General features: G+C 49.6%; 1 protein-coding gene across 2 annotated transcripts; it reads right to left on the bottom strand.

The window, feature by feature from the left end:
- Nucleotides 1-40408: 40408 nt before the first annotated feature.
- On the bottom strand, nt 40409-44690 carry SIX2 (SIX homeobox 2). 2 transcript variants are annotated; one of them, XM_059942846.1, is made up of 2 exons: nt 43822-44690; nt 40409-41673 (listed from the first exon to the last, which is right to left on the bottom strand). In XM_059942846.1, exons 1-2 carry the CDS (start codon nt 44385-44387, stop codon nt 41349-41351), a joined length of 891 nt encoding a protein of 296 aa, XP_059798829.1. In that variant the 5' UTR covers nt 44388-44690; the 3' UTR covers nt 40409-41348. The 2 variants fall into 2 exon arrangements, with proteins under 2 accessions (XP_059798829.1, XP_059798830.1); XM_059942847.1 differs by having other exon boundaries at nt 43828-44690.
- Nucleotides 44691-71126: the final 26436 nt, after the last annotated feature.

Below are 71126 nucleotides of genomic sequence, written 5' to 3'. Positions count from 1 at the left end.
GGGAGGTCCAGGCTTCCTGTGGTCATCTGGGCCTTTCTGCAGCAGCAGGACTGGTCAGCATGGGGGGAGGAGCTGCCCTATGTTCAGACCTGGTGAGCTGCGTGGCACTGTGTGTGGTCTTATAGGTGAAGCTCCAAACAGTCTTTGGACCTCATGAGCTCTGGTTCCATCCTGCCTGCCCTTCTGTGATAGAAGCCAGAGGACCTGGAGGAAGACCGACATGGATGTTCAGCCTCCTCTGCCCCTGGCTGGGGACCACCTGGGAAGCTCAGTGCTGGTGAGAGAGAGAGCAGGCTGGGCAGGGAGATGGGTTAAGATGAAGGCCTGGAATGGAAACGAGGCTGGGTCTTTCTTCTTCTTAGTCCGGGGACTAGGTCTGAGAGTGACACTTACTGCCTCAGTCGAGGCCCTGTGGGGTTGTCCTCGGTGAGCTTTTTTTCTTTTTTTTAATTGGAGTATAGTTGATTTACAAGGTTGTGTTAGTTTTGGAGGTACAGCAAAGTGATTCATTTATACATATACATATATATCCATTCTTTTTCAGATTCTTTCCCATTATAGGTTATTACAAGGGATTGAGTAGAGTTCCCTGTGCTGTACAGTAGGCCCTTGTTGGTTATCTATTTTACATGCAGTAGTGTGTATCTGTTCATCCCAGACTCCTAATTTATCCCGTCCCCCTTCCCCCTCCTTGGTGAGCTTTGGCCAGTGCACACAACCTCCCGAGCAACAACAGCAAAAATGTAAAATTGCCTTTTTCATTCGAGTGAGCTCTAGAACTCTTCCTCCCAAACGGGGGTGGGGTTAGAAGGATGGAAGTGGAGGAGGAAATAATCAAGGCCTGAAAAGGTTTTATTTTTTTAAATTGTGGTAAAATACACAAAAAGATTCCCCTCTTTAATCATTTTTAAGTGTACAGTTCATTGGCATTTAGTACCTTCACAGTGTCGTGCAGCCATCACCACCATCTAGTTCCAGAAGATTTTCATCATCCCCAAAGGAAACCCCATATCCATTAAGCAGTCACTCCCCATGGTCCCCGCCCCCCTCTCTCCCCAGCCCCTGGCAACCACCAATCTACTCTCTGTCTCTCTGGATGCACCTATTCTGGACATTTCATATAAACGAAATCGTACTATATGTGGCCTTTTGTGTCTGGCTCCTTTCACTTATAATCTTTTCAAGGTTCATGCATTTCTAGCATGTATCCTACTTCATTCCTTTTTATGGCTGAAAGATACCTCATTATATGGATACGCCACATTTTGTTTATCTATTGATATTTATCAGTTGATGAAAGGGGAGTTTAGCCCCTTGCCAGGGGAGGACTGAGTTAAAGGGGGAGGATCTGCCAGTGATTGTGTTTTAGCTACGGAAGAAAAAGTCATCCAGGCTGAGTGTACTTGGCTGTTGTAGTTTTCAGGGGCCTCCTCCCCAACACACACCTTGCACACCCTGTTATTTCCCAATATATTCATTTAGAACAATTCTATCCTGACCCTGAATGAAAAGAGGAAATGGTGCTCAAAGCCGCCCAGGAGAGAAGATGAAGGCATCTGAGGGCATTTGGGGCCAGCGGTGGTGGTGACAGTGAAGTCGCACCTGGAGCTCAGGAAGGCTCATGGGGCAGCTTGGGATGAGAGAGCAGGCAGCCGGGTGTCCTTCTCCATGCCGGTGGGTTTCCCCGCCCCTGTTCCCAGTGCCTGCTCCCTCTTCTTCTTACTGCAAAGTCAAGGGGAAGATGCAGCCTTCCTTCACCTTCACTGGAAAAAAGGGGCTTGTTTCAAGAAACTTCAAAGTTGAAAAAACAAAAAGGTTCCTTTCAAGGAAGTCTGCAGTTCTGCAGAGATTAGATCTCTGACTCAACTGCTAGGCTGACCCCTTGCTCAGGGCCAGCTCTCATTTTTAATGGCCATTCTCAGCCCGAGTTGGGCTCTGCCCTTGATGCCAACCTTTACCCTTTCCCAGGCCCAGGGAAATGCTGGATTTCACCCTCCAGGTCAGGTTGGGGACAGCCAGGGGCCCACTACTTTCAACCCTGGATGCCTCGGGGAAAAGTCCATCTCTACCATAAAGCTACGGATAAGTGCCTCAAGCTTTCAACTTTTACATGAGAGACACCACTCCAAAGGAAGGAAGAAAAGGAACATTGATTAACTGCTTCCCGGGCATCAGGCAGTGTCCTAGGTTCTTTCACCATCATATTTCTTTTAGTCCTCCCAGCATGCTGGGTGATTAGTATTTTTATCCTCATTGTACAGTTGAAGAAATTGAAGGCTGAGAGAATTGTAGGATGCTTGCTAGTTTTCTCCATCACTCCGAAGTCACCTTGCAGTCATGGGAGAACTGCTTAGAGACAGGGTGGGGATGGTCACCTGAGCTGGGAAGAGTGACTCAGGGAGACCTGAGTCATCCTGGCCTGTCCAGAAGCAGAGGCAACAGGAACTCTGCAGGTGACCCAGAGGGGGGGCTGTGGTTTTCAAAGAGCAGGAGGAGGGACTCACCCAGGCTGTGGGGAGGAGTTTACGGTGCAGTAAATACTAGACAAACACGATGTCTTCACTGAGATACCCCGGCCACCAGAGAGCCCAAGACCGCACTCTACCTGGCCTGACAGTGCTTTGGGTGTATGGCTCAGTCCCCGACTAGAGTGGGGCAGGGCTGTATTGAACACCCCTTTGTATTTCTCACAGCACCTAACCTAAAGCCTGGCACATATTTGTTGAATCACTGAGTGAGTGAGTGAAAAATGCCAGCTCAGGGCCAGAGACAAAGAAGCCAGGCATTACCAATCTGCCATGGGATACGCTTAGAGAAATCAACAGGTGACCCAGGTAGGACATGCTGAGTCAGAGAGATCCCTAAAAAGGAGTGGAGGTGAGGACAGCCTGGGCAGGTGGGATGGCCTGGACCAACAGGAGGATTCTCTACAGTCAAATGTAAGGGAAGGAACCAGGGAGCTTGCAAGGAGGAAGTGCTAACAGGACAGAGCCAGAGAAAGGGGCGGGGCACTCCTGGAAGGGCTGCTAAACAAAGCTGTGTAGGTGGAGGGCTGGGGGGGACGGAGGGGTGTCTTGGAGGTGATGTCACACTCAAGTACCTGGAATTGAGACTTAGAACGTCCTTGTCTGAGGGCACCTGGTCCATTTGGACAGTGGTACTCAGAGCTCTTACCTGGTTCTAAATCCACCCATCTTATTTTGACCAGTTTTAGAATCTTCCTGTCTTTTCCTGTCTAGCTTCTTTATTGAATTTCAAAGTCATCCATTTCAACACAAATCTTCATGCCTGTTTATCTTACTGTAAAAACAGGAAAAACATATGTGCTCAAATTGACAACCCCATTTTTTCCACGTGGATGTGTGGGGTGAGCTGGCTTTGCATGGTAATTGCTGGTTAATGAGTATGCCTGGAATACCAGCTGAGGTCATGGATTTCAGGTGGGAAAACAAGAAAAAGAAGAACTTACTGTGTTTGGTGTGCATTAGGGCAAAACCACTATGTACCCACACACTTAGCAAGCCCATTCCCAGCAAATGAACCTAGAACTGGAACCCGTAGTTTTTGTAGGTCAATATCTCTCCGTGAACGGTCCCCACACACGTGCCACAAGCCCAAGTCACCACTCAAATATGCATTTAATTTGATTTCAGGGAAAGGATAAATATATCCCTGGCTCCCTTGGGTTTGGAGCCCATGTGCAAACACCCTTTTCAGAAAGATGTTGAACTACAGAAGTCATAAATGGTAGAGTGGGAGGCCTGGCTTTGAATCTCAGTACTTCCATGTAGTAACTCTGCAAACTTGAGCATTCGGTCTGCTTTCCTCACCTATAAAACAAGTACAAGAGCACATACCTTGCCAGGGTGGATGAAACATTAATGAGATAATGTACATTTCCAGCACCTGGTATACAGTGAGGGCTCAGTACCTGCCTGTAGAGAGGACCCAGGTGGGGTGGTGGCAACTCTGAAATGGGTGATGGCGGCTGGGACTGGGGTCGACCCAGCGAGTGGGAAGCTGGGAGGGTCTGTGTCCAGCCCTGATTCTGGGCCAGCTCTGCCCTCTTCTCCTCCATTCCATTTCAGAGCACCCGGCCAGCCCACCCCAACCCCCCTGGTGCTGCTTCTCTGCTCCTCTGTGATATGGAGGACCAAAGTGACGGGCTTTGCACACTCGTGGTGGACGTGGTCCAGGTCTCCAGGATCCCCTCTCATTCCCACTTTTTAAAGTCTCTTTGGTCCTTTGGCTCCATGTTTTCTAATACCAAGGGGTAGGGGCAGGATGTGGTGCGCCCCCATGCCCACTGCACCACTTTTGCTCTTTTGCACCCCAGCACGATCGTGGCCTTCTCCCATTTCCCACTTCCTGCTGCCTTTCCTCTTCATCTGTCTCTCTCCCACTTGCTGGATGGACACTGACTCATCACTGGCTGCTTCTCCACCATCCTCCTTCGCTAGGTGCCTCCCTCCATCATGTCCTCTGCATGCCCTGGGCTTCAGCTACCAGTTTCCATATTACAGAGGAGAAAGTGGAGGCAGAGAGATGGGAAGAAGTCTGCCCAAGACTGAACGCCAAAGCAATGTCAGGGCCAAGGCAGGCATTCTGCCGGAGGGAAGGGTGCCTGGTAAACCCAGGCGACCAGCGAAGGGGACCCAGCCTCTGGTTCCCTGCTGAAGCTTCCCAGCTGTGGCCGCGTCTTTCCCACACTTGAAGGGCAGCATTTCCCAAACTTACCTAAGGGTGCTCGAGGCTCTTGTCAGACAGTCAGCATCCCGAGTCCTTACTGAATTGGAATCTCCAGGTGCTCCAGGTGATTCTCGTGAACAAGAGATGGGAAAACACTGCTGTAGGACCTTGCCACTCAAAGTTTGCACGTGCGCGTGCGTGTGTGTGCGCACGTGTGTTGGGGGGAGATCCCAGCAGCATTGGGATCACCTGGGGACTTCTTAGGATTGCAGAGTCTTAGTTCCCACCCCGACACACATTTAACAAGACCCCCGGCTGACTTCCATACACAGCGCCCTCTCTGGGTTTGCAATTCCTCAAGGAGGTGACATTGTGTAGGGGGACAATCAGGCCTGTGACCTTAGTCATGTCATTTTACTGATCTGAGCCCTTGCCTTTCTCCTTTATAAACTGGTGGTAATAATACTTGCCAGGGGTTGTGATGACCAGATTGGATGCCAAGTTGGAAACAGTTCACAAAGTTTAGAAAGGATGACTATCGCTGTTGTCTGGCCCCTGCCCTTGCTGTTGTTCCTTTCACTCTGGCCACCCCGGGACTCCCCATCCTGTCTGTCTTCTCACAGATGGTGACCTTCCCCCCCCTGCCCCAGTGCCCAGGCTGACTGCCTGAAGGCAGGGATCCTGGGCTCCTGCAGATAAACTCCTGGAGGAGGCGGTCAGCATCAGGTGGGTCATCACCTTGGCCACACCCATACCTCCTCTGGTCCACCCCCACCTCTGGCCATGGAAGCCAGATGCCCCCATCACTCAATGGACAGACTCTGCAACAGGAGAACCGGGAGAACAATGACAGACAGAGCCACGTTGCCAGAGGGACAGACCCACGGCCTCAGCCCACAGCCACCATGCTGGTCTCAGCAACAGCCCACGCAGATATTGGTTTGGGTGATGGGCAGGCCTTTGGAGGATGATTGGGGCTGGAGGATGGCTGGACTGGGGTCCAGCAGCTGGAACGACATGGGAGTGAGGAAAGGTGCCTGGAGAGAAGATGTGTGTGGAGGGAAGTACCACTGTGTCACCAAGCAAGGTGTTCCTCAGTCAGCTGGACGGCTTCAGGATGGAGAAAAAATGAGGCTGCTGCTAACCTCCCCGGAGCCCACAGCATTTCTTTGCTCCAGACAATTCCTCCTCTATTAAGATTTTTCCAACCCCTCTGCCCCAGGTGGGTCCTGGAGTCCCTCGGTCTGTGCCCTGTATTCGTGATAGCTGTGTGTCTTCGATTTTCCTGTCCCTTCCCTTTCAATTTTATACTCCCTCCGGTTTGTTCCCATAAATGTCCTCCTGTGTGTCAGATCACATGTCCCCTTTTAACTTTTGTCTCAGAAAATAAAATAGTTATATTTACACGACTTCATTGAGTTTGATTTTATAGAAGGTGGAGGAAGAGCATAATTTTTAGACCCCGTTTTCCAACTCATTGTAGATTTCCTATTCTGTCTCCCCAGCTGCAAATGTTATTCAATCGACAATAATCATTTCTAGAAGTCTTCGGTCAATGGCATCGAGTTACACTGCTTTAAGTGGTATCCAACCACCAGCCCAGAATTCCTTCCTGGGGGACAGCCCCCAGCTTGCTGGGACACAGCCCTGCTTTCTCCCACGTGGGTGGTGCTTTAATGGGGTCACTCATGAAAAAGACAGACATTCTCTCCCTGGATGTGATTCAAGTAGGCCCCTTGGAGAACATGCTTCTGAACAACCCCACAAAGATCTATAAGGAGTTTTAAAAAATCATGAATCTGAATCCCCAAAGCTTAAAGTATGTGAGAACTTTAACATGGCAGGGACCTCCACAATTAGACCACCTGATCTCCAGGTAGGGATACAGAGACCCAGGGAGATCCTTACCTTAGCAACCTATACTGTTCCAAGTCTCGGGGTGACATCCCAGGTGCTCTCAGCAGTTTCCTTTACACCCTAGTTCTGGGGGCCTTTGTCATGAATGGAATTTGAAGATGGGTGTCTTAGGACTGGGATGCCACTCATGAGGCTTTGTCCCCTCCTAGAGGCAAAGTTGGATTCTCCTTTCAGGGCCTGGCAAGCTCTTCCCAGGGGATTTGCTGATCCTGGCAAAATCCTCCTTCCCACCCCTTCTTCCTCTTTCTTTTCCCAAGTCCCCACCCTCTTCCTCTTCCTCTTCCCCCTCTTCTGGCCCTCCTCTCACCTGCCTTTCTTGAGAGCCCTGCCCAGGACGCCCCCTTTCTGGAGTCCCCAGTGCCAGGCCCCTGCAGGCAGGAGAAACAGCACCCCGCGCCCCCCGGCCCCCCTGAGCGCGCCTGCTTCCCTGCCTGGTGCGGTGGCAGATGCAGCACCTCCTGCTTTGTTTCCCATCCTGAAGACGAGCAGCTGCTGCACTAATTGCCACCAGCGGGGGGTCCGGGCCGCGCTGACACTCCTCCTGCCGCTTAGGAGGCGGCCCAGGGTGGGAGGTTTTCAGGAGCCCAATGAGCTAAGCCAGCGTTGAGCATTATTCCAGGAATTTTAAACACTCGTTAAAGGCTTTGCCGTGTCTCACTTCAGTACACATCATGCTCCAGTTACTGCTAGGAACCACAGGGGCATCCGCCTGGGCAGCACTTATCAATATTTTAGCACGAGAAAGGCAAATGATGTTGAAACATTGAACTATATTTCCATCTGTTCAAGCTGAAATGGGACAAGCACAGCTCAGGAAATGGAATACCTCCTCCCCAGCTGCCTCGGAAGCAGCGATACCCACTGGCCTGGTCTCTGCCCCGCCTCAATTTCTCCTTCACCTCCCTTCTCCCTTGGTCCCCGGTGTTCATAGCTTGTGGGCAAAGGCTAAGGAGCTTGATACTGACTAGATGTTGGGTTTGCTGGTAAAGAATCCAAGAGTGATCCGCCTCTTGTTACAATGTGCCTCACCCATTGATTAACAGGGAAAAGCGGGGTCCAATGTGACCTGCCCACTTTGGTGTCAGGGGACATCATCTCCATCACCTGCCCTGGCCTGGCTCAGTGCCTGAAGAATGTCCCTCTTGCAGCAAGACCCAAGGATGGGTGGTTAGACCTGAAAAGGAATACACAGACCATAAGCAGGTGTATAACCTCTGCATAAATACTGGACACAAATAAAGCCTTTTTTTACTATATTCCCATTTTCCCTGGAATAAAACAGAATTTACTGGCAGGAAAGAACCTTGAGAAATATTGATGTTCAATTGTCTCAAAGGATTTGAAAAGTTCCTGGGGTGTGGAAAGCAGGAGTGACTGTCATGGACCCTGAGACCAGACATCTCATATGATTTAGTGCCCCCCTCGAGTTAGAGCGCATGGGGTAGATCCACCAGCTGGGCCCCCAAGAGATTCACAGCATTCAAGGAATAAGGAACCCTCACCCTTTTTGTCCCCAGCCCTAAAGCAGAAAGAGGGACTGCTTCCTTGCATCTTCCCTCAGACTATCTTTTTGCAGCTTCTTCTCTTTGAGGCTGTTCTGTTTAATTGGATTCATCTACAGAGAAGTAAGGATGGGGTGGGTAAGGACATGTGGGAGGGTCCAGAGCCTGCAGCCCCCAGGACTCTGCTAAGGAGGTCACTGTGGGTTGGCTTCACTCCTTAGGGCTTGCGGTATATACTTTTGTCTCAGGGTTTAATTCCCCCTGGCTCCCATGCTGGTGGCCAGGCTGGTGGTAACTTGCCTTGTAGGAAAGGGGCTTCCATTGTGGCAGCAGCAGCAGAGAATGAAGGCCCATGTCTGTCACGGGAGATTATGGGCTGTGAGAGCCAGAGACCCACTGATTTCATCTATCCCTCTGCTTGCAGACAAGACCACTCACATCCCCAGCCAGCTGGGGGAAGAGTGGATTCCAAAGTCTTCAGAAATGGGTCCTCTTCTTTGGTCGGGACAGGGGACAGAGGAGGAGAAATAGCTAGTAGCATTTGAACCAAATATGCAAGTGCTAAATGACATCACAAACAGTCATCTCTGAGATCTGATGTTGAATGAATATTCAATGGTCAAGGCTATTACTGACAGTCCTGGAGAAGAAAGTTCTTTGCAGGCATTTGTGCCTGGGTGAGGCTGGTGCAGAGATAACAAAGTACTCAGCCCTGCAGGAATCTGGGGAGGTTGCCCAAGCAGTGTAAAAATAAGGACCTATTTGTAAATTTAAAAAGGTAATGTGTTTACTGCTATCAAGGAGAGTGCTTTTTAACCTCACTATCTCTTAAGACTCAGGATTAATGTTAAAATGTTGGAAAGACACAGCCTCTTACCTCTCCCTCCCTTGATCATAGAAGATGGGGCTAGTAAGGAGGACAGAAAAGAGGGCTCTTTGGAAGACTTGTGAAACAAGCCCAGAACAGGGTCTTGTCTAGGAGGGGTCCACCCCAGCATCCTCATAGACATTGCCCCACTAAGGAACTAGGCAGAACTCTAAGAAGGACTGGTAAAAGAAAGCAGAGGGAATCAGTCAGTGCATTGGCTATAGACAACATATGTGAGCCTGAGCTGGAAAATAGCATGAATTAAGATTGAAGCCAGTACCCACCCCTCTCACAAACAGCACTTGCAGATATTAGACTGCGTGCAGAAAGGGAAGGCCAGGGAAAGTGATTAAGTGAGCACTTACTCTACCCTGGGTGCTGTCCAAGGTACTTTACGTGAATTATTTCTCACAGAGCCTCAGAGATAGAAATATTATTAAACCCATTTGACTAATGAAAAATCTGAAGGTCAGAGAGACTAAGTGACATGCCAGGTGAGACACTCAAGGTCACTGAGATAGTAAGTGGCACATTCAGAACTGGAATCCACATTTGTACACCTGCAAGGCTCATGTTCTTTTTATACCACATGTTGCATGTGACTCCAGTGTCAAGGGCTAGGGGTGAGGAAAGGGAACAGACAGAAGGCAAGATGGGGCTTCCTGGAGGCCAGAGGGAAGGGGGCATTGTGGTGTAGGAAAATTGTGCCTGCAAGTTTATTGGGATGTGACTAGTCCACAGCCTTGTGAGTCTGGAAGTGCAGAAGAAATGGCCAGAAACCAGAGCATTCCTGAGAGGGTGAGGACAACTGCAGAGTGAGTGCAGGTTATCCTGGCATTAGAGGTGCAAGTTCAGAGCCCAAACCAAAAGACCACCATACAGAGCCCAGATGGGGGACTGGTGGGAGGCCCGCATTCCTGGGGTTCAGCATGAGTGTGTGTAGGCAGAACTGTCAGGGGATGAGAACACATGGCGAGGGCCAGGGGAAGCAATTTCCTTACCTCATGAGACAGGCTAAGGCTGTTAGGCATCAAGCTATTGACAGTCAGGAGACAGAGCAAACATGAAGATTCTTTAACCTGTGACTTTGCAGAGCCTCGTAACGGCTGTAGCAGAACCCATTTTTGTGTGCTCTGCATATGGTGTGTATATCTCATGACTGAAGGACCACAGGTCAGAAGTTAAGGAGGAAGATCAGTGTCCATCCAGCAACTCTGCTGCAGAAATGACAGAGAAAATAGGAACTGGAGTTTGGAGTGAGGGTTGGTGGGGGTTTTTGGACTTAGAGAGTCATATCTCTCATCAGAAACCAGCATTCACAGTACAGATGCATGTGGGAATGAACATGAGAAGAGTCTTGATCATGAGGCCAGGCCCCTGAGACCCCAAGGAAAGCTCCCTGGAGGGGGCCTTATGGAGGCTGGAGAGTGAGTTATTCAGAAATCAGAAGGTTGTTCAGGATGGCAGGCATCTCAAGAATCAGAGTTATATGGCTGCCACCTTAGCAGGTGGCATTGGTTGACTCTTCAGCTCCATCACTGACATCATCATACCATTTTTTCTGTAGGCACCAGGGTCACACAGTTTAGCACCTGTGACAATGTTTCAGATCTCAGCAGATCTAATCAGCCCTGAGAAAAGGGCCCAAGGTTTAGGAACAGGGGCTCTTCAATCCTTTCCAACTCCCTGCCATTCCCCACTGTGGGATATATGCAGCGGGGACACAATCCTAAACGTGCTGGGACTCTCAAAGTGAACCCCCTTTGACCTTCACCTCTGACCTGGGGATCAGGTCCTCTGGCACACCTGCCACGGAGGTATGAACGAGGCAGACCTGTGCACTCTCTGATGTCTGCCTGTCACTAGGAGAAAACAGCCCCTGCTCGGTTTTCTAAACACTCATCAGCTTGGAAAGTGACCCAACCACAGATGCCCAGACTACTGCAGACACGGAGGGAGCTGCTGAAAGAATGCAGGGCAAAGGTTCTGGGCAAGGATGGAGGAGGGTCCCCGGAGAAACACTGATTCCCCAGTGAAGTCTCTGGAGCTCGGCTGAGGTGTGGCTGTATGCTGGGCCCTGGAGTGGTGGCTTATGGGGCCCCTGGGATGCAGACAACTGGATAAATCATCATGAAGCTGTCTGCTCTGTCTCTCCCATCTTCATGTCCTCAGGAGCTAGCACAGTGCACAGTAAATGTCAACGTGGGCTACCTGTGAACCTGGGGACACACAGATCCTCTCGGTGCCACCTGATCCTGAACCCTGCAGAGCAAAAACTCCAGCAGGGTCGGTGATTACCCTTCCTGGCTCGGGTTCAGGGGTCTCTCCATTTGCTATGGAATTCTGTGTTTTTACTAGAGATGAGCCTCAGAGGCAAGGGATCTTGACAGGTAAGAGTCAGTATTTTGAACACATCTCAGAGGCGATTCTGATGTGTGGCTCGATATGGGACCCTCCAGTATACACACACCTTCCTGCTTGAGACGTGCTGATTGACAGTTCCAGGTTTGTTCTGCAGGCCAGATGGGCTCCCAGGTGGGACAGGCAGAGGGAAGAGGTGGAAAAATGCCAGAAAATTCCCTCTGCCCCAAAGGATTCCCTTGCCTAACCTGCCAATCCCACCTTAAATCCCACCATGGAGCATCGTCTTAAGTCTTTGGTTAAGTGTTGTCCTCTCCAAACACTCCTAACAATGCAGCTCTCTCTGTAGAGTCCGTCCCTCTTTCCACAGGTTGGAAGCAAAAACTGTCATTTCATGTGACCCAGGACCCACCCTGCCTGTGAAATGGGCTGCAGCCCTGGACCTGCCCCCTCCCAGGAGCTGAGTCTTCCCCCTTGCCCCACAGACCAGCCCAGGGCCACCAGCTCTTAGGTTCTGAAGCAGTCCTTTGAGAGGGCAGGGTGACATCTCCTCTCTCTCTTTGCCATCCTCCCTCCGGTCTCCTCCCAGCCCAGCATTTAGGGCAAAGGCACAAGGAGCCAGACTGCCTGCCCCCACCCGGCACTGTTGCCAGGAAGTGTCGGGAACAGCTCTGCTGCCCTGCCCCTTGTGCCAGGCACCAAGATGAAAGAAACCCCAGAATGGCAGTTTGGGATTTTCTAGTGCCCTGGGCCAGAAAGGCTCCCTGCGAGGATTAGCGGCTTCCTCTTGAAAAAGCCGCAGCTACTCTCTCAGACAATACCTCCTATTTTGGGGATCTCCGGCCCCCTTTCCTAACCAAGCAGCCCAGTATACAAAGGGCTCTGAATCTGCAGAGGACAGCTTATCTTAGAACACCTCTGGTGACAGGGAACTCACCACCTCCCAAGGTAGCCCGATCCGTCTCTGGTTGTTCTAGACAGTTCTTTCTTTTTTTTTTTATAAATTTATTTATTTATTTATTTTTGTTGTGTTGGGTCTTCATTTCTGTGCGAGGGCTTTCTCTAGTTGTGGCGAGTGGGGGCCACTCTTCATCGCGGTGCGCGGGCCTCTCACCATCGCGGCCTCTCCCGTTGCGGAGCAAAGGCTCCAGACGCGCAGGCTCAGTAGTTGTGGCTCATGGGCTTAGTCGCTCCGCGGCATGTGGGATCTTCCCAGACCAGGGCCCGAACCCGCGTCCCCTGCATTAGCAGGCAGATACTCAACCACTGCGCCACCAGGGAAGCCCACAGTTCTTTCTTGTACTGACTCTGAAGCGGTCTCTCTGCTGTCTCTTCCATGGGTCATGGTTCAAAGCCTGCAGCTCCATCCAGGGGCAGCGGAGCACTGAATGATCCTACTATCAAGGGACAGAAAGAGTGCTTGCTCCAAGCCCCTCCTCCACAGGAATTCTGGAGTGCCCACTGTCCACAGGATACCACCCTTCCTAATGAGGGGATAATTTCAGGATTGTTGTCCTCATCGAGCTTCCCACCCCTCCTCCAGTGGCCCCTGCTGTGCCCTCAAGCACCTGTCAACTCCCTGTTCCATTCAGCTGTCGCTCCGGCCAGGGTCCTATCACCCCAGGCTCCCGTGCACAGTACTGAATGGGGCTGCTGGGTGTTTCCTTAGAGTCCCTGGCACCCTGGACCCTCCCATCCACCAAGTGCTTGTCCTGGAACCCCTCACTGGGTTTCCCTAAGCCCTTTTACCTCTTTCCCCATCAACACAGGGCCTGGGTGCCAGCCACCAGCCAAGCCACTGGGGGGCAATGGACCGGAGTCCATGGCAAAGGGCTAACAGGCTGTGTCTTTGGAAACAGAATCCACAGCTTTCTTCACTGAGCTTGTCTGAACCCCAGACTCCAGGGTGTGTATTTTTTTACTGTGGTAAAATACACCTAACATGAGCTTTACCATTTTAATCATTTTTAGGTGTACAGTTCAGTGGCATTAAGTACATTCACAATGTTGTGCAACCATCGCCACCATCCATCTCCAGAGCTCTGTCATCTCCCCCAACTGAATCTTGGTATCCATTAAGCAATAACTCCCCATTCCTCCCTTTGCCCATTCCTTGGCAACCACAATTCTACTTTGTAGCTGTGTGAATTTGGATACTGTAGGTACCTCATATAAGTGGAATCATACAGTATTTGTCCTTTTGTTACAGGCTTATTTCACTTAGCATAATGTTTTCGAGGTCATCCACGTTATAACATGTATCAGAATTTCATTCCTTGTTAAGGCTGAATTACAATATTCATTGTGTGCATTGTATCCATTGTATACACGTATCATCACATTTTATTGATCCGTTCATCCACTGATGGACACTTGGTTTGTTTTCACCTTTTGGTTATTGTGAATAATGCTGCTATGAACATGGGTGGACAAATATCTGTTCGAGTCCAGAGTGTGTATTTTACATGCTGCTCAAAGGGCTTCTCCCTCTGCGCCTGTAACACACACTATGTTCCAATCAAACGGACAATTCCCCCAGGGCAGGGCGGGAACCTCATTCTTCAATGATGGTACAACTTGCACTGTTTCTCGCATTATGTCAACCCTTTTTAGGGAGTTAAAAAGCCGTACTGTGTTTTTAAAGACTATCAAGTGTAAGCCCAGTACTGGAGTGGATATACACACTACCTGTTTTCATATGTGGCACTTTGATGTATTGTGTTGGGATATTGTTCTGGATCGGACTGGTAAATACTATGTTTGAGGTTGGGTTGTCATTTTTATAACTGTCTTGGTATTTTATCAGCATATTTATCACTTTTGATATACAAAGTGAGCTGCAAGCATTTATAGAACAGTAAAAGGTTATATTTAATGTGACTTGTTTTTAACTGAATAAGAATAAATCAATAAAAATGATTACAATGAAAAAAAAAAAACCCAAACATGCAATGTGTATATCATTCCAGTACTGGGCTTATACTTGGCTTTCTTTAAAAACACAGTTGGGCTTTTTTACTCCCTGACATGTGTTGATGTAATGCAAATGCCCCCTATCCTCATCTTCCTACTTTCCACCATCAGAACCTTCATAAGGGCTCTGATGAGTCAGTGTGACACCAACTGACATTGGTTGGGAGTCTGGCATTTTGCAAGGGACAGTGCCTTAACCCAAAGCAATGAATCTGCAATGAAGGAATTTCAGGCATTAGCTGTGGACAGAAGAGAGATTTGGGGTGAAGAGTCCTTCTCAAATTATGCCTCTTATTTTGACAGACTCAGGAGCTCCAGATTAGGGGAGGTATAAGGTCGTTTACTCCAACCCCTCTTCCAGTCCCCAGTCCTCTTGATCTCACCAGCCTCTGCCTGAACACCTCCAGCGCCTGAGAAACAACACCACCACCAAAGCCAACCCACAGCATCTCTGGACTCCCCTGGGAAGAGCTCTTCCTTCTCGAGTCAATGACTCTCTCCCTGTAGCATCCTTTATGGGTCCGTTATCTACCCCTTGAGGCTCCTTGGGACCAGTCAGCTCCCTTTTCTCCAAGTGCAGCACCCCCTTGAATGTTACAGGCTAGTACCCAATCACCCTGAGGGTGAACATCCTGTTTCTTTTTTCTTTTTTAATATATTTATTTATTTATTTTGGCTGTGCTGGGTCTTAGTTGTGGTATGCGGAATCTTCATTGTGGCGTGCATGCGGGATCTAGTTCCCCGGCCAGGGATCAAACCCGGGCGCCCTGCATTGGGAGCGCAGAGTCCTACCCACTGAGCCACTAGGGAAGTCCCAACATCCTGGGTTTTGATGTTTGTTCTAGAGCTCCACGCCCAGACCTGACTGTAGGACCTCAGCCCAGCAGAAGCCGCAGGGACCTGGTTGGTCCTGCTTCACTCCTATTCTTGGGGGCGAAAGCAGTGCTGAGAGCAGGGTGTGGGGGAGGGAGGGAAAGGTACCAGCTGCTGTTGAGTGCCAGCTGTTGTTGACCAGGCTCTGTGCTTGGCTTTGTACACATATTATCCCATTTGGTCTATTAGTCCCACTTCACAGATGGGAAAACTGAGGCTGTGTGAAGTTAAAGTTCTAGGACTCCTGACAAGAGTTTGGGGTAAGCACGAGCCACTGTGATCTCACTTTTTGAATAAAAGCAGCAATAGCAGCAGCAGCAGCTCCCCTATTTCCCTAAACCGGGAGGTGAAAGGGAAGAGAGAAGGTGGTCCTTGTATTCTCAGAATTGCCTAAGGGGCTCTCCAAGATGGGAGTGCGGGAAGGGGGAATTGCAGTGTTCCAGGGAGAAACTACTGGCTGTGGGCAGGACCCTGGCTGGTGTGGACTGAAGTAACCCCCCAGCCCTGGTCTAACCTGTCTCCCAGGCCCTCTCAGCCTGGTCCCTCAGGGATTCTGGAGCCAGCTGCCCAGGTTGCTGCCTGGCTTTCAGCTCTGTTTTTGGCATATCTGGCGCTTGTCCCTCTGACCTGGGGCCAGAGGAGCTCAGGGGAAGTCAGAGGTAAGGTACACACACACACATACACACACACACACACACACACACAGAGGAAGATTCCTTCCTGGGTGTGGAGGTGGGGGTGGATGTCTGCATCTTGGGCTTGGCTATTGAACCCATTACGTTAACAGGACAAAGAGCAGAAAGAGGGGGGATGTTGAGGCTCCTGTCTGCTCCCCATCCCTCCACCTCCTCCCTTCCCACCTCAGTAACGGGTCAGGGTCCTGGCAAGGACATATCATTCCCCAGTTGAGTAAGAAGAGGGTCTGAATAAGCTGAACTGGGGTCAGAGTTGCCAGGCCGGCTCCAGGGGGAGAGAGGCGCCCTCTGGCTCTCTCTGGCTGCCTCCTCCTTGCCCGCTTATGGGCGGCTCACACCCCCTTGACCAGCTGGGGTGGGTGTTGGCCTGTAGCCTGGACCCAATGGGCCGACCACCTTGTTTCCCAGCCTGAGACTTTCTTGCTGTTGCTCGTGATTCTGCTTTTTCTTTTTCTCACAGATGGAGCCGCTGAAGCTTGGAGCCAATTTGGGAGGGGACAGCAAAGGGGCCATTCAGCCCATGGTGGTTGGTAGCCCTGCAGCCTCCAACTTCCCTGGAGTTAAAGGAATCTTCTGAGGAGTCCCACGGGGGTGCCCACCAGGTCGCGCAGCAGGGCTTGGGCACAGCGTGGTGGTGACTATGGGCTCATTGCCTGTCTCCTTGGAGCTGCAGTTTCCTCTTTGTAAAATGAGAGCGATGATACCCATCTTGTGGGTTTGTTATGAGGATTAAATGAAGCAAAACACTGAGCAAGTTCTCAGCAGTTAGTATGTGCTCAATAAATACTGATTATTATGATTCTTATAGCTATTATTTTTGTCTTGTCTATTATTATCCTCTGGCACATTCTTCCCTCAGGAATGCCTTGGGAGGCCCTGGGTTCAGATGCTCTTGTGTTACAGTCTTCTAGCTCTAACTTCTTTCTAATACCTGGCACATCCACATCCACATGGATTATTTTTTTCTCATCCTTTGTTGCAAAACCTGCTTCTCCTCCTAAATGCCCCAGTTTGGTTAGTGGCACATCATCCCCCGATACGTGGAGTCACCCCCGTATCCTCTCTTTCCCTCTTCCCAATGTGCAGCCCACCTCCAAGCCCGGCGGCCCCACTCCCAGAAGGATCAGTCAGTGGCTTACCTGCACCTGGAGTGTTTTTACGTGAGTCCTGGACAAGTAAGCACTTAGCACAACATTTGTTTATAAGTCTGTCTGTCCTGTACTGAGGGCCTAAGGGTCACGTCCTCTTGTTTCTTTTTAAGGCAGGTATCAAAGATGGATGGACAGATGGGAAAGAGGCCATGGAAAAGCACTGGGAATCTTGGGTCTAGCAACAGGGCCATCATCCTCTCTAAACTTTAAAGGAATCCTCCATCACCTCTTCTAGAGCGCTCAGGAAAATGGAACGACCATGTCTTCCCTCTATAGGTTGTGTTGATCCCAGGCCCAGAAAGGATAGGGCACTTGCCTAAGGACACAGAGCACATAAAAGGATTAAAATGTTGGAATGTAGGACATTGAGGGGATTGACATTGCCAGGGCCTCCCAGTTCTTAAACAAAGCTTCAGTGTGTTTCTCTGGAGCCAAAAAGAGTGGGTGGGTTGAGAAGGGGATGACACAGAGCTTTGGGAGCTGCTCTCAAAGCCACAGGTTTGGGAAACTTGTCTCAACACACACAGGAGAGGGGAAGAAACAGAATCAAAGCAAGTCGAAAACAATCTTTGGCTCAGAAATATGCTGGAAAGAACTGTTCTGGGGAAGATTTCCATATGACACTGTCTCTTTCCTCTGATGAGGTACTGATTCCTCTGTTCAGGTAGCAACGCTGGCCCCTTGAAGGAGGCATAATCAGGCCCTCTTTGGCAAAGCTGGAGATACCCGGTAAGCTGTTCACAAATGCACGGAACTGGCATTGCAAGGCAGGAGATTTAGGAGGAGTGAGCAGGCTGGGGTGAGGTGGCAGAAGATGGAGGAGGTGTGGCAAGGCAGAAATGACAGGACCGACAGGGGAGCAGAGGGAGGGTGATGGTGTGTGGCCGCTGGAACAAGGGTAGGTGTAAATAGCCACGACGGCCAGTGTTTACTAAGCACCCAGTGGGTACCAACAGCCATGCAAGGTAGGTATTATACTCATTTCACAGATGAAGAGACTGAGGTTCAGGGAGGTCAAGTAAGTCACCCAAATTCACAGTGGCAGAACCAGCATGGAACCCAAGTCTAAGTGACTCCAGACTCCAGGCTCTTCCCTCGATGCCACATAGAGAAGAACTTTGGGTTTGGATCTGGCGACCACAGTGACAGGACCTGTTAGCCTAGAGGAGGGATAAAGAAGGATTTCATGACGAGGGCAAACCTCCCAATAGCCACCTCCATAAACCCACACACTTAGGCCCATTCCTTCAACTGGCTGGAAAGTGCAGGATTTGGAGTCAAGAAACCAGCTTCATGTCCCCCAATTATAGAGTGAATGGCCTCCCCATCTCTGCACATCATAAAATGATGACCACCATCACGTCTCCCAAAGAAAGTGTATCACATATTTAAGTCCTTAATAAACCATATGGCGCCTGATAGAACATAATCATATTTTGATGATTTACTTTATTGTTGATATTGCCACTGCTCATTCCAAACTGAGCTGGTGATATTTTAAGAGGCCTGATCTAACCAGAGTGTGAACAGCATGGCACTAATTGACTTTTCCAGCTTTGCACTCAGCAACGTGGTGGAACAACCTGGGCATCTTGTCCCAACCCCACCTCTAGGCCACCTCCTCACCCACCCCCCTCCTTGCCCATCCAAGCACTTGACATCACTTCTCTCAAACTCTCCCCTGGAAGAAAGCTCTGAATTCTTTTTGAGAACGAACTTCACACCCTAATAACAAGGTTTTACTTGTTTTTTGGGTGTTATAGGCCCCGCCTCCCTTCCCCCCTCCTCCCTGGGCAACCTGAATAACGTTTTCAAATTCATAAAAGAAAATACAGAGGACCTAAAAGGAAACCAATCATTCTGAAATACAGTGATCAAAATATTTTTTAAAGTAGCGATATAGTAATATATGTGCTTCTCCATTAATGGATTAAATAATAAGATCTACTGGCAGGACTAATAACCATTGGAGTTTTGAAGCAGTGATGTGCACGGATGATACTTGCTACACTGTGATGGGATTTGAAAGTATCTGTTATCACTGCTAATACTACTGTGGTTGTTTGCCTACTTTCATAACTTAAGAAAAAGCGAAATTTCAGTTAGAAGTTAGTGAAGATAAAGATGTCATTCTCTCCCCAAAGTCAAGGACCCCTTGGAAGCTTATCCATTAATCTCTTGCTGGGGAGGGAGGGTGGGAGGGTATCTGGGGATTCCAAGTTTGAAACCCTTGTTTTACAGCAGTGCTTTTCACCTGGGAACCTATTAGAAATGTAAATCTCCCCAGCCCCACCCCCCTGAAAATTTAGTGAATCAGAAACTCATCAATCTGAGTTTGAACAAGCCTTCGGGTGGGTCTGATGTGTTTTCAAGTTTGAGAACCCCTGTCATAGAGCGAGGTGGGACACAATTTCTGAAGTGGACAGCATGGCCGAAGTGGCCCCTTACCCATGATCAATAGCCCTCTGCTTTCTCTCTCTGCTTCCTCCACTCTAGCCCTTAACCTAAGGTGGACTGGTGGAGTGGAATTTAAAAACCCAAGATTCTTGTTAATGCATAAGAAAGTGCTACAAAGCAGCTTCTGTCACAAGGGCAGAATAAAATACAGCTACAAGGACAGAGGCTAAGGTTTCGCTCCTTTATGTACATACAAAATAATTGGCCTTCTAATTATCTCCATAAAAGTGAGAAAACTTGCTTGGCTTATTAGCACCTTTATTAGTACTAGGAAATCATTAGACACCCTTAATAGCTTTCTTTTTATTCTATATTTTTAAAACATCTTTATTGGAGTATAATTGCTTTACAAAGGTGTGTTAGTTTCTGCTGTATAACAAAGTGAATCAGCTATACGTATACATATATCCCCATATCTCCTCCCTCTTGCATCTCCCTCCCACCCTCCCTATCCCACCCTTCTAGTTGGACACAAAGCACCGAGCTGATCTCCCTGTGCTATGCGGCTGCTTCCCACTAGCTATCTATTTTACATTTGGTAGTGTATATATGTCCATGCCACTCTCTCACTTCGTCCCAGCTTACCCTTCCCCCTCCCCGTGTCCTCAAGTCCATTCTCTCTGTCTGCGTGTTTATTCCTGTCCTGCCCCTAGGTTCTTCAGAACCATTTTTCTTTTTTAGATTCCATATATATGTGTTAGCATGAGGTATTTGTTTTTCTCTTTCTGACCCACTTCACTCTGTATGGCAGTTTCTAGGTCCATCCACCTCACTACAAATAACTCAATTTTGTTTCTTTTTATGGCTGAGTAATATTCCATTGTCTATATGTGCCACATCTTCTTTATCCATTCATCTGTCGATGGACATTTAGATTGCTTCCGTGTCCTGGCTATTGTAAATAGAGCTGCAATGAACATTGTGGTACATGTCTCTTTTAGAATTATGGTTTTCTCAGGGTATATGCCCAGTAGCGGGATTGCTGGGTCATATGGTAGTTCTATTTTTAGTCTTTTAAGGAACCTCCATGCTGTTCTCCATAGTGGCTGTATCAATTTACATTCCCACCAACAGTGCAAGAGGGTTCCCTTTTCTCCACACCCTCTCCAGCATTTATTGTTTGTAGATTTTTGATGATGGCCATTCTGACTGGTGTGAGGAGACACCCTTAATAGCTTTGTAATGCTCCCTAGAGGAGGGAGCCATTTTCAACACATCTGCTGGCCATTACTGGGTAATTACAGAGCCTTTTAGACCTGGTCCACACAGAATGGGGCAATGGCAAATTGATCAGTGTCGGTACGGGTTTTGGATCCCGTGCTGGTGAAGGCACTCCATCTCTCACCAGCCCATGTCGCTTCCCTCAGAGCCCACAGCAGCATCCTTCCAGAAAACTCTGAGAAGAGGACCCTCACCATGGTGGGCTGGCAGGGAGAGCTGCCAATTTGGAACCCCGGGCAGCCTCGGGAGACCCAACTCTCCTCTGACCTTACTTTTTAAAAGGACATGGGTATGTTCATCCTATCCCAGTCTCCTCTGGGAAGGACTGCTAGGCTTACAGCATTTCAATTCTCCAGCCCCAAGAGCACAGGCTTTGCAAAGCTGAAGGCATATTGATAAGCAGGGCTTATCAAGCAGGGCTCGGTTTCCCACCTGGCTGGGATGTGGCTCCCCTGGAGGGCTTGGGTCTCTGGGGGACTGAGCTTTAGGGCAAGTGCAGGGAGGAACAGAACCAGCATGCAAAAGGAATCAAGCCTACATTTCTCCAGCAGGTGGCACCATAACTTAACCTTTGGTGCCTCCATCGCCAGGGAAGGCAGCTCTGAGTTTGCAAACCAGGAATGTAAGTCACCACCTGGGACTCCCCTTCTCAGTATTTGGGGCTTTGATAGTGCTTAGGATGGCTAACTAACCCCAACTAACCTTCTCCATACCACTCTCCTCCAAATACCTGCAATATTGCTGATTCTTTATCTGAGCTTCATAAACAAACTTGTCAGAAATACTTACTGCCTTAGGTCTCCTGGAGCCCTGAGGAAGAATTTGGGCAAGTCCTAACTATGCTCTCCATCACCTAAAATTCTGGAGTTTTCTCCCAAACACCCCCAGTCTCCTTGTAGAGAGATCTGCCATCCAGATGTAGAGCTTCCAAAATCTACCTGTTTTCTTGGCAGAGAGGTGAAGACCTTGGGCTAGGAGAGTTTTGCGATTCTACAGCCCACAGTCCCTCCCTCCCAAGGTGGTCTGTTCCACCATTTGGTAGCTCTGATTTTTGGGAAACACTTTACTTATTGTCTGGTTATCCTCTGCTGCATAACTGCCCCCAACTTTAGTGACTTAAAAAAAAATCATGTTGACCCTCCTACACTGTTGGTGGGAATGTAAACTGGTACAGCCACTATGGAGAACAGTATGGAAGTTCCTTAAAAAACTAAAGCTAGAACTACCATATGATCCAGCAATCCCACTCCTGGACATATATCCAGAGAAAACCATAATTCAAAAAGATACATGCATCCCAATGTTCATTGCAGCACTATTTACAATAGCTGAGACATGGAAGCAACCTAAATGTCCATCAACAGATGAATGGATAAAGAAGATGTGGTACATATATATACAGTGGAATACTACTCAGCCATAAAAAGAATGAAATAATGCCATTTGCAGCAACATGGATGGACCCAGAGATTATCATACTATGTGAAGTAAGCCAGAGAAAGACAAATATCATATGCTATCACTTATATGTGGAATCTAAAAAAAATGATACAAAGGAACTTATTTACAAAACATTAACAGACTCACAGACAGAAAACAAATTTATGGTGGGAATTCCCTGGCGGTCCAGTGGTTAGACTTGGCGATTTCACTGCCGTGGCCCAGGTTCAATCCCTGGTCAGGGAACTAAGATCCCGCAAGACACACAGCTCGACCAAAAGAAAACAAACTTATGGTTACCAAAGGGGATAGGTGTTGGAGAGGGATAAATTAAGAGTTTGGGATTAACATATACATACTCTTATGTATAAAATAGGTAATCAACAAGGACCTACTGTATAGCACAGGGAACTCTACGTAATATTCTGTAATAACCTGTATGGGAAAAAAATATGAAAAAGCATAGATATATGTATAACATATAACTGAATCACTTTGCTGTACACCTGAAACTGATGCGACATTGTAAATCAACTATACTACAATATAAAATAAAACTTTAAAAAAACCCAGCAACCATGTTCTTATATCTCACGACCTTGTGTGTCGGGAATTCAGAGATCACGTTCCTGGCTGATTCTTCTGTTCCATGTGGCATTGACAGAGGTCCTGCGGTGGCATTTAGTTGGCTGATGGGCTGGTCTGCAGGGTGCAGGGCAGCTTCTCTTGTATGTCTGGCTGGAAGACTGGGCTGGGCTGGGCCTGTCAGAGCCCACGTGGCCTCAGGGAAGCAGGGCTCCTGACACCAAAGCTCAGAGCTCTGCAAGTGAGGGTTCCAGTGATGAAGGTGGAAGCTTCATGGCCTCTTACGACCCCTTGGAAGTTACATGATGCCCCTTATACCATATCCTATTGGTTGAAGTAGTCAGAGGCCTGCCCAGGTTCTAGGGGAAGGGAGACAAATTCTGCCTCTTGGTGGAAGAGGTGTAAACAGATTTACCACCGTGTTTTGGGAATTCCCTGGCGGTCCAGTGGTTAGGGTTCTGCATTTCTACTGCCAGAGGCCTGGGTGCAATCCCTGGTCAGGGAACTAAGATCCCCCGAGCCAGGCGGTGTGAACAAAAAGAAAAAAATTTTTTTGCCACCGTGCTTTGAAACCGCCACGCTTATTGAATCAAAATTAGCTTTTCTAAATCTGCCCCTAGTTCTACACTTACTACAACTAGTCCTTCTTCTCTATTCAAACTATTCTCTCTTCAATTCACAAAATAATCCTTTGGGGTGAGACAAGAAAATAACAGAACTTTCATTCATATTTTAATTTTATCTATACAGTTTAAAATGGGGCTTTACTAATACATCATATATAAATTGAGGCTGGTACCCACCTTTAGGTCATGTTTCAGGTGGAGACATGTTACCTGCTGTATACAAGCTACCCTGAGGGAAGAGTTGATGTTCCCCAAAAGGCTTGTCAGCGGGGCCCTTAATCATTTGTCTTGCGTTACAGAAGTGCTTGACTGCCAGGATGATCATATCTAGATTTAAGGAAGCTACCCATGCCCAGATGGTTAAAGAAGCTCAAGAGGATTTTGCAAATAATCTTTAGGTTGAAAAACTAAACAATTAATGCAAGCAGAACAATGAAAAAAAAGGAAACACCAGTGAGATACCACTACACACCTGTTAGAATGGCCAAAATCCAGAACATAGACAACACCAAATATTGATGAGGATGTGGAGCAATGGGAACTCTCATTTCTTACTGATGGGAACACAAAACGGTACAGCCACTTTGGAAGACAGTTTGGTGCTTTCTCACAAAACTAAACATATTCTTACCATTTGATTCAACAATCATGCTCTTCGGTATTTACCCAAAGGAGCTGAAAACTTATGTTCACATGGAAACCTGCACACAGATGTTTTTTGTTTTTTTAAATTATTTATTTATTTATTTATTTATTTATTTATTTATTTATTTATTTATTTTGGCTGTGTTGGGTCTTCGTTTCTGTGCGAGGGCTTTCTCTAGTTGCAGCAAGCGGGGGCCACTCTTCATCGTGGTGCGCGGGCCTCTCTCTATCGTGGCCTCTCTTGTTGCGGAGCACAGGCTCCAGATGTGCAGGCTCAGTAGTTGTGGCTCACGGGCCCAGTTGCTCCGCGGCATGTGGGATCTTCCCGGACCAGGGCATGAACCCATGTCCCGTGCATTAGCAGGCAGATTCTCAACCACTGTGCCACCAGGGAAGCCCCACACAGATGTTTATAGCAGCTTAATTCATAATTGCCAAAACTTGGAAGCAACTAAGATGTCCTTCAATGGGTGAATGGGTAAATAAACTGTGGTACATTCAGACAATGCAATATTATACAGCATTAAAAAGAAATGTGCTATGAAGCCATGAAAAGACATGGGGTAAACTTAAATGTATATTACTAAGTGAAAGAAGTCAATCTGAAGAGGCTATATACTGAGTGATTCCAGCTATGTGACATTCTGGAAAAGGCAAAACTATAGCAAGAGTGAAAAGATCAGTGATTACCAGGGATTGGAGGAGGAGGAAAGGATGTATAAGTGGAGCACAGAAGATTTTCAGGGCAGTGAAACTACCCTGTATAATACTATAATGGTGGACACATATCATTATACATTTGTCCAAACTCATACAAAGTACAACATCAAAAGTGAACTCTGAACTATAGACTCTGGGTGACAACGATGTGTCAATGAGGGAGGCTATGCGTGTATGGGGGCAGAGAGTATATGGGAAATTTCTGTACCTTCTTCTCAATTTTATTGTGAACCTAAAACTGCTCCGAAAATACTCTGTTAAAAATATATATTCTAATGGCAAAGCAGGAACTTGTTCAGTGACACTTCATCTGATGACACTTCATCTGGTGACACTTCATCTGCCATGTTATGGAGTAAAAACAATGATATCCTAATCAGGTTAGAAAGGTCAGACCAAAAAAAACCAAAAAAACAAACCAATCAAACTTATCAAGGCTATTTGAAATATGAATTTGCATCTACTATTGTTATTGATGTCCTGTTAAAAAATAAGATTTTTAAAATGTTACAATTTTATACCTCATTCAGTTCAAATTACTTTTATGTGTTTTATAATGTACAGAACATAGTACACAATATATTTAAAATACACATATGGAACATGCGCAAATGTTTTTATCTGATACAGCATGTGAACAATAAATTTTAGACCAATGAAATATATTTCCATCTTTGCATTAATCTAGCAAGTTTTTATCAAACATGTACTACATGCACATACTATACTAAATACTAAAGATACAAAAAACATGTAAGGTCTTTGCCTTCAAGCATTTTGGAAGGGACGATAAGATATGTAAAAAAAAAAAAAAAAAAAGTAGTTGGAGGGGCTTCCCTGGTGGCGCAGTGGTTGAGAATCTGCCTGCCAATGCAGGGGACACGGGTTCGAGCCCTGGTCTGGGAAGATCCCACATGCCGCGGAGCAACTGGGCCCGTGAGCCACAACTACTGAGCCTGCGCATCTGGAGCCTGTGCTCCGCAACGAGAGAGGCCGCGATAGTGAGAGGCCCGCGCACCGCGGTGAAGAGTGGCCCCCGCTTGCCACAACTAAAGAAAGCCCTCGCACAGAAACGAAGACCCAACACAGCCATAAATAAATAAAAATAAAATTAATTAAAAAAAAAAAAGTAGTTGGAGTGAAGTGACATGATGGAATTGTTTACAAAATACTGCGAGGCACTCTAGTAAGCGTAGGTCAGTTGTACCTGGGGGAGACAATCTTGTAGGTCTTCACAGAGGAAGTGACAATATGATCTGGGGTCAGAGTGAAACCCTCACCTCTGCAACCAGTGCATGATGGCAGATACTTGCCCTCTTGCTCCACCTCTTCCTTGGCCCTTCTCCAGCTCTGTTTTGGCTTCTGGGCACAGTGATCAATTTTGCACACAATGTCCCACAAAGAGGGAAGGAGAACATTTCCAATCCCCTTCATGGTGACACTTGGAGCTAGAGCATGCACCCCATGAGGGTAGGTCCTACATCTGGCACGTGTTTGCAAACTGGCCCTGGGTATGATGCCTGGCACATCAGAGACTCTTTTTAAAAAAATTTTATTTATTTATTTATTTATTTCTGACTGCATTGGGTCTTTGCTGCTGCATGCGGGCTTTCTCTAGTTGCAGCGAGCGGGGGCTACTCTTCATTGTGGTGTCCAGGCTTCTCATTGTGGTGGCTTCTCTTGTTGCGGAGCATGGAATCTAGGCGCACGGGCTTCAGTAGTTGTGGCATGCGGGCTCAGTAGTTGTGGCTCGTGGGTTCTAGAGTGCAGGCTCAGTAGTTGTGGTGCACGGGCTTAGCTGCTCCATGGCATGTGGGATCTTCCTGGACCAGGGCTCAAATCCATGTCCCCTGCATTGGCAAGCGGATTCCCAACCACTGTGCCACCAGGGAAGTCCCACAACAGACACTCTTGATTAATGTTGTGCAACTGAATTGTATTGACCTTCTCAACTAGACCAGCTCATTGGTTAACGTCTTTGGAGAGTAGTTAACAATAATCCCTGTGCCTTCACCTTCAGCTCCCTAGCCCACAAATTTAGATTATTATCCACCCTTAGTCTGTTATTCGCTCGCCTCAGTTTACCTGTCACTGGTCTGCCCACTCATGTGCCTTTATGAGATGTTCCTGAATTTGCTTTCAACTTCTGAATCCTTCACTCTCTAGGAGAGCACAGTGTCACATGCAGACCTAGAGATTTCACCATGATCCTCCAGATCATTTGTAAAAATGAGGTAAATAGTTTTGGTATTGATCCTACAGTCTGGGAAGGGGATAAGGTCAACATTCTCTGTTTTGCAATAGCTCATCACACACACCCCCCCCCCCCGCCCACAATTGCTATTAAGGAACATTTGTGGATTTTTTAATCTCTTTGCCAGTTCCTGAACTCTTACAGAGAGTGCCAGCCTGAGAAAAGCCTGAAATAAAAGTGGGAACACATCCAGTAGCCTCCTGAGTCCAGACAAATTCATCTAGGTATAGGAGTAGCTGAAAAGTTTCTTCATTTAGGTGGCCGGGCTATGCTGAACTTATGTTTTCGCAATACCCTCTGGTGGGGACAGCATGCACTGGAGAACTAGGAGTTACAACTTCTCAGTTAAGCCACTTCATTGTCTTACTTCATTGCAATACTTTGAATGGAGTCATGCAAGTTTTCCGTACCTTTGTGAAATAGGCATGGTCAGACAATACTACACCTCAGAGAAATATTGTAAGAATAAAAGCAAATTACAGACGTAAAAGGGCCATAAGGTTCCAGGAAGGAAGATTATACTCTTTGAATTTGGAAAGGTAGTTTTTAGTTAGAATTAGATACGATTATTGATACATGTGTCAGAAACCCAAGAGATTAGTAGCTTAAATAAAATAGGGATTTATTTCTCTTTTATATTAATGAAGTCTGAAGTAGGAGGTCTAGAGCCAGAATATCTACTCCAAAGTCATATTAGATACAGGCTCCTTTTGCCTGACGACTCCACCAACTTTAGCATGCTGCCTCATGGTCTTAGGTGGCTGTGCTAGCTCCAGCCATCACATTTACATTCCTGTCAGCAAGAAGGAGGAAGGGAGAAGAAAGGGATCCTCTTCCTTGAAAAACACTTCCAGAAGTTTTCATACAACACTTCCAATAATATTCATTAGCCAAAACTTAGTTATGTGGTATATCTAGCTGTAAGGGAGGCCAGAAAATGTAGTCTTTATTCTGGGCAGCATGTGGCCAGCTACAAATTGTGGGTTCTATCATTAAGAAAGGTGTGACGCTAAATAAAGGGAGCCAATAGCAGACTGTGCTGAGGTGAGAAGGTATAGTCCCTTACCAGAAAGAAAATGAAACTAATAACCTATCGGGCATACACACAAAGTACTAAAGAGTGTGAAAAATAATTCTTTCCTTATTTTTTTCCCTTTGGGTCACCTAGTCAGTCTCTCTTGAGCTCACCTTAGACAGTCATCAGGAAGTGTATTTGTCAGGGTTCTCTAGAGAAACTGAACCAAGGGAGGCCTTATCATACATAAAAATATTTAGTTCCCTCTGGTAATCACTACTCTGTTCTCTGTATCTACATGTTAGTTTTTATTTGTTTTGTCTTGTTCATTTATTTTATTTTTTTGCTTTTTTTTATATTCCACATATGAGTGAAATCATATGGTATTTGTCTTTCTCCATCTGACTTATTTCACTTACCGTAATACCCTCAAAGTCCATCCATGTTGTTGCAAATGGCAAGATTTCATCTTTTTAATGGCTGAATAATATTCTATTGTATACATTTACCACATCTTCTTCATTCATTCACCCATTGATGGGTACCTAGGTTGCTTCTGTATCTCGGTATTGTAAATAATGCTGCGATAAACATAGGGGTGCATATATCGTTTCAAATTAGTGTTTTGGGGTTTCTTTGAATAAATACTCAGAAGTGGGATTGCTATATCATATGATAGTTCTTATTCTTTGAGGAGCCTCCATGCTGTCTTCCATAGTGGCTGCACCAATTTACATTCCCACCAACAGAGCAGGAGGGTTCCCTTTTCTCCACCTCCTTGCCAACACTTGTTATTTCTTGCCTTTTTGATAACAGTCATTCTAACAAGCATGAGATGATAATTTATTGTGGTTTTGATTTGCATCAGAAATAACGTTTAATCAGATACCTGGCCATCTCGTGGCCCAGTCAAGCTTCACATAAAATTAACCATCAGAAGTCCACCTCTTGTTAACTTGGCATATACATCTCCTTAAACCATACTTAATGTGCAAATAAAGACAATAACCAGGTCATAATTCCAAACATGATACAACTATCCTGAGTACAGTGAAAACACACTAACCCCCTCCCCGGAAGAGGAGGAAAAGTCCTTGAGCAATGTTTACTCTTCTCCTTGATATCCCGTAAACTTAAATACTATGGTGTAAAATTAATAATATGTAAATACTATAAAGTCAATACATCTTACACTACATGAGAAGGAAATAACAGAGGAAAAAACCCAAAGATATTTGCTTAATATATATGCATATATACACACAAATATAATCATAACAAAATAAGGAGGAAATAGTCTTGACAATTGCAGTCCTCATTTCTGTAACCAGTCACATAGTTGTAGCTGGTATTTATAATCATAACAAAATAAGGAGGAAATAGTCTTGACAATTGCAGTCCTCATTTCTGTAACCAGTCACATAGTTGTAGCTGGTATTTATAATTGCCTTTTATAAAAGGACCTCAGCTGGTCATAGTTCTTTAACTGGTGGTGTGATTCCTGAAGGCTCTGGGCCATTGGTAGTCCTGCCTTGTCTGGGTGGTTGCAGTTTTGCGTTGACCTTAATTACGGGGCATGGTAACAGTAAGAGACGCCCTAAGGGATCTCCTGTATCCCAGACATACTTTGCATTACCTCCATCGTGCAATAGCAGTCCAGTTTCCCCTTGGTAGTCAGGACCAATCACCACAGCCAGCATAGTGACTCCCGTCTTTGCCTGCTGATTCAGAGGCATGGGGAGGTGGCCGTCTTAACTTCCAGTTCAATGGAATCACTGTTGTGTCTCCTGGTGGAAGCATTTCTCCTTCTGGAACTAAGACCTCTAGGCCAGCAGAGCATAATGTGGGAACAGAAAGCAGAAACTTTCCTAGTGGGTCACTAGGGGAAATAGTGAGTGGTGCCATTCCCACGTCTACCCCTTGATTCCAGGACCTGTGAATCCTGGCTATGGGAGAAATAGCAGCATATATTGGATGCTGATTCAGAGCACATACAGCTTTCTTGGGAACCTTGCCCCAGTCATGCAAAGTATTGCCACCCAGCTGGTGCTGTAACTAAGCTTCAAAAGATCATTCCACCTTTGCCAGCTTCTTCGGGATGGTGGGGGACATGGTAAGGCCAGTGAATCTTATGAGCATGGATCTGTTGCTGCACTTCTTTTGCTGTGGAGTGAGATCCTTGATCAGAAGCAATGCTGTGTGCAATACCGTGATGGTGACTAAGGCATTCTACAAGCCCATGGATGGTGGTTTTGTCAGGGAAGGTAAATCCATATCCTGAGTAAGTGTCTATTCCAGTAGGAACACTGTTGGTGGGAATGTAAATTGGTGCAGCCAATATGGAAAAGAGTATGCAGGTTTCTCAAAAAACTAAAAATAGAACTACCATATGACCTAGCAATTCCACTCCTGGGTATATATCTGAAAAAACCACAAATTCAAAAAGACACATGCACCACAGCGTTCACAGCAGCATTATTTACAATAGCCAAGATATGGAAGCAACCTAAGTGTCCATCAAAAGATGAATGGATAAAGAAGATGTGGAATATATACAGTGGAATACTACTCAGCAATAAAAAAGAATGAATTTTTGCCATTTTCAGCAACATGGATGGACTTGGAGGGCATTATGCTAAGTGAAATAAGTCAGACAGAGAAAGACAAATACTGTATGATATCATTTATATGTGGAATCTAAAAGATACAATAAACTAGTGAATATAACAAAAATGAAGCAGACTCACAGATACAGAGACTAAACTCGTGGTTACCAGTGGGGAGAGGGAAGAGGGGAAGGGCAAAATAGGGGTAGGTGATTAAGAAGTACAAACTAGGGACTTCCCTGGTGGTCCAGTGGTTAAGACTTTGCCTTCCAATGCAAGGGGTACGGGTTTGATCCCTGGTCAGGGAGCTAAGATCCCACATGCCTCGGGGCCAAAAAACCAAAACATAAAAGAGAAGCAATATTGTAACAAACTCAATAAAGGCTTTAAAAATGGTCCACATCAAAAAATCTTAAAAAAAAAAAAAAAAGAAGTACAAACTATTAGGTATAAAATAAGCTACAAGGATATATTGTACAGCACAGGGAATACAGCCAATATTTTATAATAACTATAAATGGAGTATAACCTTTAAAAATTGTGAATCACTGTATTGTACACCTGTAAGATATAATATTCTACAGCAACTATACTTCAATTTAAAAAAAGATTCTTTGTACTTTGACAGTTTGATTATAACACATCTCACTGTGGCTCTCTTTGACTTTATCCTACATGAAGTTTACTGAGCTTCTTGGATGTGTAAATTAATGTTTCTCATCAAATTTGGGACGTTTTTAGCCATTATTTCTTGAAATATTCTTCCTGCCCTTTTCTCTCTCTCTCTTCTTCTGGAACTCCCAGTATGCATATATTGGTATGCTCGATGGTGACCCGCAGGTCTCATAGACTTTATTCATTCTTTGTTCTGTTCCTCAGACTGGGTAATTTCATTGGCTAATTCTTTTTTTTAAAAATTAATTAATTAATTAATTTATTTATTTATTTATTTTTGGCTGTGTTGGGTCTTCGTTTCTGTGCGAGGGCTTTCTCAGGTTGCGGCAAGTGGGGGCCACTCTTCATTGCGGTGCACGGGCCTCTCACTCTCGTGGCCTCTCTTGTTGTGGAGCATAGGCTCCAGACACGCAGGCTCAGTAGTTGTGGCGCATGGGCTTTGTTGCTCCGCAGCATGTGGGATCTTCCCAGACCAGGGCTCGAACCCGTGTCCCCCTGCATTGGCAGGCAGATTCTCAACCACTGTGCCACCAGGGAAGCCCTAATTCTTTCTTCTGTCAGCTCAAAACTGTTGTTGAGTCCCTCTGGTGAATTTTTCATTTCAGTTATTGTGATTTTAAACTCCAGAATTTCTATTTAGTTCCTTTTTATTGTTCTGATTTCTTTATTGATATTCTCTATTTGGTGAGACATTATTCTCATGCTTTCCATTAGTTCTTTAGACATGGTTTCCTTTAGCTCTGTGAGCATATTTAAAATAGATGATTTAAAGTCTTTGTTTAGTAAGTCAATGTCTAGGTTTCTTTAGGGGCAACAACAAAGTTGGAGGAGATTGGCCTCGCATCAATCTTAGATTGCCTACCTAGATGTTAATGTGTGAGAGAAATAATCTTCTATTATGCTTAAGCCACTGTTATTTGGGGTTTTTTTCATCACTTCCAGCTGAACCTTACCCTAATTAATACACTATGCAACAGATGAGGAAATGAGGCCCAGAGATGTGAACTGACTTGTGGTCTGTAATGTAGGAGTGGTATCTCCACATGTATTCCTCACCACAGAAAAACCAAGATAAGCAAGACAAAAAACAAAAAACAGTACTCAAGTCATAATAGTAAAAAAATAATATATATATATATATAGATGCATGAAAAAGGAAAATTTACAGAATACAGATTTCTCTGTTTTAAAATCACTGAGGATTGACTAACCATACAGAATCAGTAAATGCTTTTTTTGGGCTTTCCTCCATTTCCCAGTTTCCCTTGCAGTTGGGTTGGTCAAATGACTAAGTTACCTCCAGTGGAATACAAGTGGAAGTGATGTGCACCCCTCCAAACCTGTCCCCCAGCCCACACCTCCCATGCCTGTCTTCCATGCTTCTTACCCATCTGGCAACCAAATGCAAAGGACTCTAAGGGTGGAGCCACCTGATAAGGAAGCCTTGGTCCCTGAATCACCCCATGGGAAGCCACCTGTTGTCCAGAAACACCCCACTGGACTGTTATGTGGATGAGAAACAAGCTCTTGTTTTGGGATTTATTTGTTTGCAGCCATATCTAATACAGTCTCTTTTCCTGCTCTTTGCCTCAGCTCCACCTGCTTGGAAGTTGGCCTGTGTTGGGTAGACTTTGAGCCTGAGGAAGACTTTTGTTGACACAGCTACTAGATATGGTGACATTTTCATTCTTTCTTGGTCTCAAGTTTGGTGCCCAACACAGCCCAGCTGCCGTGGGGTGATGTGGCACTATCTGTTTGTGCCTCCCTGCCCCCTCTTGGTTCCTGGTCTCTAGGAAGGGAGGCACTGCCTAACCCCTGAGATTGTGTCTTGGCTCCAGCCATTCTGGACATTCATCCTTTCTCTGAAGTCATGTCTATTTAATATTCCTACTTAATATTTATCTGCCTTTAGGATGATTGCTTCACTTAGTTCTTTAAAGAATAATAAGTAAATGATAAAGTGACTCGACTTCGTCTACAGCTCTGAACAGACACCAGGGTCTAGTCTTTCAGAGTAAACAGAACTCTTGACTCTCTTCCCATTTTCTCCAGCTAAAATACCTACAGCCCTTTGGGGACCACCCACAAAATTCAGTATTCACCTGCTAAGGAAATCTCTGGCTCACAACTCATTCGCTGGGAGCCTTAACTGACAGGTCTTGAGCCCAGTGAGAGAGCACAGTTCTAGTTCTCTTCTCCGCCCACTTCCCTTGGGGAAGGTATGGAAGTGGCCTGTTAGAAGAGACCCGTTTCTTTTAGTGATTAGGCATTCTTTTTAGTGATTTCAGGGATGGGTTGTTCTGACTTTGAGGTACGTTTACTTTAAGTCTCTATAGCGGCATCCAGAGCTCCATGATGGCTGCCATCTCTCCGCATCCTTCCCCCAAACCCAGGGGAACAACCTCTACTCTTTGGGCTGGTTTGGTATCTGCTATTTTCCCCAAACTCAAGAATTCACCTCAAGGGACTTCCCTGGTGGCGCAGTGGTTAAGAATCCGCCTGCCAGTGTAGGGGACACGGGTTTGATCCCTGGTCTGGGAAGATCCCACATGCCGCAGAGCAGCTAAGCCCGTGCGCCACAACTACTGAGCCTGCACTCTAGAGCCCGCGAGCCACAACTACTGAGCCCGCGTGCCACAACTACCGAAGCCCAAGCGCCTAGAGCCCGTGCTCCACAAGAGAAGCGACCGCAATTAGGAGCCCGCGCACCACAACGAAGAGTAGCCCCCGCTCTCTGCAACTAGAAAAAGCGCGTGCGCAGCAACGAGGACCCAACACAGCCATAAATAAATAAATAAATAAACAAACAAACAAGGAATTAAATAAATAAACTCATAAATTAATTAATTTTAAAAAGTCACCTCAACAACAGAATTCAGAGGAAAGAGCCTCTGCTAACTCGGGCCTCAGGAAAGTCACATAGATTACCTTCCTTAGGCTCCCATCCTCACCTGTCAACTGGGGAGAAGAATTCCTTTCCTGCCTACCCTATACAATGGTGAATATTAAATGACAGGAAGTTTTCGAAACCACTGACACCCTGCAGAGTACCATATAAACACTAGGATTACCTATACTGTTTTGCTTTTAGAAACTATTCAGCTTCACCCTTTCTGTTTCTAATCCCCTCCATCTCCCTTCCCCCACCCCATCAGGGTCTGGCTCTTCCCTACGGAGGAGAAGGGAGGAGTGATTCACGCTTCCTGGTTGGCCTCCTTAATTAAGCCTAGCTTCACTCTCCGACCACTCCCTCTCTTCCTTCTCCTTGGACCAGGTGACCTCCCTCAATAGTTCAGGTGTCTCAGGGCGGCTTTCCACGGTCGCCAATGGCTCTGCCTCGGGACAATAGGGTATTTCATACACTCTATCTTGAAACTGACAGAATCACCTAGCTCGGGTGGAATCTGAGCGCTTGTACCAACTACAGCTCCGCGGGTGGAGAAAGGAATGGGGGCTTCCAGTGGGGCCGAAGTGTGTGTGTTGGGGGTGGGAGGAGGGAGTGGGGTGGGGATGGGCCCCGTGTGTTTCTGGTCTTTGCAGAACAGTGTCTGGGGCTGCCCCTCCTTTCTGACCTCCGCGCACCGCAGCAGTAAACCTGTGTTAATTGAACGATGCTTTATTTACTGCCCACCAGACAGAGAGCCCTGTCCGCAGCACAGGATTGATGGGGGTGGGGGGGGCGGACAAAGAGGAGGGCGTCCCACCCAGGACTCAGGTCTCAGCCCTCAGGATCCCCGAATCAGTCTCATCTTCCCGAGCAGAATGGAGGAGACGGGGCCGGAGTCTCAGGAGGGCGAAGACGGAGGCGGCAGCAGGGTCCCAAGGGTCCCAAGGTTCTATCTTTACTATTGAGTAACCCGCGCTGGTCGAAATCCGCTTCGTGGTACCCGACGGTGCGTCAAGACTACACCGTAGAGCGCAAATGAGGGAACGGGGTAATTATGCTGATGGTTGCGGAGATAAACGCTCTCACCCGACTTCAGCGGGTCACTGAGGCTTTGAGCTCCGCTGCCGCAGCTCGCTCCGGAGCCAGTGCTGGTTCCGAGTTTCGCATCGCCCTCGTGCTGCCTCCGATCCCCGCGGGAGTCATCTGCACCAGCCCCTGCCACCCGGGGCCCCGGGACTAGGCGCCGCTCCACTCCCGGGCACCGCGCTCGTCTGCAGCCGGTACCCTGGGAAAACGTGCGCTGAAGACTCACAGGGACCAGGTTCAAATGCAGGTCCCGCCGCTGTAAGCGTGTCTGACTCTGGGCAAGTTCCCGAACGTGACGTCTCAGTTTCATGTACCAGTAATAATAGCTTCTTTGTGTGGCCGCTGTGAGAATTAAACAGATACCAGGTGTGTAAAGTGCCTGATGCGGAGTAAGCGTTCACGAAATGGCAAGTATGACCTGTTAGTCTGGGGACCACGAAGTCACCATCGAGCTGCGTCTCCACGGCCCAGGGCAAGTTACCCGGATAATTCTGCCAGCAACGAGCTTTTGAACTAGTGAGAGGTCCTGGCTGGGCAGCCAACACAAACCCTTGGAAAAGCCCTGAAGGAAGGGAATCGAGGGCCTGCAGCTCTGCAAGGCCCACCCCCGCGGCTGCTCTTGCCTTCCTGTCTGACCCATCAATTCCCTTTATAGGACCTCAGGCGGCTCGTCTGACTGCCAGGCCGGGGCAACCGAGGCTACACTCCGCCCGGAGACTGCAGAATCCCAGGCATGGGCCAGTCAGGCCTGAGTGCCCTGGACCGGCAGAGGTAAAGTGCCCTGAGCTGGGATGGCTACCGAGCTGCGGACGGCTTCTTCTCCCGAGGTGCGTCCCAAGCCACTAGTTCAAGGGCCAGAGGAATGAGGCTGCCCAGTTCCTTGGTCCCCTTGCTCCCCTGTGCTCAGGCCCCAGAGCTTCGCGTCATCTCGAGCAGCGCGCGGGTCACTTGTCCCTGAAAGCCGGTCGCGCCGGGCCTGGCATCGAGTGCGCGGCTGGGTCTGCGAAGGCCTTGGCCGCCCGGAGCAGGCGGAGCCGCATTATTTCTCCTTGCAGCCCGCCAGAGTCCTAGCGGGTGCACGCTACTCAGAGAGTGAGGAAGCACTTGGTACTCTGGGTGGGCCGGGCCGCTGGTAGTTCTGGATTTAGCCCTGGCAACGGCCAGGGCTGCTACCGTCCTAAAGAAGGCGTCCTCCTACGTGTCCGCCCTCGTGCCAGCCTATCGGGTTTGTGGGTCCTCCAAGAAAGGGAGCCTCTGGGGCAACTAGGGGTGCCTGTCGGGCCTCGCAAGGCGCGCTTCCTTCAGGCGCATCCTCACGGTCTTGCTTAGACTCTCACCTGGCGGGGGAGCAGCTCTGCTGCTGAGATCGAGGGGGAAACAGAGTGGAAAACTCACCGCATTGGAAGGCACCCAATCTGATCCTCTCCTCTCCGATTCCACCCCACAACCCAGGAGAAACATTTCCCGAGTTACAGCTGTACAGGAACCCACGGAGTTTCGAGAAGAGACTCCTGCGAGGCGACTCTCGAGGCCTTGACCCTGACACAGGGACTCGAGATCTTTCTGGGCTCCACTGCACGTCCCCCAGCAGCAGCGACCCAGAGACCCTCCTTTCCTCCCTGCTCACCCTGCCCGCGTCCAGCAGCGGCTCCAGGAATCAGGAATCAAGAAAAATCCGTGCAGGGTTGGGTTCCTGCGGCGCGAGAGGAGAGGCTGGTTCTCCTCCAGCCCCAGGCGCCTCCTTTACAAGTCGCATTCCGGGCTCCTCCGAGTGCCCTGGTCAGCTCACTGGCTCACCCACACACCTCTGTACTCAAAAAGAGCCACGGCCTCAATGCACATGTCGGCCCCACCTATTCACACCAGCGCGGTTTTTCACCCTATTGCATGCACACACTCTCTTATGCCTTCTCACATCTCCCAGTACGTCCTCACGCACTGGGTCGCTTCCCTCTCCAGCGTCCCTAGGCAGCTTCTAGTGCCCAGGGTACCCAAGCCGTAGTGTTGGAATGGGGAACACGAGAGAGTGAAGGAGCCCAGTCATGAGCCCAAGCCCTCCTCTGTCCTTCTCCACCCGCCCCTCAATACAAAAACATTCACAAGTTTCCTGTCCGGAGGCCCGGCAGCATCCCAGCAAGAGGTGGGCACTGGTGGAATCCAGGAGGCCAAATTCCCTGTGTCCTGACTCTGGTGCGCCCACTCGGCTGGTCCCTGCTTCTCTCAAGGGCCAAAATGGTGTTAAACAGGGACTGGGTTAAATTGAGGACCAAGTAGACCGGTGTTCTCCCCAGATCTCCCTGGCTCTGTTGAACCTTTCTCGTGTGGCAGGCCATCACCACCTGCTCCTTAGGCCACTCCCTGGAGATGCTCTTCGCAGGAGGGACACCAGGTCCAGGCCTGACCTGAAGCCTGGAGAGGGGTGCTGAGTGCGGGGTGAGGAAGGAGACTGCGCGGGGAGCACAGCTAGCCCTCACGCTCCCGTCTGCCTTCAGTAGCCCTTGGCTTCTACAGCCCCGAAGCAGATGAGCCGGCCAGCTGCCCTCAAGGGCTGGGTTCTACCTTCTTCGTTAGGGTTTTACCTTGGAGGGTACATGTGTATGGGACCTGGCTGGGAATAAATGAAAGGTGAACATGGTCAGGGAAGCCGAGAGGGAGACTCCTGCTTCTAGCTGCTGCGTCCCTTCAGGTGGCCTGAGCAAAACTCTCGGCTTCAGTGGCTACTGGCAGAGGGGAGGGATGACAAGTCATTGGGAACACTGTTTGGTGAACACCGACGGGGAATAGCTGCATTCACCTGGCAACATCTGTGCAAAAGTTACGTCCAGTTGGCGTGGTCGGTCTAGTGGAGTGTGGAATGGAGGACTGGCTTGTATAGATTTATACAGTGGGTGAGTAGCTGCTCGGGTTTATTTTGAGACCTTCTGCATAGTTTCCCTTTTTAAATAAATATTTTCGGAGTTAGCTTTCCAAGGGGGAGGGAAAGAGGGAAGTTGCAACAAGTAGCGCCACTAAGCCAGAATAAAGCTCCAGGACAGGCACCCCGCCCCCTACTGGCAAGTGAGAACTCCCAGCAAACTCCACTGATTCCACCTGGACCTCTGGAGCGAGGGTGGGGTCCCTGACCGTTTGCAGCCTCGGGTTAGGACCATCTCTTTCTCTGGGCCACAGCTGCCTGGAGCCAAGGCCTTCCCGGCCAGCCGGGCTTCAAGGCTGTGTTCTGGCCCCAGCAGGTCCATGGGCTGGGACGGGCTGCTCACTGGGGCACCGGTGGGAGGGTGGGTTTGAAGGCTTCTGGGGAGAAGCAGAGGTTTGTGTTTGTGTGAGTACAAGGATGAGGGAGGGGCTCATTTGTGTAGGTATTTCCCTTACATCCGTGCAGGCGAGTGTTTCACCTGAGTGCATGTGTTTGTGTGTCTGTAAAAATGGGTTGAGTGTCTATGTGTGTTTGTTTGTGTGTGTGAACATATGTGTGACGGAGAATGATATTTCCCCGTGTGGCCACAAGTGTGAGTGGGTGAGTGTTTTTGTGCTACCCACAGTGCCCGGCACAGTGAATCGAATGATAAATGTGTACGCGTCCTTGTGAAAGTTGGTATAGAGCCTGTTTGCCTGTGACTGTGAGCGTAGAAAATAGGAGGCAGGTAGGGGAGATGTGGGCTCCAGGGACTACTGTGTTTCCTCCCTTCGAGAAGTAAGGACGGGCCTGTCGGCTCAGCTCGGCTGACTCAATGCAGCTTCTCGCTCCCTTGAGCCTCTCTGGACCCTCAGACAGTAGCAGGCTCTACACCCCGCCAGTCAGGGAGGGTGGGGCCCCTCGGGTCCAGGAAGACCTGAGTTGTCCCCTGAGAGCACAGCCTCCAGGAGAGGCCACAGGAGCTGCCAGGACTGCACTTCCTCTTAGGGGTGCAGGGGCCGTGGGGTGCTTAATGCCGTCTTATCCTGCTGGGGATTCCCTTGACCCCCACGACAGCACAGAGCTTACGCTGAGGCAAAGCCTCCCTCTCCAAGTTAGCCCGCCCAGCTGCCCGCGTGCCCGCGGGTCTCGACTGGGAAGGAATCCTTGATATTTAGAAAGTCCGCGCAGAAGTGCTCTCCGCGAGCGCTGATTTCACCAGCGCAAAGTGCCGGAGAGGTCCTGGAGCTCCAGGATCACGGGGTCAGAAGAGCGCCTCCTCCCCTCCATCCCTTCCCACCCAGGGCCGGCAGGTCTGGTCGGAAGCGTCCCGGTCGCGGAGGAGTAACGTGTATGGTACCAACAGCCACCGAGACCTGAGACGGAAAAGCCTCAACTTCCTCCTCGAGGAGTCCCGCCGGCTTCGGACCTGCCTGGACCGGCTTAGACTTGTCGCTTGATGGGGAGGGGGGCTGGATCCCTGAGAGGGGAGGGGGCGCCCTAGGTTAATTTACAGCCGCAGAGGCACCTAAGGCGCACGACGCACGGAGGTGCCTCCCCTGCCTGACCATCCAAGCCCCGGCGTCCGCTTGTTCCCATTTAGAACACGCGCCCGGCGCGCCCGGCTCCCCGAGTCTCCCGGACTTCCCTTCTCCCCAAGCCCCTTCATCTTCACGCCAAACCAACGGATTTCTGAGCGTGGAGACCTTCGTTCCACGGCCACACGCACGACCCGGGCTTCGCGGCTGGACCAGCGGCTGCCCTTTCGGCCAGCGAATCTGCCCAGTGCGTCGTGCCTGGTTCTGGGGATGGCGACCACCGCTAAGGAGTCCGCCCTTCAGGAAACCTCCACGGCCCGACTTGTTTCCCAGCCTTGTTATGTCCAAACACACGTAACCACGTTACGCACACAGCCTCTCATTTCCTACCCCCATTCCCAGGTGAAGAAAGAGGCAGGTGAGGGCACTGCTCGGCTGTTGGGGGGAGAGGAGTCCCCACGAGGGACAGGCCCCTTCCCCGCTCCTGCAGGGAGTTTCCCGGACAAGAAAAGGGACAGAGGGCTTTGGGGCAGGAGGTTTCAGAGTACTCAGCCCCTTCACCTTGCGACTCATAAACGTTGTGTGTGTGGGAAGGCGCCTCCCGGTTTCTGGGACTCATGGGGCTTCGCTGCCCAGAACGGTCCACCCGGGGTGTCGAGTCCCTGTAGGGAAATCAGACACAGCTGCACTCGTGGCTCGCGGGCCTCGTGGTATATATCCATATATATATATTTATGATTTCTAATTTTATTATAAAATAAAAGCAGAAATATTTCCCGAAGAACATTCACATGAGGGCGTTAACAGGGAGATGGCAAGTCTGCGGCTGGGAGGCACGCTCTGCCGGGAGCACGGTGGCCACAGTCCCAGGAGGAAGAGGAGAGCGAGTGGCGGGGCCTCACCAAGACAGAGGGGCAAGCGGCAAGGGGGCGTTCAGGGGCTTCCCTGACGCCGCCTTTGCTCTTTCACTTAAGTTACTACTAGGCAGCGCTGACACCTGCAGCCCCCAGCTGACCCCGGGGGGAGGGCCTCTGGAGAAAGCCCGGGTTCAAAGGCCCTGTCTTCTCTTTGCTCTTCCCCCTCCCACTCCCACCCCAGTAAAATGAGGAATGGGGGGAGGGCAAATAGACCGCCAGGCACGAGGAGAAAGACCGACGGGTACAGCCCGCGAGGTGCAGGAGGCTGGCGGAGAGGAGAAACAGAAAACAGAGATAGAGTAATAGAAACCTAGCGAGAGATGGCAAGCCGGAAGTACAGAGGGAAACAGAGACAGTGAAAAGGGGGAAAGCAAGAAGAAAAGAAAAGAAGAGAGAAGGAAGGGGAATGAAGAGGAAGAAAGAGCAAGGAAGGCAAGGGAAGAGAGAGAAGAGAGGGAAAGAGAAGGCAGGGAGAGAGAGTAGGAGAATGGTGTATAATTTATTCCCTTCCCTGGTTCAAGACCCGGTCCCAGGCCTCCAAAGGATCTCCAAAGCAACTTGTTGAAAATAAATCCCGAACAAAGACTAAACCAGAGAGCCATCCGCCCTGCCCGGGCCGGCAGTTCTGCCCGCTCAGCGCGCGGGTCTTTCAGTACCTGGTGGGGTCGCCGGCGCGGGGCGCCCTCCGGACACGGTCCTTCTCAGGTCCCGAGCGACCAGCCCAGAAGGCAAGCGCGTCGAGGCAGGCGGGGCTCTAGGAGCCCAGGTCCACGAGGTTGGCCGACATGGGGTTGAGGATGGAGTCCTGCAGGCCGTGGTGATGCTGCAGTGGGTCCGAGCCGCCTGCCCCCGGCACGGGCACGGGCACGGCGCTGGGGCCCGGAGGGTGGCCCAGGCTGTGCAGGGACGGCAGCCCGGGTGGCGGCGGCGGGCTGAGCAGCAGCGCGGGGCTGGACGACGAGTGGTCTGGCGTCCCCGACGGCGTCTTTTCGTCCTCCGAGCTGCCTAGCACAGACTTGCCGCTGCCGTTCAGCGACGCAGCCAGCGGATTGTGGCTGTTGGAGTTCTCGCTGTTCTCCCTGCAAGTGCAGGAGCAAAGCAGCTGGGTCAGCGGGGAAACCGAGGCTGCTCGGCGCCGCGTCGCCCGGAGCCAGAGCCGCCGCGCGCTGCCTGCGGGTGTTTTCGGTTTCTAACATGTTTCGCGGGCCAAGCCTGGGCTCCGGCTCTTTCAGTCCCTCCAGACCCGATTTCTCTCTCTTATACCGTCTCCCTGTATCGTTTCTATCTCCCCACCTCTCCTGCTCTTAATCTCACGAATATCTTTCTGCTCTCCGTGTGTTCTGCCCTCCTTGCCTACCCCCACTGAGTGGCTAACTTTTCCAGAGCAGAGGGGCAGGGGGGCAGGGTTCAGTGGAGTTGTAGGGAGAGGGACAGGGAGGAAGAGAAGGTGCCTGGGTTTTCGGATCACTCTTGGCTCCTCAAGCCAGGGTTTGTTGCGGAGAAGTGGGTCCAGGAGAGTCAGGGACCCTAGATTGTAGGCTGAGGGTCCACTTGAGGTTGGGGATCTCACAGGTCCTCATATCCCTTCGCTTTTCTCTGCTTGAGGGAAAACCCTGTCTGAGGGACAGGTTCCTGGAGCTAAGGGTCTTTTCCCTCTAGTTCCAAACTGGCAGGCCTTGTTAGGGTTTTCCTTGCTTGGCCTAGGAACGAGGCCCTAAGGATGCAGGACTCCCTTTTCCTGGTGGCACAGCATAAACTTCAGCTGGGGGCCTGAAGCTGGGGTGTGGAGGGCAGCTTCTGGGAGAAGAGAGAAGGAAGAGTGAAGGGGATTGCTAATCCTGGCCTAGACTTTTCCACCATACCAGAAACTGAGGGACTCTTCAGCTCTCACCTGGGGCCTGACCTGAGAACTTAGTTCTTCAGGACTCTGGATGCATGCCATTCTGGGGGGAGGGGGACCTCAGCAGGGAGAACCCACCTCCTGCCCTGTCTCTGACCGACCGACAGCCCCTGCCCAGATTTGGAGATTTGAATTCTTGGGTAGATTCTCTCTTTACTGGCTCCCCAGGGCCTTTTCTTTCTGTTTTCCTGGAAGTGAACTTCCTACAGGGCTGGCAGCTGAATCCTTACAACTGTGGATGCTCCAACCTCATGGTCTTAGAGACCAAGGTCAGCTTGAAGCCACCCCCCCGCCCGACTCCCACCGCTGATTCCACTGTTCAGCACCCGCACTCTGACCCTGGCCATTCACTCTGGGCTGCACACACCCCGTACCACAGACCCCAGGTGTCTCGTTTTGCTCTTACACTCAGGCTGATTCTGTTCCCACAGTCAGCTTCTCCCCCTTCAGATTTGGGGTTCTGAGGGGCCAAAGCCACAAGGGCCTCATGGTCAACTGCAAGGCTAGTTCAGCAAGTCCTGGTTTCCCTGAGGACAAGCAACTCCCAGCCCTTCTGCTGCTCTCAGCTCACCCCAGACATACCGACCTATCTGCCAAAGAGGGTAGAGCCTGAGCAGAGAGGAGCTAAGGGCTTGGCAGGCCAGGGAAGGACTGCTGGGTCCAACGAGGCAGGAAAAGGGACATGTGTTTCTCTTCTCTCCTGGAGCTGACACTTCCTCCCCAAGCCTTTCACCTCTTGGTCCTTTCAATGCGCGATAAGACTTTCCCTATCAACCCCCCTATCCAGACAAGGAAAATTCTTCCAGGCCTCTCCACATCCAGGTCGTACCAGGAAAGTTCCAATCCCAGTCCTGACCCCTAATCACACGGCCTGTAGCTGAGTGAGGCAGACGGGAAGCCCTGGGAAGTGCTGGTGAATTCTCACAGGCAGTCTAAACCCTGCACCCCGCACCCCCCACCCCCCGAATAGTCCTCGCCAAAACTCCTCTGTCCTCCGACCTTCGGAGGACTAACAGGCCTTGCCTGCAGTGCGCCCCTTGCCTGGAATCCAGGCCTACCGTCTTGCCTTTGCCCCGAAGGTCGCTGCTTCTCCACTTTTGCTCACAAGCGACCAGGGAGTTAGTTGACAACTTCCCGATTGCTCTGCCCGCTTTAGACAAATTTCCGATCTCCTGGTCGCCCGCAAGCGCCGTCCGGGTCAGAGCAGGCTGCAGCAGGGCCCTTGCTGGGACGAGCGGGCCCAGTTCAAGCCTCTCCAGGGGCTGAGCGGACGCCCTGGGACACCCTCCCTCGAGCCGGGGGTAGCTGGCGCCGAAGCTCTACTTACTCGTACCTTTCCTTGGCCTCGGCTGCCCGGTCGCGCTGCCGCCGGTTCTTGAACCAGTTGCTGACCTGCGTGGTGGTGAGGCCCGTGGCTTCCGCCAGCTCGCGCTTCTCGCGGGGTGAGGGGTAGGGGTTGTGAGCGTACCACTCGCGCAGCACGCTTCGACTCTTTTCCTTGAAGCAGTAGCTGGTCTCCTCGCCGTCCCAGATGGAGCGCGGCAGGGGAAACTTGCGGCGCACTCGGTACTTGCCCACAGCGCCCAGGGGCCGGCCGCGCAGCTTCTCCGCCTCGATGTAGTGCGCCTTGAGCCACAGCTGCTGCAGCTTGGCGTGGTTGTGCGGCGAGAACTGATGGCTCTCCAGGATCTTGTAGAGCTCGCGGAAGTTGCCGCGGTGGAAGGCCACCACCGCCTTGGCCTTGAGCACGCTTTCATTCTTGTGGAGGTGCTCGCAGGCGGGCAGCGACCACAGGAAGCGGCCCAGCCGCTCGATGTTGCCGCCCTGTTGCAGCACCTCGCATACGCACGCCACTTGTTCCTGCGTGAAGCCGAAGGTGGGTAGCATAGACATGGTGCCGGTTGCGCCCACCCGCGCGCGCCCTCAGCGCGCCGCGCGGTCCGACATGGGCGCCTCCCCGCCGGACCGTCCGGGCCAAGAGGCGGGCGGGGTGGGGGGGGCCCTGGCCTGGCGCTGGCTCCCGGAGAACTCCGAGTCACTGCAGGACGTCCCCGAGCCGGCCGCGGGTCCCGCGCCGCTCCGCGACCCCGCCGCCCGCGCACTTCTCCTGAGTCCTCGTCCAAGCCCGGGGGCCGCCCGGGACGCCGCTCCGCATGCTCCGCGCCCTCCCGCCCGCCAGCCGCTCCCTCGTTCGCTTCTCGCTCGCTCTCCCTCCCGTCTAGCTCGCTCGCTGCTTTTTTAATAATATTATTCTAAGCGGGCATGAGGCGCGGCGGCCCGCGCCCTGATTGGTCTGGTTATCTGACCCGGGGCCTGCCCGCGCCAGACAATAGTCGGAGTCAAATTATTCGCCATGGAGACGCTGTCAGTCACTGGTAACCCGAGCCCGGCGGGCCTGGCGGCTCCCCCCGGCCTGCTCCGCTGACAGATCGCCGGGCTCCGAGCAAAGCGTAGGGCAGCCCGAGACGGGAGCCGGAGGCGCTCCAAGAGCCTGGGAGGCGGAGAGGGCCGGGCAGAGGCCAGCGGCGGCGGTGATTGACGGGGCGGACGCCCAAAGAGTAAGGGAGGAGCTGGACCCGGGAGGCGGGGGTGGGGGGGGGGGCGGAGTGGAGACGCGCAGAGAAGAAAAGGGGAGGACCGAAGTGGGGACGGAAGAAGGGAGAAGAGAAGGCGGAGGACGTTAAGGGGGTGCCGGGAAGAAGGGGAGGGAGTGGGGTGGAGGGAGCCACGAGGGGGAAGAAACTTTGCCCAGCTTTTCGCAAGGCCGCGCCGGCTGTCCCCCGGGTCATCACGCCGCTCCCGGGGCTGCTGTTTGCCGGGTGGATTCTGCCCAGGAGCTGACCAGTGGGGTGGGAGAGTTTGGACGCGCTAGGGCGCCCCTTAAAGATTTGGCTTTTCCTGCTGACAGTGCCCCACCCCCATCCTAGGAGTTAGGGACCCGCGAGGTCCGCGAGGGAGAGGGGGAGGGAGTAAGAGAGAGAACTGAGGAAAATTTGGCAGTGGCTACAGGCGGACGCTTGAGAATCTACTTCTTGGAGGATCCCGCCTTTCCTCCTTCTCTTAACTGGGCCGGCTGCCCCGCGGCCAGTACCGCCCGGCTGAGCGCTCTTGGCTCCTCGCTGGGCGGGGACTCAGACTTAACCCCACGGGTCCCACGGCCCGAGAAGCTCCCGGCACTTCCGTGTGGCCTCCACGGAAGTTGACTCCGGTGGGCAGCGCCGGTGGTCTGCCCATAGGGATGCGAGGGCAGGGAATCTAGGATGGTCTTGGCCCTTCCCCTGTGGGTGGTCGGGGAGGCAAGATCCACCACCTTCTGGTCTCTCAGCTTGGACTCGGCTCTGGCCAATTCCAACATGAGAACCGGGTCGCCGAGCTCTGGAACGAAGGGCTTAAAAAGGGGATCCTATTTTTTGCTTCTTTGTCACGGCGCGTGTGTAAACACGTGGCGCTGGTTCTCTGGGAGAAGGGCAGGCGAGTAGGTGGGAGGGCTGGAGTGGAAGAGGGGGTGTTGCGGCTGTTTCTACGGTTTTGAAAAGCCCCGGGGTTAGCTCCTTCCCCGACTGGTCCTTCCCACCTCCGTTTCCCGTCTTGGCTCTGAGCTGTTGCAGGCTGGAGCCTCGCTGGCTCCCAGTGCCAGGACTCAAGCCAAAACAGAGCCCCGGCTCTGCCTTCAGCTTAGGACTGTGCAATCTGTGTCTAGGCCACATTTCTTGGTTCCTACGCCTTTAAATTTACTCAGAAGTTTGTGCTAGGAGCACTGGAATGGGGGTCTGGAACCCTGGGTTCAAGCTGTGACTTTGCTTGGTGTTTTTGAGCAAGGCTCCTATTTGTTCCTCTAACCCTTAGTAACATTTCCCAAAGTTTCCCCCCTGCTCTAGCATTCTAGAAGTCCTGTGGGGGACTTGCAGGCATGAAAGAGTGGAACCCTGGGATTCTCCCTGAGACTTCTGCCTCTGGGGGCCTGTCCAGGTGTATTGAGACCACAGGGTTATCAAAGTATGTTCCAAGCCTGTGGCAGGGACAGCTCCCTGCAGGATTTCAGGTGGCATGCTCAGAGCCCGCATCAGTCTGCTGCGAGGAGCCCTGCTGTGTCCAGGCCACTTTATCCGGAGTCCCGTGTGCTGCCACACAGGGTTTGTTTGCCCCAGAGTCGGGCTTAGAGGACTCTGGAAGACATGAGGAAGTACTTACCCCTGGCTGCAGTGAGGTTCAGAGCCCACCTTACTCGTCCCAAGAAAGGGCAAACCTACTCTTTCCAAGACCTCTTCCTCAGCCACGTGATTAATGACTGGCAGGTAGGTCCCACCTCTGGCCATGGCGGTCTTACATCTTGGCAAGAGCAAGTCCTAACTGTCGGGGAGCACCCTAGTCTGGTGCAGGTGAGTGGGACTGGGCAGTAACTTCCTGGTGTGAGGCTTTGGGCCAGTTTATGATCTCCACCTCATTCTCTCCGTTAGATGAGGCCTGCGTGATCTTTCAGGTCCCTGTTGCTGGAATGAGTCTAAGAATACTAACCTTGAAAAAGTGGGTAAACTGCAACCTCAGCCACAGCTTCCACTGGGAATATGCCCCTCCCTGGACCCTTGGAGCTTCAAGATTGAACTTCCTTCGGGACGGGGTCCTGCCCATGTTCAGCTAAGGCAGATTTTCTGGAGCTTCAGACTCACTGTCCCTTCTAGTGTTGCTCTCCTTGTGGCCTCTGGGTGCTGAGCCCAAGGGTCAGACCTGCCAGGAGAACACACGTGGTACCTGCCATCTTGGATAATCTAGTGTGTGCCATATGAAAAGAGTAAGCACAAAAAACCTGTAACATCATTACTCAATGCATGGGTGTGTGTCCATATGCTACTAGTTCTGCCCTTCCCCCATATCTGTAGGAAACCAGTTTTAGCAGGTCTGGGCTAGAACCTTTTGCCAGCAGAGGCAGCTGAGCGCCTGCCCTAAAAGAGGCTAGGAGCTCAGCTAGGGTCTCTTTACACTCTGCAGGCCCCTCCCTGCCTAGCCCCCTTCCTGACAGCCTTTGCCACGGGACAGAGCACTTGGCAGGCATTTGGGTCCTCCAGGATTTGACAGATGCCAGCCTGCCCCTAAGACAATCTCAGCCCCAGGTTCCAGTGCTCAGAGCAGCTGCTGGAGAGGCCTGAGGGTGCCAGACACGGTGGGTCTACCCCACCCCAATCCAAGGAATCTATGGACTATGCAATCTATTCCTCCCCTAAGACATACTTGAAAGGCCTGCACAAATAGAAGCTCCATGGCTGGGGAGGAGAAAACTTTTGTAGACCTGTGGAAATTTGGGCTTTATTGAAATGTCTCCTTTCATCTCCAAAGTGGGCCTGGAGTCCTTTGGGATAGACTTTCTGGAAGGCAGCAGCAGGGGTGGATGGGTGAGCTTTAAAGAGCCCACACTGACCCAGTGCCTTTGCCCCGACTCTTGGTCAGGGACAGTCTGAGGCTGGGCCCCCACAGATGGCACCCACTGCCCATCCCAGGGGCAGCACATGGCCCCCTCCCGGGACTTTTGGAGAAAGAGAGAAAACAGCGGAACCAACCTCGCAAGGGCTTCCCTGACTTTGGTTTGGGGCTTTTCGTAAAGAAGGGGTTGCTAAGGAAAAGGAGCTGCTAGCCGGCTATTTCCAACGCCAGCAGAGAAGGGGGCGGGGGTTCGGTGCCAAACCAGAGAACCAGACCTTTTCTTTTCTTAAACTTTATTTTTCCAGCCTATAAAGACTGCAGAAATCCCCTGGGCAGACTCCGGCCCTGGCGCCGCCCGCCTCAAGCCCTCCCCGCGGTTCTGCATCTCTGGGGCGTCCCGGTCCGGGGCTGGGGAAGCAGGGTGCACCCGCCCGGAACCCGGGGTGGGCCGACCGCGGCCGCAGAGCCCTGTTCCCCCCACACTCGCCCCTACCCGGCCTCCCGCTTGGGCCTCGCTCGCGTTTCGGTGAAAGCGGGCTCCCGCCGCCCCGCCTGCCCCCTGGCATTTGCGACCCCCCGCACCGCACGGTTTTCTGTGTTGGCCGACTTTTGGGGCAGGTCAGGGCGCGGGAATTCCGCTCGCAGTAATTCTCCGTTTTTGAAGACGGTTCCGGTGGCGCCCGGGGATACAGGGAACTGGACTCCGGGTGGCCGCCCTCGTGAAACGGCGCGAAACGGGGCATCTCCTGCGCCGCACGTGGCTGGCACGGTCCCGGGCCCCCAAGGGCCGGAGCAGCAGCGTCCAGCGGGGGCAGCCGCTGCCCTTCCGCCCTGCGGGCCTTTTGCTCCGGACCCATGCGGCGGCCTGGGCCGCCCTCACGAGCAAACGGTTTGGAGGCCGCAGGCTCACAGGGGATCTGGTTCAAACGAAAAGAGCGAGAACGTAGGGCTTGGGGTCGGTCTGGAGGCCGGCAAACCCGGGAATAGGCCCGGGGCGGCGCCAGGGCCGAGCAGGACTTGAGACGGGTCCCCAGGTCCCGGACGCTGCCCGCCTGCCTACGACGCCCGTCCCGGCTCGCGGCCTTGCATCCCCGCCCGCGGTCACGGCTCGGTCCTGGAGCCCTTCGTACCCGCGCATCGCTCCCTCCGGGGCTGGCAGGGGACTCCGGGCCCCTTTGCCTGGGAAGGGGTTGGGGACTGGGGGGCGCGGGCGCAGGCTTGTGGGGTCGGGCATCCGGGTGAGGGGGCCAGGTTCTCGGCTTTGGGGCCAGGAAGCGGCCGAAGTCCGCCGCCGGGTTTTTTCCGCGGCGGCGCGGAGGGCCTGGGCACTGCGGCCCTGCCTTCGGCCGGGTCTGCCCGCGAGCGCCCCCACGCGGCAGGTCCCAGAGTCCGGGTCGGTGGGTCGATGCTCGGTTTCCCGCAGGCCTCTAACGGAGCAGGGAGAGGGCGCCGGGAGGGCCCGCAGGTTCCTCCCTGCTCACCACCCCTAGCACTAACCGGCCGGACGCACAGGCAGAGAGGACACGAGAAGTGGGGTGCGTCCGGGCAGCGCGCTCCCTCGGAGACAGACACACACCCGTTCCGAGGCGCACTAGGTTGCCCGGGTCTGATCCCACGATCCTTGGGGAACAGTCACCGGCTTTTCACCCTCGCGTGTCCCCCCGCCTGGAGACTCCGGATCTGCCTGGCGCACAGTGGAAATGTTCGAATGAATGCTTGAATGACCAGTGGGATCTGACTGACAGCAACAACTGGGAAGTACCAGGCCAATAAGAGAATGGCCCTCTTCCTCCTCTTTCCTTCTGTGCTTCACTTCCAGTCCCCTTCCTGCCCTCCTTTCTTTGCAGGGGAAGACTCAGAGCTGTGACGGCTTTCTCCAACCAGAAGTACTGGGTGCTGGAGTCTCTGTAGGGCTATGTAGAAGCTACAGACCGAACGCGCTGCTCTTAGAAATTACAGATCTAACTGCCTATAGCGTTACCAGGTCCCCCTGGGCTGCAGGAAAGAAAGTTTTCCAAGTAGAGTTATTCTAGTTTTTGTGGGTCTGCTGTCTTTAGTTGCATTTCCTTAGTTACTTTACAAAACTCCTCTGTAGGTAACGTGTAGATCAGGTTTCCTGTAAGAAGTGACTTTTTTTTTTTTTTTTTCTTCTTTCCATTACCTGTGAGAAATTCTATCCGAGAGTAGGGATTCCTGGCTTGGCACTTCTCTCTCACTGCTGTATCTATTTTTATTACCATTAATTACAGTGCATCAGTCCCACTCATCAGCGACACCCCTCCCCCTGGCCAGTGACTGCTCTTGGCTCTCCTGACTTGGGTAGCACCTGGGCCAGAGGGCACTCCCACCCCGCCATTGAAGGCAGCCACACAGGGGTTGCCACCAAGTTCTGCATTTGAAAAGGGAACCTGGAAAAAGCCAAGATTGTTCTGAACTGGGAAATCCGATACTTTATTTTGTTGTCTCTGTGAATTAAGGCTAAAATCCAGGGGCTGTTTCTTATAGAAGAATGTGTGCTAATTAATTTATGCACATTGCTGTGAGAATGCTTTAATAAAGTAGGTAGAAACAAGATACAGCCCTGCTGGGGAAGGCACGTAGCTCAGGGAAACCTGTGCCCGAGGCTGCTGCAGAGGATGTAGGTCAATGTCAGCCTCTAATAGATGTCCTCTGGTGGCATTCTGTTTTGTGACGACAGGTGGGGTTGGCCCTCTGGCAATTACCATCTCTGCTCCAACCATTCTAATACAGTTGCACTGTTAGTAAACGCTCACATATGGGGCAGATAGGCTGGGCAGGGCCGAGGACGTGGGCTTTGGCAGCAGACAAGCCTGGGTCCTTGGTCCAGACCCACCACTTAAGTAAGCCACTCAACCTTGGAGCCTTATTTTGCTCATGTGTAAAACGAGGATAATAAGCCAGTGTTGGCACACAGCAAGCATTCAACGTTTGCTTATTGAATACAGTTGCATTGGGGATTGGAGATAAAGTTTGTGAAACATCTGGCTGACAAGAGGTGCTCAATAATTGAGGCTGTTGTTGTCATCGGGATGTGATGGGATGGTGTGTTTACACAACTGCATATGATTAGTGTGATTTCAGAAAGCACCTGACTTAAGTGTCAAAAGGCAGATTTAATTTCCAGGTGACAAATATTATCAAGCCCCTCTCGTTTCCCAGACCCGGGCTAGGCACTGTGGGAAGTGCTCAGTTGTGTGATGGGAGGTCCTGGAGCAGTTGGAAAGACAGAAGCTCGTACGTGTGAGACTCCGTTGGTCTCTGCAGTTCACCATCCGCGGCAGCTTTGGAGAGGGTGTGGGCTTTGGTGTCAGGCTATCTGTGTTAAATCCTGCCTCTGCCACTTAATAACAGGGTGACCAAGGGCAAGCTACTCAATCTTATGGAGTCAGTTTCCCAGTCTAGGGAGAATAAAAAGTAGGCATAACAAACACCTTTGCTCTCAGGGGTTGGGGAAGTGGAAATGAGCTAAGCATGTGAAAAGGCTGGGTCCCCATTCCGAGAGGAATAGGAGAACTTCAGCAGCCATAATGTTTTGTATTATCTTCTGGTGTTTCCAGGATTTTGGTCTCATTAAGACAATTCTCAAAGCAAAAGACAGCTGCATACAGGTGTGACATCGCATGTTCCTTTGGGGTTGAGACCAAGGCTTCTCCCCCTGTTGTGTTTGCTCTCAGCGTTGAGGACAAGGCAGAACTCACGCTGAAAGCTCCATAGGCAGGTGTGGATTGTGCGTTGTGACCTAGAGTAAACGGAGCGACTCCTCTCCGCTCCCTAACTCCTTCCTTCTCAGCACGCTGTGCCTTGAGATAGAGTCAGGAGTATCTGTTCAAATGTCTTCCACTCATAGAGTATCTTCTGTATACAAAGCAGTATACTAATGCGGAGTGGGTACCATCATCCTATAAAGTGGGCATTATTAGCATTTACAGAGGAGGAGATAGGTTCAGAGGTTAAGCAACTTGACCAAGATCATATGGCTGGTAAGGAGCCTCTGAAACTTCAGTTCTTAAGGCCAAAATCCATACTATTGGCCATAAGCCAGTTACTGCCTTTAGTTCCTTTGTAATAGCAAAAGTAATAATAGAAAGAATTTACTGAAGGCCTATGTGCCAGGCATTGTGACATCTCACATAATCTCAAAACACCTCCATGAGGGGCTTCCCTGGTGGTGCAGTGGTTGAGAATCTGCCTGCAAATGCAGGGGACACAGGTTCGAGCCCTGGTCTGGGAAGATCCCACATGCCGCGGAGCAACTGGGCCCGTGAGCCACAATTACTGAGCCTGCGCGTCCGGAGCCTGTGCTCTGCAGCGAGAGAGACCGCGATAGTGAGAGGCCCGCGCACCGCGATGAAGAGTGGCCCCCGCGTGCCACAACTAGAGAAAGCCCTCGCAGAGAAACGAAGACCCAACACAGCCATAAATAAAATAAAATAAAAAATAAAAAAAAATAAAACCTTTAAAAAAGAAAACACCTCCATGAGCCAGGCATAATTAACTGCTCCATTTTGCAGGTGGTGACACTGAGGCTCAGAGAGGTTGACTACAACTCCAGCAGCTATGGCAGAGCTGAGTTCTTGAATCCAGGCTGTTCGGCTGCAGAGTCTATGCTCTGACCCACTTCACTGAGAGCTTTTCCACCAGACTCTCCTCCCTCACCCCCAAGCCTTTCTTCTCTCTGAGCTCAGGTTCCCCGGGCACTTCCAGCTACCAGTGGTTCGAGTTCCCTGTAGGTGTCAGGAAGATAGGGCTAGGCTCTAGGAAGAGCCAGCTCTCCCCGCCTCAGGTTTCAGCCTCTAGGCCCTGGGGTTCGTGGCTTTCGCTCGCTGTCAGCCCCTGCAGGGCAGGAGTCCACTGTGACCAGGGCAAGCTGTACAGCGGTAGCCTCAACCCCAAGTTGGTAAAGTCTGGTATGTACTCGTGGCTCCCATTATGTCTGGGCTGAGCTTGTGGGACTCAGAGAATTAAAGTGTCTTAGGCAAGGCACTTTGACGTGCAAGCTCAGAAATTCACTCAGACCAACAGAAGAAACAAAAGAATGAATTTCTTATAAGGATTCAGGGCTAGCACATGGATTCAAGGGCAGGGGACACCACTGTCCTTAACAGGGGTGGAACCAGAAACTGGAAAATAGTTAGATATCAAGGCAGCCACTTTTTCTCCCTCTGGGTGGCGGAACAGTCTCCTTTCTCAGGGAATCTTTGTTCTCTCTCCGAAGAGCAGCTCTCTCTGTTTCTTCTCCTTTTAATACTTCCCTAGGCTTTAGTGTGTCCCCCGCTCCCGGTACTCAGGAGGCACTCCAAAATCTCTGCCCCTGTTCCAAATTCTTGAGAGAGAGAGAATCTCATAGGCTCATCTTGGGTCACGTGATTCCCACTCCAATCAGTGATGCTGTGTGGGTGGGTGGGCGGGACTATATGGCGCCCCGCCCAATCCGCAGGAACTGTGAGTCCGGCCATGGGAGAATGAGGTGATTGGGTGGCTACCGGTTTCTAGTCAGCTATGGAATGCCCAAGTCTAGGGCCTGGTACCCAGAGACATTAAACAAATTAGTTCCTTTGCTTTCCCCTTCTCCCCACTCCCCAATGTGGTGCCTTTTCCAGTCCATCCATCGCAAATCAGCCAGAGCTACCAAATTAGAGCCCAGATACGATGGTCCCACTCTGTGTTTAAATTCCTCTAATGGCACCTATTAACCTCATGATGAAATTTAGACTTCTTAGCGTGGCTTATGAGGCCCTTTATCATCGAACTTTGCACGTATATCTAGCTTATTTCTCCACGCTGCCCACTTCTTTCTCAAGACTTTAGCCATCCAGAGTGATTTCCGTGCACTCTTCCACTCCTGTGGTAGAAACCCATCACCACCCACTTATGCCTCCCTGACCCTGGGCTTGGCTGTGTGACAGGCTTGGACCAATGAAATGTGACTGGGTGAGCAGATGCTTCTACAGACATTGCACGGTGCCACCAGGACTCTTTCATCTTTTGCCCTCGTACCCCAGATAGGTGCTGCTCCAGCCCATGTCACAGGATGAAAAAGAAGATGGAGCAGAGCCCAACCTGAAGCAGGGTCACAGGTGGCCTGCAGCCTACCACTTTTGGTAAATGTTCAATACTCTTACAAGTTTATTTGGCCAGAAATAACGCTGCCTAGGAAGAGCTTGCAGAATGGACATAGGGCTGCGGGTACAAACAAATCTTCCCGAGTCACCCCCCACCCTCCATTCCCACCATACCCCTTCTTTTTAAAAGTCTAGTCTATCCCGTACAGCACCCCAAAGACCCTTCACCCTGTCCCAGCAGATGGATGGATAGTGAGGCCTTTATAAATCAATGGTGGATCCCCCACTAGAGCTGGCATGATCTGGGTTCTTGAAGGTGCTCTTTGGAACTTCTTACTACACAGGACTCACTATTTCAGATTCCATAAGCTGAGTTTGCTCCATAGTTAATCTATGTTGGCCAAAGTCAGCATCTAGCCTCTGGGTGTGTTTGAAAACTCAGAGGTCATGGGGTGTTGTCCATCACACACGCACACACACACAGGCACACATGTTCATATCCGTGGAGGTGTCTAGGGACAGGAAATCACATACTGTTGAACACATATTCCCAGCCATACTAGGCACAGTCCTCCAGCATTGACCCTAGAAGTTCAGATCCTTCTGTGGGTGGGTCTGTGATGGGCTATGAACCCAGCATGTAGTCCTTTCCACCCATGGCTGTGAAACTGAAGCCTCCTCCCCCCCTATGCTTTCAGCAACTGATTAATACTTACAGGGGCCACTGGAGCTCTTGATTCTCAGTAGATTGTACTACCAGCTGACACATTTCCTCCTCAAAGAACATACACTCTAATTTTCTGCACAGAACATACAAGCAAAAATATGTAATTTCAAACAATAAGTTAATGGTAAGAGTAAACAAAAATAGTCTAATGCAGCTGCAAGGTGAAGAAGGAGTGGGTGAGTGTTCCTTGTAGTCAACCGAGGCTGTAAGAAAAAGGGGAGGGCTGGAGCCAGGGCTAGGACTGGGGCAGACCCAGAAAAAAGGCGCCGGACGTGAGATAAGCATAGTTAGAGAGCAGATTCAGACTGTGAAGTCCATGAACATTTTATAAAATGAGATTTCCTCATGGGAAAGGCTTAAACCCACAAAGTTTATTCAGCAATACATTTTGTAGCCTCAGCAGGACTTTAATTTAGGGTCCTTGTTTAAAGGGTATATGGAGGAATTCACACACACACACACATACACACACATACACACGCACAGAATCAAGCAGGAATATGCATGCACCCATATAAATAAATGTATATATAGGCAAATACCTGTCCTTGTACATACACATATGGACACACACAAGCACACATATACTTATATTCATAGGAAATGATGAATACACATTTATGCTCACATGAGGAAATAATTCTTGAAATCATGGGCACCATTTCATTCTCAATGCACTTTATACCTCTGGGTCACCACCAAACCAGCCATCTGTGAGAGCTGACTCGTGATTTGGGGTTTTGGGGGAAGGAGACTTAGGTGGTAAGAGGGGTAGGACTTGAAACTAGGAAATGTAATTACATTCAGTTTACTGAGCTTCTCCCCTTCTGAACAGCAAGCATTCTTAACCGGAAAAGTTTGTACATTCAACGCATTATAAACTTTGTGGCTACTTAGCCCGTGGCCGGGGATGGGACCGTTCTTAAGGAATCCGTAGTTTCTGCTAGCATTTTTTCTGATGCCTTCCTGACCTACCTTAGCTACATCTGGGAAGGCCTCCTAAGGTTTATGTTCATTGCCTATATCCCTCTAGCTCTCCAAAGTGAGAGAGTGAGGTTTCTGGGAAAAGTCAAAATATGTACAAATAAACAGAATCCATCAACGCACAATGGCGTCATCGGGTGACAGCCGTGGATGGCAAATGCAGTCTCGTTGCGGGGAGGGGGGTGGTACTCACAAGGTAGTCTGAGAACCATGCAAAATGGGATGAAGCTAATCTGAAGAGTATTGGCTCTCAACTTTGGGGGTCAGAAACCCCACTGGAAATGTGAGAAAAGTCCTCTCTCCAGGGAAATGCTCATAGGCACATACCCACCAAAGGTGGCATTCTCTTGCAGGAAGTCAGAGCCCTGAGCTCATGCCTGGATCTGTGGTGTGTGCAGGGGAAGGGCTGCTGGGGCACAGCCAACCGCTGGAGGCCTGGTGCTTCCTTGGAGTTTCAAGCACCCCTTTGTGGTCAAGGACAAAGGTTTTGTCTCCCTTCACAGCCGCTAGCCTGACAAGCAAAAGAGTGGAAGAATCTTTGCACTCACCCACCCCATCCCACAGAACATGAGAAGGGGTCTCCCTTCTCATCAAGGGCAGGTAGCATTTTTTGCCTTTAGTGAATATGGGCAGTTTTCTCAGACACCAGTCCCCCTCCGCCGCCAACACCCGCCCCAGCGGTTCAAAATTAACTGGATTGAATAATTTCTCCCTTGCAGGCTTTGTCCATCCGTGGTCCTGGACGTAGTCCAACACCCAACATGGTGTCTTGTGCCAGAAGAAGCTCAAAAAAAGGTTTCTGTTAATTTATCAATAACAGCTATCTTTCATTGAGTGCTACTATGTGCAGACACTAAGCAAGGGGCTTTAGAAGCAGGATTTCATTGAATCCCCTGACAACTCTATGAGGTGGATACTATTAATAGGCCCATCTTACAGAGAAGGTGTGTACTCCTGATGCACGGAAGGTTAAATTAATGAAGTCGGGGAGGAGGGAGTTGAACCAAGGTCTGCTTGCAGAGTCTGGGCGTGTAACCACTATCCTATGTCGCTACTCTGAGCAACATACCTGTTCAGTTAATGTGGATACAATGACCACGATTTGGCAGGAGCCAAAGGGAGGAAGGGGACTTGAAGAGCTGCCCGGATGCCAGGAGGGCTAGTTGATGCCCGCACGACCGAGCGCTGTGCGAGGCTAGGGGGCACCCCCCACCCCCTGCCCCTCCTCCAGGCAGGTCCCAGTGGCAACCTGAGCTGGAATGCAAGGACGAGCCAGTGCAACACCTTACTCGTATTTTATTTCAGCGATGGCCCGGGCAGGAGGGAAAGCGCCTCATTGAAATAATTGGCTCATTCTGGAATGGAGATTCATTTCCGACTGTGCGCTCCCGAGCTGGCCGATGTCAGAGGGAGGATATTTTCATAAGGATGAACTGTTCTTGATCGTTTCCTGCCGCAAAGGTCTCCCCCTCAGCGGTCACGGGGCCTGTTATCTAACACCCCCCTCTGCTTCCAAACATATTCAAATGAAAATAAAGCCCCTCTATGAAGAGCCCGAGCTTTCAGACCTAAGAACAGGCACGGGGTGCTACCGACTCCCCGCTCATGGTGGGAAGGCTGAGAAGTATTTGATTCAATTCAGCACAGACTTTCTTGCGTGTCTGGAGGGGGGCTGGGCATAAGTTTGGGGTAGGAGGATGTCAGGCTTTTGCCTAAGATCCCACCATTAAGTAGTTAGTCGCTTTGTGAAAATGCGAACTAATGGGTCCAGAGGACAGCATTCGAAGTGTCTGTGAACTTGGATGGGAAAAAGTGCATCCTAATTTTCACTAACCTCTAACTAAGATTTAGCAGCTCCTCCGAGAATGTAGGCATCAATCATGGCAGTACTAGGCGATACCTGTGACTTCCTCACCAGCAGAAACCACAGATATTTTCCTATCATGTTAGAGTTGGTGCAGGCAGGCACCTTGAAATACTTATGTTCATCAGTACTTTGGAATTATGGTACTGATTAGACCTACTGCTAGATCTTGCAACTTAAAATGTTAATAAAGATGCACATATGTTGCTGTATCATTTTAAAAATGATTTTTATAATTTTACTTCAATATAATTTTCTTTGTAATCATGAGTATTTTATTTTATGTATTAGAAAATATTATTCTGAGAAGGGGTGGTAGGACTCACCAGATGCCACAGACACAAAAATTGGCCCCCTGTGAAATCGATGTATATTTAGGGATTCCTCCTTCAGTACAGGGTTGCAGCTGTTTTGAAGAAGAGTTAATTCTTCATCTGTCACCTGTTCAGAGAGACCCTCACCAGACATCAGGGGGAAAGAGGAACAACCTGGGGAACCTTAAGAGATTCTGATATGTTTAGGCCTCAACTTTCCATCTATAAAATGGGGTGGCCAAGCCCGTCAACAGGAGGTGCTCTTTTCTCATTCCTGACTGGTTGGGAGGTTGGCAGAACTGTTCACGCACCAGGTGCCGGGATTTGACATGGCTGGACGCCGAGCCTGGCACAGTGGCTTCACAAAGTCAGCTGGATCCCCTGTGCTTCCTGCATGCCTGGATGAAAATGGCTTTTTTTCATTTGGGATCCAAGATGCTGAGTCACTGGCCAGACCACAAGAGTAGTTTTTGTTGTAGAAACAGTCCAAGAGGCCGCTCCCCTAATCCCTGCCCAGCAAGCTAGGCCTCGACCCAGTTCTGATTCTGAGGGGATGTCTCCAGGAAAACACTGCAGGGGGTGTGGGAGTGGGTGGGGCTTAATGAAACAGGTTCTAGGGGGGAAGTCCAGGTTTCAGAGTTTCCTAGGGGTGAGCCCAAGGCAGGTGCTTGTCCTGGGGTCCCCTCCCCTTTACTTTGTCCAGAGTCTATGTTGTTCCTGAAGTCTTGTGCACCCAGTAACAGGCTCCAGTCTGTGGGGACCCTGAAGGGGAAGGCAGTTCCTGTTTGTAACGCCCTGACAATTAAGCTGGAGGTGTGAGAGGCAAGCCTAGCCCAGTAGGTACAGCACGCCTCCCGAAAGAGCTTAGGCGTGTGCCCAGACAGGCCAGGACGAGAGGCCTGGAGGGAGCAGAGTGTGCTAAATGGGGGGGCAGAGAGTTGGCAAAGAGGCAGAAGGCACAGGGGAGGGCATCCTAGGAAGGGGTGTCAGCCTGAGCACAGAAGCAGGAGGGGTTTAGACTGGTGATAGTGGGGGGTGCACTGTGGTGAGATTAACCAAGATCGAAGTAAAAGGCAAATATTGGAGCAACGTAGGCTGTGGGAAGTAGGGTGTGGATTATGAAGGACTGGATATTCGTTGAAGTTGTTTTGAGCAGGAGAGTTGATTCTGGCTGTGTTGCAGCCTTGCAAGGAAGGGCAGGACTCCAGGTTTCTGCATCCAGGCCCTAACTTATTCCTGATTTATGGCTCTCCTATCTTTCTAAATGTAGCAACCTTCCATCCATCCATTCACGTGTTATCCATTTATCCATCCATCCAATAATTACCCATCGATCCATGTATCCACCCACTCATCCTCTCATCCTCTGCCTTCCTCCCCACTCCCATCACTAGTCCAGGGACTGTTCTCTGCTGTATTCCGGGTTTCTAGAGTAGTTCCTGGCATATAGTAGGCCCTAAACAGATATTTTTGAACAAATTCTCTCCCTGAGCATTCACTTAGCTGTTCACATTTTGTACAGGATGCGTCTCCTGGAATATTGAGTCCTTTTGTCCCTGCTTATCACTGGAGCCACATCTGGTTATTGGGACACTCCACTATCCCAACAGAGCCTCAGAGAGTCCCTTTCTTCTCTAGTTTAGCCAAGCACCTTGAACTGCAGGAAAGAAGACCTGGGTGCTGGTCTCAGCTCTGCAGAGGCAAGATGCATGGCCTTGGGCACTATCATTCTCCTTGTTTCCTTGGCAGACAGATGTCAAGCTTGGGCTAGGAGAGTTTTGAGATTCTCCGGACTCTAATGGGCTATGATTCTATAACCTTAACTCATCCCACTGGAGGGCAAGGGAAACCACGTTAAAAACTGCTTGAATTCAAAGGGAAGTTTCTGCAGAGTCAGTGATTTAAGGTACATTTCTCGGCCACACAGAGATGCCCTAGCTGAATGGCTAACCATTCCTCAGCCCTAGGAAACAATTCTCTTCTGATAGTCCCATTATGAACGCATTACCCCCTTCATCATTGGGAGGATCCAGGAGTGCCCAGAAAGGGACTTAATTACTCTGAGATTACGTTACTTTCCTGATTAAGTCACTTAATAAATGACCACATCAAGTAGCCTGAAGCGAGGCATTTCCTAAGAGGGCCTAAATCACTTTTAATTTTCAGGGCTGTGTGTTTTCCTTGTGCAGCCTGGAGCGGCCATGCCCAGCTTGCCATCTGAGAAACATTTCTTCAAGGTGTCAAAAGGACGTGTCATGCATTTGGAATGAGGGCTAAATTAAAAGGCCATACAACACATCGTTATATAAATAGTGGGGCTGTTTCCAATATAAACTACCCATTTTGGCTGTCTTTTCTTGAGTGGAACAACGTGTAGTGGGACACTTGTCTGACATTTACACCCCCATAAGCACATACAAGAACAACTATACACACATGTACATATATGCATAGGCACACATGCATGCAGGCAGGAAGGGAGGTGTAGGGCCCCTGGAACATGACATACCAATTAGCCACCAGGATTTGTTGCTGCAGAAAGGTGGAAAGATGGGTGACTGCTAACTTAGCACTTCTAGCTTTCATGCCTGTTCTGAGAATGGCCCCGGGACTCTGGTCTCTTGAGAGAGAGGCTTGAGCTCTGTCATGAACTCATACAACATGTTCTATTGCTTAACTCAGAGGTGAGGGGAAACTGAGTGATTTCATCCAATTTCCTCAATTTTTTAAAAAATTAATTAATTTATTTATTTATTTTTGGCTGTGTTGGGTCTTCGTTTCTGTGCGAGGGCTTTCTCTAGTTGTGGCGAGCGGGGGCCACTCTTCATCGCGGTGCACGGGCCACTCACTATTGCGGCCTCTCTTGTTGCAGAGCACAGGCTCCAGATGCGCAGGCTCAGTAGTTGTGGCTCACGGGCCTAGTTGCTCCACGGCATGTGGGATCTTCCCAGACCAGGGCTCGAACCCGTGTCCCCTGCATTGGCAGGCAGATTCTCAACCACTGCGCCACCAGGGAAGCCCAACTTCCTCAATTTTAAGATGAGGAAACCATTGCCCAGAGAGGTCTGGGGACTTGCCAGAAGACACACAGCCAGAGGGAGCCATGCCAGTATAAGGACCCAGGTTTCTTGGTTTTTTGTTCCACGTAGCCCTACCCTCTGAGGTTTCAAGGGTATCATTTACATCAGTGAGCAAAATGGCTGTCCTTGTCACTCTGATTCTGCTCTGCCTGGAAACTGGGCTGATAGGCAATCTGCAACCCCCATCCTACCTCCCCAGCCCCGGCTCTTGTTGTCCCACCTCAGCCCAGCCACACAGCAAGAATACTCTGGGAGCTAGTTCTCCCCACTCCCCAGAATTCACACCCTGGTGTAGTCTTTCCGGCACCGAATCTGGGCTGGCTCTTTTAAGCATTAAAGTCAGTGGAAGCAGCACTGTGTGTCTTCTGAGGCCAGGTCATAGAAAGCCTTGCAGCTTCTGTCCTGGACTTTGGAAACGCACAATCTGGAGAAAGCTGCTACGGTGTAAGAAGTCCACTGCTGAGAGACTGCCATGCTGTGAGGGAAGCCCAAGCTACCCCGCAGCAAGTGTGAGTAGAGGTGTCTCCCATCTGTTGCTACCGTCTGGGCCTGGGTGCCTGACACGTGCATGAAGAAACACTTTCGGATTCCCAGGCTGGTCAAGCCTTCCCAAGACTGCAGCTCCTGCTGCCACTTTTGGGAGAGACCCAAAGGGAGTGCTGCCCTGCTGAGCCCAGAAGCCATGAGAAATGGAGATAAATTGTTGTTTGAGGCCCCTGCATTTTGGGGGCGGTTTGTTAGGCTGCAATAGATAAAAGGAAGGGACACAGACACCTGTCATGGTTTCTCCCAGCTCTGCCTGCTGCTAGTCAGGGCCTCCTTCACCCCCTCCCCTCTGTCCAGTCTCCGTCTCCCTCACCCTGAAGTTATCCCACCTCAGACAAGCCACAAAGCAGATAATTGAGAGCAGGCTGCCTTGGCTATTGATTTTACCCCAGGGAGAAAACTAGTGCTGTTGCCAGCGAGAGGTCCCAGCTGCTCACAGCGTGTTCTGAAGCTTCGGGCTCTGGAGAAGCTGTTGGCTTTGCTTCTACCTCATGCCATTAAGAGAGCATTTCCAATACCTGACAGGAGCTTTCAGATACTTTGCTGTTCCCATTTCTGCTCTTTAGCCTTGAAGGTTTTTTTTTTTTTTCATTTTCATTTTTTACCAGTTAAACTCTCACTGGGTGGGATAGCCCACAGCCAGCCCTTCCAAGACAAATGAGGGTGAAAGAACTCAGCTCTCAGCTCAGGAATAAGCAAACTTCTGGGAAGAGAAAAAACCACCAAGCACTCCTAGGCCTTTTCCCCAGACTCAGTAATGTGCTCCATCCATCTCTTCCTGGCCCTATGGGCCTGAGGGACCATCTAGAGTAAATGGACCAGAGGTTGACCTCCAGAAAGCCTAGGGGATGGTGAGAGGGCAGGGTAGTTTTCCAGAAAACTAGACCCAAACAAAACAAACAATTTCTGGGCACCCAATGTCGTCAGGTGCTGGGCTGGCTGCTTTCTTGTTGGGTAATTTACTGAAACCTCTCTGAGATCTGAGAGCTCCTGGCCCAAGATTGACCTCAGGCTAAGCTCTGGAAGGTGCTGATCATTCACTCTTCCCACGGGGCTCCATCACTATCTCTGGTGGCCTAGAGATCTACCTCCTGCCCCCAGGGAAACTGAGGCTGAGAGAGGCCACTTGGTTGGAGACTTCAGAGGTCTGAGAAGTACTTCCCCTGTAGGGCTGCCCGATTTAGCAAATAAAAAGACAGGACAAAAAAAAAAAAAAAAAAAAAGAGACAGAAATCCAGTTAAACTTGAATTTCAGATAAATAACAAATACTTTTTAGTATAAGTATGCCCCATGCAATATTTGGGATATAACTATGTTAAACAATGATTCGGTGTTACTTGAAATTCAAATTTAACCGAGTATCCCATCTTTCATGTGGAAGTCCTAATTTATGGTGCTCTGAGTAATTCTTCATTTGAGTAAAGGGGTCTGCTGCAGAGGAAAATACGTTTACAAGTTACTGATTTAGATTAACCCACTTATTTGATTATTTTCCAAGAAAACCCAGAGAAGGAAAGTGACTTTTCCAGCTCCCGCAGGGAACCAGCTGTGAGTCTGGCTGGGAGTTCACCTGGGTCAGGTCTTTGGTCCAGTGTTACCTTCTCTACGACACTGTCCTTGATCGCCCATTTAAAATGGTACACCCCCACCCCCACCCTCTGGGGACCTTCCCTGTTGTATTTTTCTCTATATTCTCTGCTTTATCTACTTCTTTCTTTTATAGTCTCTCTCTGCCTACTAGAATGTAAGCTCCACGACGGCAGGGATCTCATTTGTGTCATTCACACCTGTATCCCCAGGTCTGTATCCCCAAGTGCCTGGCACTTGGTCGGCTTGCAGTAAACATTTGTTGGATGGCTGAACGAAGGAATCTGGGACTCACGGCTCACAGTCAGAAGCTCTCCGCTCTGAAGCCCTCTGCTTTCCCTGTCATCTCTTTGCTGCCCTGCAGCCTCCTTGGAGCCAGGGAATTTATGCAACAGCTGCTTTTGGGGGACCATGTGAGGATGCATGTTAGGGGTGGGCTTGGGGAGGGCAGCCCTTGGAGCTTTGCCCTTAAATCCCAGCCACTCCTGCCGTCCTGCTGGGTGTCAGCAGCTGCTGGTGTCAGGCAGGAGCGAGCGGAAGGACCCTCAGGAGGGGAGAATGGTGTGACTAGTGCGCAGAGGGGGCTCTCTCTGCAACGATGAGAACTTAGAAAGAGCACAGGTGCTCTTTCCCAACAGCACTGCCTCCTGCTCAGAGAGGCAAAGGTGTCCCGGAAAGAGCTCTGGACGAGAGTGACCCAGTGTGGCCGAGTGCCTGCCTTTGCTCTGCCGGTCACCACCTACTGCGGGGCGGAGGGTGATGGGGAACTGCCCTTTCCATCTCAGGCTTGCAAATCACTGCTGGCCTGGAACCCTCACAAGTAGGGGTGCTGATCCCACCCCCATTACCAAAGACATATCCCAGCCCTAGTCCAACTGGGACAAATGTTTTTTTTTCAGAAAAAGAATGTCAAACACCTCTGTCGAGTCTTTGACTTTGTAAAAATAATAAAATAAAAGATTCTGGAAGAGATAAGAAAAGAAAATTATATATAACTGGAGCACAAGGGACCTACGAGGTCTTGTGATCGGACCTACGAGGTCTTGTGTTCAGACCCCATTTACTGATAAGGAAACTAAGTCTGGAGAGGCTGGGGTGGGCCCTGTTCCTCAAGTGACTCGGAAGAGCTGGGGGTAGGGGTGCTGAGCTAGAGCCGGGCTCCCTTCCCCCCATCTTGCCACCTACACACATCTAGAAGTTAATGCTGTTGGGTGACTCTGAAAGTGGGTCTCAAGGGGTCAGGTCTATTGTCTGGGGAGTTCAACAGCCCCGAGAGGCTTAGGGTCTGCAAAACAGAGACTCTAGGGTTTCTGGTGCCGGTTTCTCCAGACAAGGAATGGAGGCGGAGCCTTGTCACAAGAGTGGCTATGGGCTGTGGGATTTACTTGCTCTTTTGCCATGACCTTGGGCAGATCTTGTTAAGGGATGAGATCATTGGCTTCCAGAAGCTTCCATCCCTTAACTTGATGGGTGTTAGGTCTTGAGTGAGCTCCTGGCACGTGTGAGGGAGTGAGGGGTGGGGGAGCTGGCACCTCACCCCATCACAGGGGGCGTGAGGTCAGGGAGGGCCACTGGGAAGGACGGGATCCAGGAAGCTTCCTCCGCAGATGGGGCTGGGGGGCTGGCGGGGCTGGAGGGGGGAGGGGCTTGCCCAAGGTTTCACAGCTAGAGATGCCCCACTTCCTCTCTTGGCCTCCCCCTCCTGGACTTAGCGAACAAGACAGCAGCATCTTCCTCTTACTGAGTCCTGATGAAGGCCAGCCGCAGTGCAAAGCATGTTACGTGTATTAGCTCACATACAATTCCAACAGCAATATGAGGTCGATACAACTTATTCGCATTTAATAAATGAGGGAATGGAGATCAAGTCTCTTGTGCAGCATCACGCAGCTAGGAAGCTGCAGAGGAAGAAGGAAAAGCCCTAGCACCTAACTCTGATTTTGTGGGAAGGGCTTCACCTCACTGTGAGGTGAATGCAGAGGCCGGGAACCCCACATTTTTTTTTACCTCTGCTGCTTAAGGACCCAGCTGTACCTTTGTGCGAGCTTTCCCAAATTCTAGGCTTATTGGCTTAACATGCAAACAGATGCCACTTCAGCTTTACAGCCAGGGGTCCTGATTTATTTTGTGAATGATTCTATTTATCAGTAGCTTCATTAACATGTTCTCCGAGTGTCCAGATTACAAAGTTTATAAATAATTGTTTTCTTAATTGAAACATGTCAGGAGATTACAGGTGAGAAGCAGTTAATTATCTTTCCTTTCCAAATGGAAATTGACCTTAATTGTGAAATATTAATCCACATGTTTTATGCATTACACGAAACCCCCATTTTTGACATGGAGAGCAAGGAAGGCAGGTCTGAGGTTACATAATTGTTTTTAATGTAAGTGCATCGGTTAATTAATACTTGCAAAAAACCCAAGGTTTTTCAGGAAACTTACAATTACAATCAATTTAAATGTACAGCTACATTAATATGGTGACAAGTCCAATAATATAACTTAAGTGATTGCAGGCTAGTGCTGAACAGATGTGTGAATAGGCATGCAGGCTCTGGGTTGAGTATCAGATCTTATTGGAAAGGAGAGCAGTCAAAGACCCCACTCCTGGGCTCCAGCCTCAGCCTCCAGCCTGGACTTCAGCCCCAGCCCTGTTGCATGATTGTAGAGCTGGCCCCTGATATGGGCCACAGACAGATCTACTCTCTCTTTCTATATTTTTAAAAAATTTATTTATTTATTTTTGGCTGCATTGGGTCTTCATTGCTGTGGGCGGGCTTTAGTTGCAGCGAGCGGAGCTCCTCTTCGCCGCGGTGTGCGGGCTTCTCACTGCGGTGGCTTCTCTTTGTTGCGGGGCACGGGCTCTAGGCGCGCGGGCTTCAGTAGTTGTGGCTCGTGGGCTCAGTAGTTGTGTCGCGTGGGCTTATTTACTCCGCGGCATGTGGGATCTTCCCGGACCAGGGATCGAACCCGTGTCCCCTGCATTGGCAGGCGGATTCTTAACCACTGTGCCGCCAGGGAAGCCTCTGTTCTCTATATTTTGATCAAGACACGACATGCACATGTGGCACTGAGGTCCGCATTTTATTTCTTTCCCTAGCTATCAAAGAGAGTTATTTCTCAGCACTGAGAAAGTGGGCACCTCTTAGACTGGTTAGATTCCAAAATGGTCAGAAGGGTCCAAGGAACCCACAAGAGAGAGGAGAGTGCTGGAGCTGCTCCTTCTTGCCCCCCTCCTTCTTAGCCCTTCGACCACCTTCCTGTAGATGATCCATTCATGTATCACCCATCAGGTGCCGGGAGGACAGTGACGGCTGCACAGGGAGCCACTGTTGGTGTCTGGTACCAGTGACCACAAGAAACTTAACGAGGACCAGCCACCGTTACCGTGTGGCTTCGCGGTGAGGCAGCCAAGCCTGCGTTTGTAATCTGGCCTTCCCGGCTCACCAGCTATGTGACTCTGGGCAGATCACTTTCTCAGAATCTCCATTTTCTTATCAAAGTGAGGAAAATAAAAGACCGAATGCATACGTTTATTATAAGGATTTTATGAGATAATCTATGTTTGGCATACATAATGTTCTGAAAAAATAAACAAACAAACCTGTTAGCTGCTGTTATTATTACAATTTGAGCTTTAAGAGTTGCAAGCAGGCTGCTGGAACTCTGAGTTCCCTTTTACCATGCTTGGTGGAGCACATAGATAACAAACACAGATGACAAAGGGGTTTACACTGATCTTTAAGTGGCCTTTTGACATTCAGTGGAAGGTACTTGACCCCTGACAGCAAATTAATTTCTAGAACAGGGTCCTAGCCTTGGTGACCATTCATGGTTATCCAGCTCTTTACATCACAAAGGGGAGTCCTGGGCTGCTCTGCATTTTTTTTTTTTTTTTTTTTTTTTTTTGGGCCGTGTGAGGCATGCAGGATCCTAGTTTCCTGACCAGGGATGGAACCTGCATTCCCTGCAGTGGAAGCGAGGAATCTTAACCACTGGACCACCAGGGAAGTCCCTGCTCTGCATTGTTGATTGGAGCTAAGTCTGAGATGATGAGGTCGACCTCTGAGCACAGAAGCCAGAGAAACACTCTTCCAGACCACAGGCAGCACCTTACTTAGCCAGCCAGTATGTGCCATGGGTCATCCGGGGGCCTGGGAGAGAGTGTGGACAGTTCCATGTAACACTTCACCACTGCTGGAAACAGTTCAGAGTGTTTGACCCCAGCTGAGCATGAAGTAAGGGTTGTTAGCCAACTGAGGTATCAAAGACTGGGATATCTGGGGTGTGAGACTTGGAAAGAGTGTGAGAGAATTCTGCCTCTAGGGGTCAGATAAAACTCCAGATGGATTTAGCTCTGGAAGGAGATTCTCCAGGTGGAATGAACAGCTGGGACCAAGAGGCCATGGTCTGCTGGCGTGATTCATCCCTGGGGCTCTCCCATCCTGATCCCCACTGCTCCTGCCTTGTTGGCCCCAGGAGCAGGGGCTGCTCTTTTAATGCCCCAGCCCAGTTGGACACAAATGCTTCTCTTAACTCCTCTTAGCTCAGCTGTGACAGCTGGAATTTCTCAGAAGGCTTCTTAAAGGAGAGCAAAGGGAAATAAACCAGAAAATAAGAGTAAAAACCTATCCAGCTTCAAGAAATCAGGTCCCTTCAGCTCTGTCTCATTCCCAGGAGGGTCCCAAGGAGAGATTCACTCATTCATCCTCATCCCAAGGGTTGGGACACGTCCGCAGGCCCCTTGCTGGCTTTCCTTCTCAGCCAGATCCCCGTCGCCGTCCAGAAGGGCCCTCATGCACGTCTTAGCTCCCCCTGGTTCTGGCCAGAACGCCTCAGGCTCCCCCTTCATCTGCAAGACCCGAAGGATTCAGGAAGAAGCTCGGTTCCTCAGAGAAGGTCCTGTCTTGCACAAACAGGAAGCAGTCTGGCCCTGTGCAGGTCCACTGTTGTGGCAGCATCTACACAACATGTCTGGAGGGGTGGTTTCTCATAAAGGTTTTACCTACACACTTATTTCACAGGTGAGAAAACTGAAATTCAAACGAGGTTAAATGACATGCCCAGGGTCCCTGATTGACGTGAAGGTCAGGATTCAATTCATGTTCCCTGATGCCAAGCTGCCTTCTCTTTATTTTATTCACACAGCCTGCTAGTTTATTATTTCATGCCTTCCGTCCCCACTCCTCTCTCCTCTCTGCCCCAGAATTCACTGTCGCATGACCAATGTCGCTGAAGTTGCTTTGATTTACTGATGGAGAAAATGTTTACAGAAAGTCAACGGACACGCAGTAAGTCCTGGTTGAATTACGTTGGCAGAGTTGTTGATAATCGTAGTGATAATAATGAAACTAACTGATGCATTTTAAAGGGGGAAAGAACTTTCATTGAAAGGGGATAAAAAGAGAGCAGTGACTTAAAATCCAATGACTTTGCAGGAGCAGGGGAATTTTTCCTGGGATTACATTTCAGCTCCGTGTGGGCTTTGGTGGGGGGATGTACCTATTTCATATGAGTGTGGGCGATAACATAACAATTACCATTAAATGTTTTTCTTTGAAGATTTTGCAGTCGAATAACTAGGAACAGCAAAGGTTTAGTATGAGAAGCCAGGGAAACGTGGCCATAGGAATAACGTTCACATTTAATTGCTTTAAATGACAGCCTTCAAATACAATGCAATTAAAAACATACAATAAACATGTGGTGGAATTTAGAGCATCTGGGTCTGTTTAAATTGCTCTTGTTTTTCAACATCAAGGGTATTATTGATAAAAACAAAAATCTTTGTAATCACTAAATTTAATCCAACTAACGATGATGAGAAGGCCGTTGTAAACATGAAACATAACTTGAGAACTAAAGCTTACATATTTTCCTCATTGGGAGAGGCATGTTTTGAGTCATTTGCATTGGAGAAAGCTGCAGAACCATCGAGGCAGGGCTTCTGGGCTAAGAGGCTGCCAGAGACAGCCCCCAGCCAGCTGGCACTTCAGAAGGATGCAACTGTTGGTCACAGCGAAACTGAGCAGCAGTTGTTAATACCTTTGGTCTCATACCCATAGGAGGGAGAGAAGCAAGTGTGCATTGAGGTAGGAAGAAATTGAAAATCGGTAGAAGAAAAAAAAATGTCCCCAGTGAGAAACGTTGCCTAAGAATAAAATATAAATGGACCTATTTATGTTTGGCTTTTGCAATTCAAGTTTTAGGTCTAGTTTTACATTTTTATCCCTTCTTGTTTCCATGGGGAACTTTCACCATCAAAATTTCCATTGAATTAACAAATATTTATTGAGTGTGTGGTCTTGGGCACCATGGGGGCTAGAATATGACCCCTCTTCTTGTTTGTGTAAATGGAGGTGCACTCACTTGGGAACAAGCACTGCTCTGGAACCATCCAAGGTGTCTTTTCTGGGAACATGGTGACAACAACTGTTGGCTGGTCTTCTCTATTTCTGCCTCACCCCTGCCTCCTAATTCACACACGTAGTTTTGCCCTAGTTGGTATCATCCCTTAATAAAACATGAAAGGATTCTTGGGACTTTATAAGGACAGCAAAAGATTAATTGAGAAGACCCAAATTCACACAATGGAATAGACTAATACTTAGTTTATTAAACAGCTATCCCAAGCACATCAATAGAAACAGTAAATTACATATCACGGATATGCATGATAGGAGCCATGCTCTGACGGTTAATACCACCTCCTCCAAGTTCCATATTGGTCTAACTTTCTAAGGTGGGGCTGTCCGAGGCAGCGTTCTGTCCCGGTGTTGTGTCATCATCCAATCTGCTTCTGTGTCACAATCTGGTGTCCATACTGAAATGCTCCTTCCTTGAATCCAAGGTAATATATTATTGCAAAACTTTCTTATTATTGATGTCTCTCATGTTCAAGTTCAGTCTTTTAAACAACATTAACTGTACTTCTACTGCGTGAGCTATCTACCTGGCCACCATGAGGATCCATGAAGTACTTAACTGTTGGAGATGGCTCTCTGGATACACTAAACAGTTTAGAAATGTTTCCTAGCACAGACCTCTGTATACTTCTTTGAAAATGTTATATATTCTGAGTGAGGAAAAAAAATCCATCAACTCACTCATAAAAGTGCTAACAAAAGATCAAGATAAAAAAAAATTCATTACATGGGACTGAGTGAACTGATGAGGATGATTATAATTTTTGTGACTTTCTGTTTGAATTAAAAAAGAAAATCCCACAAGGACTCAGAGGCAAAGAATATATAAATCAATTTTCACTGCAAAGTAAAGGAGCTGTTACAGTGGAGGATTACTGGACTGAATGTCAATATTATGACATAGTATGAGTGCATGTCGTGTTTGGTAGTTGCAGTCATTGTTGCTTTTGTTGTGGTCATCCGTTTACAATGCTTGGTGTCAGTCTATTTATCTCTTGTAAAAATAAAATACAGTGTGTGTGTGTGTAAAAAAAAAACAAAACCCAATGCTGCCAAAATAAATTAATTAATTAATTTAAAAAAATCCATCAACTCATTAGAAAATGGGAAAAAACATTTACAGAAACTCACAGAAGAAATCAATAGAAGGTAAATTACAAATATTCAAATCTTATGAAAAGATGCTGTCTCTCCAATAACATACAAGGCAAAGTAAAACAATAGCAACTTTTAAAATTTCCTATCAGAGTAGGAAAGATGACAAATACTGCTAATAACCACTTTGGCAAAAGTGTGGGGGAAATAGGCACTTCTATGCTGGGGATGGGAGAGTAATTGGTACAATGTCTTTTGGAGAGCAATTTGGCCTTGTCTATAACAATTAGAATGTACATATCCTTTGAATCAGAAATTCCACATATAGGAATTTATCCTATGGAAATACTCACACAATTGTGGAAGAAATAGATATATTCATTACATTATTTATAATAGCATAAAGTTGGAAACTCCCTGTTAATCATTAGGGAATTAGTTAAATAAACTATGGTAATTCCATAATCCACACAATGGAACCCTGTGTGATTATTGAAAAAAGATGAAG

This window comes from Balaenoptera ricei, chromosome 13 (assembly GCF_028023285.1).
Source record: "Balaenoptera ricei isolate mBalRic1 chromosome 13, mBalRic1.hap2, whole genome shotgun sequence".
NCBI classification, from domain to species: domain Eukaryota; kingdom Metazoa; phylum Chordata; class Mammalia; order Artiodactyla; family Balaenopteridae; genus Balaenoptera; species Balaenoptera ricei.
The sequence above is the reverse complement of the archived record's forward strand: the minus strand, read 5'-3'. Positions and strand labels throughout refer to the sequence as shown.

What these genes read in the sequence shown, in the direction of transcription:
- SIX2 (XM_059942846.1), bottom strand. Translation starts at nt 44,387, where the DNA reads ATGTCTATGCTACCCACCTTCGGCTTCACGCAGGAACAAGTGGCGTGC. An exon ending in GAGGCCAAGGAAAGGTACGA is followed by an intron (nt 41,674 to 43,821) that starts GTAAGTAGAGCT and finishes CTGCACTTGCAG; the next exon opens with GGAGAACAGCGAGAACTCCA.